Source organism: Notolepis coatsorum, assembly GCF_963971535.1.
Source record: "Notolepis coatsorum genome assembly, chromosome: 11".
Classification (NCBI taxonomy): Eukaryota; Metazoa; Chordata; class Actinopteri; order Aulopiformes; family Paralepididae; genus Notolepis; species Notolepis coatsorum.
Genome location: NC_140175.1, coordinates 30,695,665 through 30,767,753, shown reverse-complemented (window position 1 = coordinate 30,767,753; position 72,089 = coordinate 30,695,665). Strand labels below are relative to the sequence as shown.

The 72,089-nt window shown below is 41.5% G+C and overlaps 1 protein-coding gene across 1 annotated transcript; it reads left to right on the top strand.

The window, feature by feature from the left end:
• Nucleotides 1–21,065: 21,065 nt before the first annotated feature.
• st8sia3 (ST8 alpha-N-acetyl-neuraminide alpha-2,8-sialyltransferase 3) lies at nt 21,066–52,854 on the top strand (the record flags this gene model as incomplete). Its single annotated transcript, XM_084324743.1, has 4 exons — nt 21,066–21,229; nt 42,505–42,627; nt 46,847–47,404; nt 52,569–52,854. The coding sequence occupies 4 exons, from the start codon at nt 21,066–21,068 to the stop codon at nt 52,852–52,854; spliced, it is 1,131 nt and encodes a 376-aa protein (XP_084180869.1).
• Between the last annotated feature and the right edge of the window lie 19,235 nt (nt 52,855–72,089).

Here is a 72,089-nt window from a genome sequence, read left to right as displayed (position 1 = left end):
CCACGAGGAAACCAGCAAACTCCACACTCCGACCCCACAAACTTCACATGTCTCCTCTGTTGGTCTGGGGAGGGTGTAGAGACTAACACATGCCTCCTCCGATACATGTCTTTTCACCTGACAGCTAGGAGTTTCACTGGGAGAGCCTAACTGGTGTGACAGAATTCACAATAGAATTATATAATCTTGAGCCATATTTGATTAGGGGTAAGCTAATCTTATTATACATGTATAATAGGTGGTTGAGTGACCACTGGAGAGAACCTTGTCAAATGTACAGGCATGGTATATGTGACCTGGAGGAGAGAGGTGGTTTATGGATCTCTATGAGGGCAATGAATCTCACATGTTGAATACTGGGGTGGTCACAGAACAAATGTCCTTAAACTTTAATTCTGGAGGCTATAGACAAACCCGGGTAAATAACATATATGCCTGGTACAGGTAGTTGGAAGTTAAATAGTTATTTAAACCATCATCTTATCTCATCTGGGACATGTATCATTATTATCTAAATCACAGTTTCATCTATACATTCCTATGTTAAGGCATCTCAAGTCTTGTGGATACATCTGTGTTGCTATAGAACAGAGGATGGTTTGATCCCAGACAGAGAGGGGATATTTAAGGCCACACTATGGGTGAAACAGCTGGTGTGGGTGTTACATTGTGGGGTACAGTGGCTCAGGGGGTACTGTAGAGCAGTCGTCTGGTAATTGGAAGGTTCCAAGTTCGATTCCGACTCCTCCCGGCAGCGTGTTGAAGTGTCCTTGAGCAAGACACTCCCGATGAGCATGGTCCCCTTGCATGGTTGCCTCCGCTGTCGGTGTGTGAATGTGTGAGTGAATGGGTGAATGTGAGGCATAAGTTGCAAAGTGCTTTGGATAAAAGCGCTATATAAAAGCAGTCCATTTGGTCACATGACCTTCTATAGTGGTGTCAGCTTTTAGGGACTTGCAGTGGGAGGGGCAAGATGAACAACTCGTCTATAAAACCTATGGTTGGAACAGAACTTAGTTGAGATTGGGGGGCGTGTTCTCATGTTTTACATGTAGCTTAGGCAGCTTAGTCGGGTATCAATTAATTCAGTCTCTCCAATACAATAATTCTCTTTTCAACATATGTGCCACTACTTTGATAACAATCATTGATTTGTTGGCGTTATGTCATAACTTAAATTAAATAAATGATTGTAAAATTGTCATAAAGGTACTTTATGAAGACTAAAATTGTATATGATCATTAAGAGAAGTAGTTTGTGTATCTATTTTATATGCATCAGTAACACACGCAGAGGTTCACACTATCTTCCCCAGATCTTCCCCTGCTGACCAGACTGACCAATAGGAGTCGCTATTGCAATGACCAGGACTCATACTGTACCCCACTGGCTTCCCACCTGCGAACACACCAATTGTGTTCATAGGGACGACTTGACCAAGCAGGTACCGCTGTCGGGAAGTGAAGCTGGGTCTCGGCAGTAGGAGGTGAGTGCTTAGACCTCTACACTATCCAGCCACCCCGATTAACAAAATTATAATTTGGTAAATTGCTTTATATTGATTTCTTACCATATAGTCATAGTAGTTTCACTAGTATACATAAAAAAGATTGCAGGTGCCATCATCGCAATCACAAACGACTGGGGCCCCTGTTCCATCAGTGACAGCACTACATTTACATTTACATTTAGTCATTTAGCTGACGCTTTTATCCAAAGCGACTTACAAGTTCTGTACGACAAGCCATCAGGAAGGGCACAACTCTATCAGCTGAGTAACAATGTTCATCAAAGTGTTGAGTGCTACAGTGTAGGTTAGTTTATTAGGACAAGTGCATGACAGTACGGTTAGTTAGGGTTAGATTTTTTTTTTTTTTTTTTTATTTTTTTTCAGATAATGGTTGAAGAAGTGCGTCTTTAGTCGACGGCGAAAGATTGGACGTGATTCGGCTGTCCTAACTGGGGTGGGTAGTTCATTCCACCATTGTGGGGCAAGGACTGAGAATAGGCGACTTCTCTTTGATGACCCTCCCGGAGCTTGGATAGGAGTAGGTCTGAGGCGGCCAGAAGATGCAGAGCGTAGGGGTCTTGAGGGTGTGTAGTTAGAGACCATTGACCGGAGGTAGGCGGGAGCGGTTCCCTTTGCCGCACGGTATGCTAGGTCGAGGGCCTTGAAGCGGATTCGTGCAGCAATGGGGAGCCAGTGCAGGTCCCTAAGAAGTGGGGTGACATGGGCCGACTTCGGTAGGTTTGAGATCAGGCGGGCCGCTGCGTTCTGAATGAGTTGAAGAGGCTTAGTGGCAGTGGCCGGGAGGCCAGCGAGCAGTGCATTGCAGTAGTCGAGGCGGGAGATGACTGTTGATTGGACGAGGAGTTGGGTGGCTTCTTTTGTCAGGAAGGGGCGGATCCTTCTGACGTTGCTCAGGAGGAATCGGCAGGTTCTGGTCGTCGCTGCGATGTGAGCAGAGAAGTTCAACTGGTCGTCGAGGACAACACCAAGGTTCTTGGCGGTCGGGGACGCAGTCACAGCTGCATTCTCGACTGTGATTGAAAGGTCGGTTAGGGGGGAGGATTTGGCCGGCAGGTGGAGCAATTCTGTTTTGCTTAGGTTCAGTTTGAGGTGGTTGGACGTCATCCAGGCGGAGATGTCGGACAGACAGGCCGAGATCCGCTCAGAGACGTGGATATCTGAGGGAGGGAAGGAGAGGAAGAGTTGAGTATCGTCGGCATAACAATGGTAGGAGAAGCCATGAGACGTGATAATGTTACCCAGTGATTTAGTGTAGAGGGAGAAGAGAAGGGGTCCTAAAACCGAGCCCTGGGGGACACCCGTCCGCAGGGGGCGGGTGGCCGACAGGGTCCCTCTCCATGACACTTGGTAGGAGCGGTCATTGAGGTATGATGACAGCCATGTCAGCGCAGAGCCAGCCACTCCCATTCCTGCGAGGGCCGCAAGGAGGATCTGGTGGTTGACTGTGTCGAAGGCTGCAGATAGATCTAGGAGAATCAGGACAGAGGAGAGGCCTTTCGCTTTTGCTAAGTGAAGTGCCTCTGTGACCGCAATGAGGGCTGTCTCTGTGGAGTGACCAGTCCTGAAGCCTGACTGATTAGGGTCTAGGAGGTCATTCTGTAAGAGATAAGCAGTAAGTTGGTTGGATACAGCACGTTCAAGTGTTTTAGAAAGGAAGGAGAGAAGAGAGACAGGACGGTAGTTGCCTATGACGGTAGGGTTCAGGGTTGGTTTTTTTATGAGCGGCGTGACTCTGGCTTGTTTTAGGGAGGTAGGGACCACCCCTACTACATTTTAGATGTCCCCGTAAGCCAGCGCTAGGACACCTCTAAATATCAAAAGCAATGTCTCTTTCCAGAAATCATGATCCAGTCACTCAAGATAATCCTCAGACCTTGTTGTGAGCAGTGTATTATCTTGAGTAACCGGGTCAGGAGTTCTGGAAAGAACTGTATAATGTATAATTTGGTGCTTTGAGCGCCACAAACCGAGTGACGTTCAGCTCCACTGTATTGGAGCTCCGTGGCAGATGTCTCCAAAACTAGGCAAATCAAACAGAAACTGTCTGGATGAATACATAGCACTATTTCTATTTTGGGTGAACGGGACCTTTAAGCTCTGAGTCGACAGAATCCTCAAGACTTATGAAATGTTGTTTCCCCCTCTCTCTTCCACAACTCCCCTCAGCCTCAAGCCTATTCGCTCGTGATTTGGTTGCGTTACAACATTACTGTTATGTGATTGCTTCCGTCTGTGTGGGTGTGTATGTATCCGTCTGGGACATATCTCAACAAGTAATGGCCAGATTGCCATGAAATTGCACATGAATGTGCACATTCATGACCCCAAAAGGAAGAAGCCTCTTAATTTTGTTGATGCTATGACTTTTCCTCTAGTGTTGCCAATTGCCATCAGGCCAAATGTCAGTCTGCCTGAGTGATTATCTCGAGAAGTAATGGCCAGATTGCCATTAAATTGACTGTGCATATTCATGACTCCAAGACAAAGAGGGCCATTGATTTTTGTGACTACGGGACATTTTGTCTTGCACTATCATGAGACCACACTTTTCAAATGGGTGTCTCTCCATTAGTCATACGCTCACAACATTTGCTGTGAATATCCATGACCCCTACAGGACAACCCTGTTCATTTTGGTGACCTTGTGACCTTTCCTCTAATGCAACTATCATTACCAAACTTTCAACTCTCATGGATAAAAGAAAATAGCTTGCAGAAAAAAATGGCACCAACTCCATCCAAATTATTATCAAAGTGCCGTTTGTCATGTCACCAACCAGTCTTCTCCAGTAATGGCGGAGTAGTGTTTAAACACTACTGCAATGCACTGCTTGCCTTCCGACCACTGCCACCAAGCCTCTTCAATTCAGAACGCAGGCGCCCACCTGGTCTCAAACCTACCGAAGTCAGCCCATGTCACCCCACTTCTTCTGGACCTGCACTGGGGAAGGGAACGGCTCCCGCCTACCTCCGATCAATGGTCCTCTAACTACACACCCTCAAGACCCCTACACTCTGCATCTTCTGGCCGCCTCAGACCTATTTCTATCCAAGCTCCGGGAGCGGGAGGGTCATCAAAGAGAAGCCGCCTATTCTGTCCTTGCCCCACAATGGTGGAACGAACTTCCCACCACAGTTAGGAGGACAGCCCAAACCCGTCCAATCTTTCCCCTGTCGACTAAAGACACACTTCTTCAATCAATATCTGAAATGAAAGAAAAAAATATATATATATATACAGTATATATATAAATAACCTTCTTACTGTTATGCACTCGACCTAATATATTAATCTACATTGTAACACTCAACACTTGATGAACATTGTTACTCAGCTGATAGAGTTGTACCCTTCCTGATGACTTGTCATACAAAACTTGTAAGTCGCTTTGGATAAAAGCGTCAGCTAAATGACAAAAAAATACCTTCCCTTTTAAACGTTAAAGGTCCTGTACACAAACTCGCATGCTGCCCTCAGAAGCTCTTGTGCAATACAGAATTTCCAGCGAGAGATTCTGGAAGTGGTGGAAGAAGTACTTTTACTTGAGTAAAAGTAGAAATACCCAGATAAATTAGTACTCTGGTAAAAGTAAAAGTCCTCCATTCAAATTCTACTCAAGTAAAAGTTGAGAAGTATTTGCTATTGAATGTACTTAATTATCTAAATTAAAAGTACGCATTCTACATGATGTTTGTGTATTCTAGTGCTTGGGAGCATTCAATACTTGAACCATTGACCTCTAAAGGTTATGTTAAAGTGGTATGTGGTCCTGTTTAGCTGCTTTGATTAAATGTTATGTTAAAGTGGTATGTAGTCCAGTTATGCTGCTCTGATTAACAGTGATGTTAAAGTGGTATGTGGTCCTGTTTAGCTGCTTTGATTAAATGTTATGTTAAAGTGGTATGTAGTCCAGTTATGCTGCTCTGATTAACAGTGATGTTAAAGTGGTATGTGGTCCTGTTTTGCTGCTCTGATTAAAGGTTATGTTAAAGTGGTATGTGGTCCAGTTATGCTGCTCTGATTATGTCCTCTTGAAGTTGACAGGCTTCAAATGTGAAAGTATATAATCTTCAAAGAAATTTGCCACGCCAGATGTGGATGTCCATACTCCTTCCCTGTTCACTTCTACCATGTTTAATGGGGATAGTTTATCATGGCTACACCATTACATAATGCAGGATAACTGACTCCGAGTTGTTTGTTTGTCTGTCCATCTCTGTGTACCCGTTATAGAATGTGCCTATGTGTGTTTTCAGTTTGTATATTAATCTGTCTGTATGTCTGTATGTACATCTCTTTGAGTCTACAGTAGTACACAGCTAGGGGAACAGTAATTTCACGCTCCCTTGATTGAGACAAAGGGTGCTTCTGCCTTCTGCCTTCTGCATCATTACATACAACTCAGCTCCTGTCCACTCCAGCTGGCTGGCCATTGACTCAGAGCTAATGGCAATTGATTATTAATTGTCTTTTATGGGAATCAAAGCAGACTGAAGCACAAACTGAAGCAGAGGCAAGCCTCTACATACAGTAGCTGCCGTTGTGTAGAAACCTTGTAACTCAGATCTTTGTGTTTTCCTTCTTTTCTTACAGTGTCTCTGTGTGATACAGTAGGCCGGGTGTCTGACCACAGAGCCCAAGACAAACCTGTTCAATGCCTGTTCACTTTTAAACATGCATTGACACCAGGACTTCAGGATTGAGTCCAGCAACATCAACATTCCCTCCATAAGACTAATCTAAACATGGGTTTTGCATCTCTCTAAATGCCATTCTAGTTTTTTGTCTGGTATTTCTCTCTCTCTGTGTGTGTGTGTGTGTGTGTGTGTGTGTGTGTGTGTGTGTGTGTGTGTGTGTGTGTGTGTGTGTGTGTGTGTGTGTGTGTGTGTGTGTGTGTGTGTGTGTGTGTGTGTGTGCCTGCATCCATGTGTGTATGTTTGCACATAATGGTTGTGCATGTTGTTGTAATGTGCACATTTATACATCCATACCCAGGTGTGTGTGTGTGTGTGCGTGTGTGTGTGTGTGTGTGTGTGTGTGTGTGTGTGTGTGTGTGTGTGTGTGTACGTGTGTGTGTGTACGTGTGTGTTGCCTCCCACTAGTTGTAGTGTGTGGTTCAGTGTTTGTCATTAACCCAAATGGCCTAATGGAGGAGAACTCGGGGCCCATTTTGATGGCAACCTCTTCTTCTGGCCCATTGAGCACAGAACAGAGCGCAGAGTGCATCTGACAGCTGCGTCGGAGCGTGGAACTGCCCTAATGCTACCCTGCCCCGGCCCTCCTTCCAACCCTCCCTCCGTTCACCCCCCTCCCCTCCTCTTTCTATCCCTCCTTCCTTCCTTCCACTCAGCCGCCCCCCCCCCCCCCCTTCCACCCCTCCCTCCATTCAATCCGCCTCCGTATCGCGCGCCCTCCCCTTCCCTCTCCATCTTTTCCTCCCATCTCCCTCCCTCTGGTCCATCTGCCCATCATTCTGTCCATCCTCTATCCACCCCCCCATCCCTCCCTCCCTCCCTCCCTCTCTCCCTCCATCTCTAAAAAGCCCTGTAGGTTTTGTCACTGGGGTTGTAGCTCAGTGTTGTGGGCTACCGTTTTGTAGGCTAGTTTTTCCCTTCCTCTACCTCTTCATCCATTCCTCTCTCCATCTCTTCTTCTTTCACTCTAACATCCCATCCACCCTGGCTTCTTCTCTTCCCTCCCTCCATCCCTCAATCCCTCCATCACTGTCTTGACTGGTTAAAATAAAGCCACCGTGGCTGGCCTTAATTACCTGTCAGTAATTACACAGGCAACTAAAGAAATACTGATATTTGATATATCTTGGTTTTTCTATATTCCTGTGTTAAAGCTGCTGATTGTAAGATTTCCAGATAGACTATATGAGAGGGGGATACATGGTTAGCATTGGAGCTGGCAGTCACCGATGGCCTGACCGATGGGCTGCATGCTGACCCCCCGCCCGCCCGCCCCCCCTTCCCATTGGACAATGTGCAATTGCAAAAAACAAAAAAACACAATAGTGCAATAGTGCTCATTCATCTCAATTTATTGATCTATTTTACTGCTGCTACCTTTTTAACTTTTAAATTTTTTACTTTTAACTTAAATACCGACTTTATTGTTTGTCCACCTCATTGCTTTGCTCCTTTCTTAACATTTGAACTAATTTGATTATTTTATTGTGTGTCCATTTCTGTCTATTTTAACATGTGTCAATTGTACTGTGAGAGCTACTGGATATCTGAATTTCCCCCAAGGTGATGAATAAAGTATCTCTATCTATCTATCTATCTACAGTCAAATGGTTTTCCAGAGGTACAGAGATGAAGAAGGGGTTTGATAACTGGCAGTATGTATGTGTATGTGTAGGTATATAGTTGTATATATGTATAAAAAAATTGCTATAGGAACTATACAGGGTAACATACCGTTTTGGCAAATATTAATAAGGTATTATTAAAAAAAATATTGTTAACTAAGTTCATTTTTTCAATATAAGTCTAGTAATGTATGAATTCGTAAATAAAATATAGTATGTTCTGATGAGTAAATAGGGGTGGGATTAATATGTATGTATGTAAGGGGTGGGATTAATATGTATGTATGTATGATGTATGTATCTCTATCTATCTATCTATCTATCTATCTATCTATCTATCTATCTATCTATCTATCTATCTATCTATCTATCTATCTATCTATCTATCCATCTATCTATCTGATGTCTCACCACTCACCAGGCCTACCATTGGTGGAAGTCCATGATGAGTGCTGGGTCCAAGATGTCCTTGACAGGAACCCAGCACCAGTCCTCCAGACTGTAGCCCATCGAGTCGACCAGGTACTGGAGGCCCCTGCCACTGCAACAAATGTCCAACAACCTCCAGAGGTGGCGGTGGTCAGGGACCCAGGGCTGGAAGAGGTCTGGTCTGATCCTGAACTCACACATGGAATGTGGGATGAACATGGAGAGAGAGCGGGGGAGCTGGAGGCAGACTGCAGGGCGGTTGATGATCCTGTTGATAGAGAGAAGGGGCCGATGAACTTGGGAGACAGTTTGCGGGACTCGACTCTGTGGGGCAGGTCTTGGGTGGAAAGCCACACCTTTTGAACAGGGCAGTATAGCGAGGGGCAAGAACTCCACCCGTGTCAGCTACAATGTTACAGCTAATGTATGTGTTTTTTTATTAGCATTAGCTAGCTGTAACATTCGGTAGCTGAGATTAGCTCTAATGTTTGATAGCTAATGTTAGCACTAGTGCTAGGTAGCAGCGAAAAAGTGTAACGCTTTGCACTCAATAAGTCTACATGTAGGCCGTAAGGTGAAGGCTGTATCATTTCATCCCGTTCCCACCTCGGCGTACTACTCAATTTTCACTCTGGGTGAAAGATATATTGGTGTAGATTTAGGAATAAAAAGTTGGGGTGGGGTGGCGGAAAACGGTACATTGGAGGGGGTTAGGTTTGGACATTTACAGGGGCCAGTTTCGAATTGCAGCCTCCCGTAGGTGCTCTTTGAGAGCGGTTTTGAAGGTGGGTAGTGATACAGCTGTGAAACGGGCCATAACGTACATGTTATTAACCATACTGTACATTTAAATCATATCCCCTTCTCTCTACACCAACAACACAGCATTGCACACGCTGTGAAAACGTCTTGAATGTTTAAAAATGTTGTTAAAAAACTACTGCCATATGCATGTAGATTGTATTTTTTCACAGGAGTTGGCAACAGAATAAGGATCATTGACATAGCTAAGGTGTCATCAGCCCTTGGCACCAATGTGTGATCAGCACTTATTGGGATCCATACCTTCTCAGGTTGTGACTCAACAAGTGCCTTTCATGGCAAGGGCAAGAGGAAAACATTGACTGTTGCCTGTGAAAAAGGGACTACAGTACCTGACTGCATTTACAGAACTGGGTAGCAGTTTTACCCTAGACCAGTCTACCTTTGATGGTCTTAGCAAATATGTGTGCCACCTGTATGGCCAGCCATCAGCTAAGAATGTGAATGATGCAAGATATAAAGCATTCTGCATGGCATCATCGCCTCTGCCAGAACTCTCTATGCTCCCGACGCATTGTACCAACACTGCAAAAGGGCAAATGACCAATCAGCTATAATAATAAGACATTCATTGAACGCTATAATGTGTGCCCCTTCACCCGTTGGCAATGGGTGGCACGTCGAGGATGGGGAGTTAACAGTGACCTGGATGACTACAAATCCGGCCCCTGATAGTGTGTTGCAGGTAGTCCACTGCGGTTGCAAACAAGGAAAATGTGAGACAGGAAGATGTTCATGTGTGTCTGCAAAACTGTCATGTACAGATCTTTGTCAATGCCAAAACTGTGCAAATGTTTCAAAGGAAACCGAGGATAGGGCTACATGGGATGATGACTCAGATGATAGTGGTGAGGATGATTAACATCAGTGTTGCCTGGGAAGTGTGGTGGTGGATGAGCGTGTGGACTGGGGTTCGGATGTATAGGGTGAGGGGATTAGGGTTATACAGTAGTAGTGTGATTTGTTTGTATTTGTTGAGATCAGTTTGACACTGATCTCTCCACACACCCCAGTTTACTCATTTTACTCTGTATTGTATATTGTATATGTATATTGAATATTCCTCTTTACTTCATTCATTCATTCACTTACTTTAAATTTTTTACTGTATGAAGCACACTCTCAGGGGCTCATACAGAAACAAGCATTTCATCGTAAAGTACCTGTATTTTATTTTGATAAATAATAAACAAACTTGAAACTTGTGTATGTATGTGACGAATAAACCTCTTGAATCTTGAATCTATTTTTGTACTTGCATTCTATTTTGTTTTTAAATGGAAAATAAAAAAGGTTAATGAATAACTTATTGATTTGTAAATTTTTTAACATTATTCCAAATTAAGGGGATGGTGTAGTGTTTTGATTGATTAACTATCTTGATCAAAAGTGTGTGGGTCTATTCTTTTTGTCATTATACTATCCACTGAACTGTTTTGTGTACGACCTCAATCTTTAGAAAATTGTACCAGCATCTTTAATATTGGAGGTTGGGAATCACAAGGTAAAGTGTTTTTGATACAAATTTGCTGCATGCATCACATCATCATGTTTTTGGAGGTTTATCGAATAATTTCCCCGACAGGACGTCATGCATCGGTGTGATTTTTTTTAGCAACATTTTGAAACATTCAAGACGTTTTCACAGCGTGTGCAATGCTGTGTTGTTGGTGTAGAGAGAAGGGGATATGATTTAAATGTACAGTATGTGTTATGGTTTGTAACCGACCCCAATCGCACAACACAAGACAGGTATGAGAGTAAGCCAAAACAGGGCATTTATTCAATACAAACAAAAAGCGGCACTGTCCCTTTAAGGGAGAACACAAAAACACTGGAAACAAAGAAATAGGGAAAAATGTGGCACTGTGCCTTTAAGAGGCGAGCAGGCTAAGGGGCTAAGGCTAAGGGACAGGGCCAGGGCAAAAGTCAGGGCAGGAACAGGGGCACTGGAGAGGGGGAACAGGGACAGAGGCCCGGGGAGGCGGGCTGGAGACAGGGACAGAGAACAGGGTTAAGGCCTTGGACAGGGCGAGGGCCAGAGCTGCTTACAGGGATGGCAGGGTTCCGACGGCGGAAGCCTGGCACGGAGATACCCCTCGGAAGCTGCAGACGGGCAGCGCAGAACACCGGGGTCCCAGAGGACCGGGGCGAAGAGACGCATCCTCCCGTGGAACTAGGAAGCGATGCGCGCCGGCTTGACGTCGGAGTGGGAGCGCGCCGGCTTGACGTCTGGAGTGGGAGCGCGCCAGCTTGACGTCTGGAGTGGGAACACCACTTCAGGCCTGGCACGGAGATACCCCTCGGAAGCTGCAGACGGGCAGCGCAGAACACCGGGGTCCCAGAGGACCGGGGCGAAGAGACGCATCCTCCCGTGGAATAGGAAGCGATGCGCGCCGGCTTGACGTCGGAGTGGGAGCGCGCCGGCTTGACGTCTGGAGTGGGAGCGCGCCGGCTTGATGTCTGGAGTGGGAACACCACTTCAGGCCTGGCACGGAGATACCCCTCGGAAGCTGCAGACGGGCAGCGCAGAACACCGGGGTCCCAGAGGACCGGGGCGAAGAGACGCATCCTCCCGTGGAATAGGAAGCGATGCGCGCCGGCTTGACGTCTGGAGTGGGAACACTGGGAAACCTCCCGTAGAGGATTAGAGAGTGCAGACGGTGTCCCACTCCAGGCAAACGGCGACAGGTGGTGATGGCTGGCACATCGTCTCACGCCGGAGACGCGGCAGGTGATGGTAACGTCCAGGACTCCATGAACACTGAACACAGATAAAGATACAGAGTCCAGAACACCGAACCAGCATACAGAACGACCTGACCAGGACTGGAGGGGAGGTCGAAGTATTTAAAGCCCTCTGGGGCGCTAATCATAAACTAATGACAGCTGTGAAAGGTAGTCCAAGGGTGGGGGCTGTTGAAGAGCGTAGACAGGGAAAGTCCAAAGGTGGGGGCTGGTGAGGTGAGGAGACAGGGAATTAAAGGTCCAGGGAACAGGCGAAACCTCACAGTATGGTTAATAACACATACGTTATGGCCTGTTTCACAGCTGTATCCAATCGCTTGCCTATAGCAAGTAGCGTATATGCATATAACATTGTTTAGAAACCTATTTTGCGAATGTTAGAATGTGTTTTTTGTCCATTTTCGTTGAGATGTACTCCGTGGATGACATGCTAACATCACGTTACTGTTTACACAATGTATTGTGGTCTGTAACTTGGCAACAATAATAATAATAATAATAATAATTAATTTAATTTATATAGCGCTTCTCAATAACCCGAAGTCGCTGACAATAGTCGGGAGCAAAGTAAAAACAAAGAAACAAAAGCAAAGAAACAAAAACAAAGAAACAACAAAGAAACAAAAAACAAAAGGAACATGAGACCATGGGGGGAACAGGGAAGACAGCATGATAGCACAAAAAGACTGGAGACAGACATCAATCAGGTTGGAGGGGGGGGGGGGTCTAGTCCAGACTTTAAAATTATGATTTCGCAAAACGGGCAGGATTGTAAATGGAGAATTTTTTATTCCTAAATCTACACCAATAGATCTTTAGCCCAGAGTGAAAATTGTGTAGTCCGCCGGGGTGGGAACGAGAATAGTTTTCTAGCCACTTCTCAGCCTTCACCGTATGGCCTATGAACCACGTGACGCATGTTTCTTCCTTCATACAGCCTCTTTCCAGAGCACGAAGACAACTTGAGGTGTAACTTTCAGCCAATCGTTGACCTCTATTATACTTTGGTTTTGCCCAAGTTTACGCTTGAGAAATTTGTTCCGTACAAGTGCTGCATTTCGAACTCAAATTTTTTGCTTGAAGAGGGCTTTTAATGGTACAGTGAGTTTTAGCTATGTTGACACACATTTCAGGTATATTCTGTAATATTTAAATGGATATCTCAAAAAAAGTCTCATGTGGGGTTAAAGGTTATGTTTATAATGTAATTATAAATTTGGTGAAAATACAATGAGTTTTGCCCAGGGATTAGTGTAACAGTGTTACATTTACATTTAGTGTTAGGACCTGACAGTGCACTTTTGCAAGGCTGGAGCCATACTCTACTCTGAAATGGGGTGACTATGCAAAAATGGCTGCAGTTCTCAGACTGTTCATTTTATATGGCTGAAATCATTATGCCTGTATAATTACAGTGAAGACAATCTCTGTGAATTACAGCAGAGATGTTGATTATCTATTGATGGAAGATTCTGAAATACTGAAAAGACTGTATGATAAGGAAACAGTTTGCCTTTGTGGATTATTTACATAAAGCATTGACCCTAAGAAAGTATATGTTGTAAATGTATTGTTTTGCATAATATTAGTTATCTGTATTATTATTATTATTATTATTATTATTATTATTATTATTATTATGCTGAGTGACAGAGAAGACATGTCTTATATGTTGTAATTGTGTGTCATGTAATCACATGTGGGAAGGGCCATTTAGATACATGACACAAAAATGTAATTAAATGTATTAATTCACATTTGCCATTTTGCATTGAGAGTAAGACTGTGGAGCCAAAATATTAAAGGATGTCATTGTCCAAATGCTCATTTGGCGCTCTCTGTAGATGTAGGCTATGTGGTTTGGTTTCACTCTAACCTTGCTGTCTCGTGTTGCCAGTAGTAGTAGATTGCTAGTCAACTGCCACCTACATGGTAACCGGAGTTGGCTGGGTTTGACGTGCCGGGACAGCTTGTACACAACCTTTAAACCTGTCTGGTCTCATGTGGTGTGAGTCTGTAACCCATTACCTGCAAGACAAAGGTTTACGGGAGAGGACTAACAAACCAACTCCACCCCTTCCAATGGCCAGCAATGGCCAGAGGTTAGACATACTGTAGGGCTAGCAACAACCCTATTCTGTAAAAAAACGATGCTATGGAAACGGCAACAAAAGAAACCCCAACATCTGGATGTGAAGGCCCACATGAGTACCAAACTCGTATGACTCCAATGAAAGCCCTTGGAAAGTTGGTGGCGTGAAGAAGTGGGTCCTGAACACCATAAAGTTTGGTTTCTGGAACGTTCTAACCCTATTTGAAGCTGGAAAGTTGGCACATATCACCAATGAAATGAGACGCTACAACCTTAACATCCTCGGGATAAGCGAAGCAAGATGGACCGATTCAGGGTCAATGAATGAATGAATGAATGAAAAGTTTATTTCTTGGACATGTTATTCTTCTTATTTCTTCAAACAACTCACAGTGTCTTGATCCGTCAGACCAAACAATCATAACAACAAATTTAAAAAATCCTTAAAGAAAAAAAACATTTAAAAAAAAGAACAAAGAAAAAAAACAGGAATTATAAACAAAAGAGCAATGTGTTTGGTTGGCAGACATGTCCAAAAAAAAGAAGTAGAGGGAAGCTTAGCTTATTGATCCCTACCCCCTTACATTTGTATTTGTTCTTCCATTAATATTACTAGAATTTACATAATTTAGTATATTACAATATAGAATATTATTTTTTACTTATATTAAAAGTTTACAATAAAAAACATGATTCACTTGACAGCAGTGAATATAGTACATCACTACATACACAATATAACATAATTTTGTTTATCCTCACTACTCATTTCTGTATTTTTCTAATGTGTATTTTTTTAACTGCTTTTTAAATTGTGCCACGTTTACTCAGTTTGATGTAATCAGGTAAATTATTCCACAACTTCACTCCACACACCGATATGCACATGCTTTTCAGCGTGGTGTGTACCATTGGTTGTTTGAGATTCCCTCTCCCTCTTAAATTATATTCACCTTCCCTGTCTCTGAACCATTTTTGAATGTTGCCTGGGATTAGCTTGTATCTGGCTGTGTATACAATGAGGGCAGTTTTGTAATCCACTAGGTCCATAAATTTCAATGCTTATAGCTTTATAAATAAGTTATTGGTGTGTTCATAATATCCTACATTGTTGATTATTCTTATTGCTTTTTTTTGCATGGTGCATATTGGCTGTAGAGTGCTTTTGTAGGTATTACCCCACACCTCCGCACAGTAGCTCATATATGGTAGGAAGAGTGTACAGTACAGTGTATACAGTGTTTTTTGGTTTAGAATGTGTCTTATCTTGCATAAAACACCAACACTCCGTGCCAATTTAGTCCTGACATATTTGATATGAGGTTTCCAGTTGAGTTTGTGGTCTATTATCACACCCAGAAATGTATTCTCAAATACCCTCTCCAGTTTAATACTATCAATCCTTAGTTCAACCGGTGTATTTACTTGTATATCACGTTTACCAGATATCATGATTTTTTTTTTTATATATTTAATGATAATTTATTTACATCAAACCACACTTTCAGCTTGGTTAGCTCAGCTGCGACATCCTTTAAAAGCATTTGGAGGTTCTCTCCCTCACAGAAGACATTTGTATCGACAACAAAAAATACATTTTTCAATCAAAACAAACACTGGAGAAACAGTCCTATACTCTGGGCGAGACGATGACCGGCATCAAGAAGGGGTTGCCATCCTTCTCCAAAAGGGCATAGAGAAATCACTCATTGAATGGAAACCCATCAACAATAGAATAACAGCCAGATTCACGGGACAACATAACAACCTTACAGTTATTCAAAGCTATTCTTCCACCAATGATGCCAAAGAAGAGGAAGAAGACCTTTTCTATTATACCCTCCAATCTGAAGTCCAGAGAACACCTGCCCAAGATCTCCTTATTGTCAGCGGCAATGCAATGCAAAGGTGGGCAGCGATAACACCAACTATGAGAGAGCGATGGGAAAACATGGATGTGGAGTAATGAACAACAATGGTGAGCGATTAGCTTCATTCTGTCTATCAAACAACATGGTTATTGGAGGCACTCTGTTTCCCCACAAGAACATCGACAAATTGACATGGCTCTCACCAAATGGGAAAGACCAGAACCAGATTGACCACTTGATGATCAATGTCAAATAGAGACGCTCATTGAGCGATGTCAAAGGGAGGAGAGGAGCAGATGTCTCCAGCGACCATCACCTTATAACAGCAGATATCAAACTGAGGTTGAAAAGAACAGGACCAACACCCAAAGGGTCCCCAAGATTTGATGTTTGCATGTTGAAAGACCCATCCATAAAGATGAAATTCACAATACAACTCCGGAACAGATACCAAGCTCTCTCCAGTACTACAAGGGTACAAGGCTAGTAAGTAGGGACAAGAGAGCCTACCTGGAAGAGCTGGCAAGCGCAGCCGAAAAAGCAGCATCCCATAACCAACATGGAACAGTCTACAAAATCACTAACCTGATATGTGGAAGAAAATTCTGAAACATCAAGCATATCAGAAGCAACCAAGGACAATTACTCACTACAGAAAAAAAACAAGAAGATCGCTGGACAGAACACTTCAGAGAGATTCTCAACAGAGATCCCCCTCTATACCCAATAGAAACACAAGAAGCCGTAGAAGATCTGGACATTAACATCAACAAAAATAGAAATCATCCAAGCCATTCAAACACAAAAAAAACGGAAAATCCCCAGGCACTGAACCTAAACTCAGAACTCGTTAAAGTTGATCCAGAGCTAGCTGCAAACATCCTACTCCCACTATACACCAACATCTGGGTGGAAGGGAAGATACCATTAGACTGGACTGGATTAGAGTGATCATTAAGGTTCCAAAGAAAGGCACACTATCCGATTGTAACAACTGGAGGGGCATCACACTTCTTTCTGTTCCCAGCTAAATATTCTGTAAAATCATTATACACCGTATTACATCAGCAGTTGACAAAGTACTCTGTGATGAACAAGCCGGTTTTAGGAAAGGAAAGAGATGCATCGACCAGATCTTCAAGTGGCGAACCACGTAACGCGCTGCGTCGCAGCACGGCCGACCCGGGTTTGATTCCCGGACCCGGCGTTCTTTGCCAAATATCTTCCCCTGCTCTGTCTCCCATTTCTTCCTCTCCCTCGCTCTCTACCGGACTGCCCCGGTAGTAAAAACACAATAAAAATCTACAAAAAAATAAAAGAAAAGAAAAGAAACGTCATCAACTTCCAGAAGGCTTTTGACAGCATCCACCGTGATAGTCTCTGGAAGATCACAAGAAGCTATGGAATCCCCTCCCACATAGTTAATGTCATCAAACTGTTCTACACCGGCTTTTCTTGCACTGTGGGAACAAGCACCACCAGTTTTTAAGTAAGATCCGGAGTCCGCCAAGGATGCGTGATGTCAGCATTACTTATCAACCTTGCAATAGACTGGGTTATGAGGAGAACCACAGAAGACAAGGCAAGAGGGATTCGTTGGACCCTCTATTCCACCATTGAATACCTTGACTTTGCGGATGACCTAGCCCTTCCGTCACATACACACACACACATCTCCAGGAAAAGACAGACAGACTCCAACACTATGGCCAACAAGTTGGACTGATTGTAAACAACAATAAAACCAAAGTCATGCCCATCAACACCAATACACCAACACATATAACAATAGAGGAACAGGTCTTGGAAAATTCAGATCATCTCACATGAGCACATAAGGTGCAGACATATAAAATCAGTTTTTCACATTAGGATCTAACATCCCAATAGGCCATCTTGTTTATGGTTTGATTCAGTTTAAAAAATAGACAATAATAAAAAGAACAAGATAGAATAGACGAGAGTAAAATAGTAAAATAGTGCAGTGAAATCAAATAGTAGAATATAATAGACACAAAATGAGCACATCAAGTGCAGACATATAAAATCGCAGTTTTTTACAGTGCAATAAAAAAGTTCTGGATTACTGTTTAACAGTTTAAAGTCATCTTTACCTTCTCTGTTTGGTATGCAGTTTAAAACCTGACAGTCTTCCCTCTTGTTTGATACCCACTTTGACCCTTCAAACCTCCCTCTCAGGGCGCAGTTCTCTCTCTCAGGGCGCAGTTCTAGATCTTCTAGTTTAGTTATATATTTCTGCCAATCGGTTTTGTTAAGTTTGTCAGCTTGGCTGTCAGCCTTTTCCTGTTTTTGTTCCATACCTGCTGTCGAAATCAATTCACCCGTGGTTGGGTTTCAAGACTTGTCCTGCATCCTGCCAGTTCCATCCTGCATGCGAGTCCTATACACATCCCTTGCTGGTCTTGCTTCATATCAAATTAACATAGACTGAAATGAAACTTTTGATCTCCCGGGCGACGGTACGTCATGTCATTTTATTTTACGCACTCTGAACCTTTTTCTATTACCTAAACATTAAATCTGGGCCACTTATTTGTCAAACACTTATCCAGAAGTTGTTGAAATGGTCCAATTTCTCAACATTTCAATGGAGTGTTTATCAGGGGCTGACATTATGATTAGAATGTCAAATTTGTATTTTTCACTCCCAAGTTGCATTCGATTCATCATGGCAGTGCCCAGAAAATGAAAATTCTCCACAGAAATTCTGAGAAGTTGGACCATTTCGGGATAAGTGTTTGATAAATAAGTGGCCCGGATTTTATGTTTAGATCATATAAAATGCTTCTGAATAAGTAAAATAGAATTACATGTCTACTGTAGGAGATCAAAAGTACCAGCAACAAGGAACCAGCAACCCCTCCCCTATCCCCCCTCAAATCTAACCCACACATCAGACCAAATTAACCCTTTCACTACCAAATGGTTAACCCTTTCACTGCGACAATACAGGTTAACCCTTTCACTGACACACAGGTTAACCGTCTGTAGTGTGGTAGTAAAGGGTTAACCTTCTGTAGTGTGGTAGTGAAAGGGTTCAAAAGATTTTAAAAACAAACCGTAATACCAAGCTGCTTAGAGGTCGCCGTTTGGCAGATTCTACCTTTAAAAGAAAATAGGCAAAGGAATGAAAAAGTTAATATTCACAAAGCTTAAACATAATGCTCTAGAGAAAATGGTTTAGAATAGTGAAAAACATCCAGAATCACCACCAGTGTGGTCCTTTTGAATGGAGATGAAAGAGGTTAGCGTCCCCCTCGATAATGCTAAATAAAATATTTGTATACACAATTCTTAGTTTTCTTAACAAAATAGATACAAAGAAACCCATGTACATAAAAATAACCATGGGAAGGATAACACAGAACAGCCATGGGGCTCGTTTACCTGCCACCCCACCTTCCTTGTTAAACGGGAACAACAGATTGACTACTGCATGTAGGTGGTTAGGGGCTGCAGCAGGCTGCATATTGGACAATATGTCACAGGGGACTGGAAGGGATGGGATTGGTGTTGTGTAGCATTTGTGCATGTGTGCGTGTGAGTGAGTGAGAGGGAGAGAGAGACAGATAGAGAGCCTACTGTCTGTCGCAAGGCCTCATAGGAGATTATATTTGTAGTGTGTGTGTGTGTGTGTGTGTGTGTGTGTGTGTGTGTGCTCGCTCAGATATTTTCTGTGTATCAGAGAGGTTACTGTTTTTCAGTCACGTGAAGCCTCGGGACCTTTGTGTGTGTGTGTGTGTGTGTGTGCGCGTATGCGTGCGTGCCAGCATTACATGTCTGTATCTTTGAAAGACAAGGCCCTAGGACCTTTGTGTGTGTGTGTGCGGCTGTGCGCCTACCTGCCTGCATGTCTGTGTGACAGATAACCCATATAGGAGGCCTTAGGACCTGTCTCTCTCTCTGTGTGTGTGTGTGTGTGTGTGTGTGTGTGTGTGTGTGTGTGTGTGTGTGTGTGTGTGTGTGTGTGTGTGTGTGTGTGTGTGTGTGTGTGTGTGTGTGTGTGTGTGTGTGTGTGTGTGTGTGTGTCGAGGGACTGATGGCAGTGGAAAGGTCATTGTTGAAATGCCACTGGTCATTACAGGCAGCCGCTGTATAGAGAAGCCAGTACAGTCTCCGTCTGTCTGTGGGACACAAGAGGATGCTTCACTGATAAGGCCCAAAGGGCAGGAGCAAGCACAGACATTTTGGAAGACTGGGACTCAAGCACAAAAAAGATCTCTATTCAGAAAAAAAAGTTAAATAATAAAATGCATGAATGAACACTTTATAAAAGGGGCGGGCGGATAGAGACAGAGGCTCCAGGCCCCGGCATGAACTTTCCAATGAGGGATTCTTTCTCTCTTTTTTTCAATCTATAGCGGGCAGGCTATCCATCTCTTCTCTGTCTGCCAGCCGGTTCGTTTAGCAATACAAGGAAGCTATCAGATTGAGCCCAAATCTATATGTCTATAACATCCCTTTGCTTTGATTTCAAACCAAACGTGAAACAACAACTTGCCCACCACCCTGCCCTCTTGTTTGTACACGTCAACATAATTATTTAGCCATCATTACCCCTCCAGTATTTCTAGAGAGAGAGCTTCAATCAAAACACATTAGAACAGAACACTAATCCATGTGCTTCCCCCCCTCCTCCTCTAAGCACCATGTAACCCCGTTATGTCAAGGCAGACTCCGCCTTGGATGCTGCTGGTTTGTTTATCTGATTACGGCGACATGCATGGGTCTCCTTTAAGCAACAACAACCCCGACTTCATTAATTAGATCGGACCGTGCATCTGGCTGGCCGACCTGACGCTGCATTACCGGGGCTATAGCTTTCGATGACCGGGGAAGAGGAATGGAAGGAGAGGGGAGGGATCCGCTGCTCGAAACCGAGGAGGGAGGGAATGAATCCTGTCGTTGTGTGAGTCTTGACTATCACCCGTCATCACCATCTTCAAACCCCCTGGTTGATCGCCTCACACTTGGGTTGTGAAATATCGCGTCCTGCCTCCTCCTCCTATTCTCTCCCTCATTTTCTGAACAGATCGTCGTTTGAATGAATGCGGTGTTGTGAGTGTCCTCCTCCTCGGCAGCGTTAATGCGGTGCATCTCGCGTCTTCTCGCCGCCGTGAACGCGGTCATATTCCGGGGTCTTTTTCGCCGTCTCACCACGGTCCTCCTGCCTCTCCTGGTTGGTGTTGGTGGTCTTCCTCCCCGGGGATGTCAACAGAGAGGCGGCAGGATGGTGCGGATCGCCAGCGCCCTGGGGCTTGTGATGTTCAGCGTGGCCCTGCTCATCTTGTCCCTCATCAGCTACGTCTCCATCAAGAAAGATTTCCTCTTCACCACCCCCAAGTACGGAGCCAACGGAGGCCCCAGGATGTATATGTTTCATGCGGGATTCCGGTAGGTATATACTTGTGTGGCTTGATTTCTTCTTCCCTGGTGTATAAGGTTGTCCTTATTTCATTATGGTGACTGTTTGAATGTGACATATATAGGTCTAGGCTGTCTCTCTCCTCGCCCTGTCTGTATTATGGTGCATTAAGTTAATGTCATGGAGGGCAAATAGGGGGGGTTAACAGACATGAACAGTAGCACAGTAGTAGAGTGACATTAGCTAGCTAGCATACTGCTGCTGAGGTAGCCTGATAGGTAATGATAGGAGGATGAAGGCCTCCATAGCCTGCTGTTAACAGAGTTGGCCTAGCTGTAATCGACCTATCAGAGACAGTCTAATAAACACACTCCTGATTGATTGATTGATTGATTGATTGATTGATTGATTGATTGATTGATTGAAAACTTTATTAACAGATTGCAGAATGGGTACAGTACAGTACAGCTCAATACATACAATTGTTAAGGGGATGCAGACCAGAGAGACTTTCGTCTTGTTTACATCAGGGTCCCCCATTTTCAAATTCATCATAACATAATATGACATACACGACATACAGATAGACAGTACTGCTACATCTATACATTTATGACATACCAGATTTGCAAATACAGTACTGTTTGTGATACAAAAAGAGTCTAGAAAAGAGAGTATACTTTTGATGTAGAAACTGTACATTGGAGGAGGTTGGGTAGGTGGGTGGGGGGGACTACATTGGAGGTGGTTGGGTGGGTGGGGGGGGGGGGGGGGGGGTTGGGTAGGAGGGGTGGGTGGGGGACACTGTACAACTGTACTTGCAAAACTGTACATTGGAATATTGACAACCATACTTGGTCATTTACTGTACATTGGAGGGGGTTGGGTTAGGACTTTTCCTACTCAGAAAGTTGGAGACGTTCCACTGTCAAACAGCTTTGCAGGCTGTGACGTACGGGCGTAGAGGTATCTCTTTCAGGAGTGTGTTGGCAGCTCTACTTGTGTGCAATAAACAGACTTTGTACCTATGATACAACTGGCCATATTCAACCTAGCTACTGGGAAGTAATGGGGAATGGGTGATCTGTCATAGCAAATGAATTACAGTTTCTACATGATGAATAGATTCAATTGTAAGTGAATTGACCCCAGTCCAATTTGAGGACGCTTGAGGCAGGGTTTTGGCCTAGAGTTGGACACAAAAACGTGTTGTTGGTGTTATTTATGACGCACACATCTGGTGATTTCCATGTTTACAACTGAAATATTAAATCCGGGATGAAAATCAGATCCCCCCTTCTGCACACAATTAGCCACATGTTGCAATTGACAGCATTAGTGAAAATCAGGAGCTGGACCAGAGCAGTTTCAGTTTAATGGCATAGATGTACTGTAATTAAAAATATATATGTTGGTTTGAAATGCAAACCATTCAAATTCCTAGGTGATTGTACTCATCTAGTGGGCTGTCATTTAAAATCACGAGGGTTGAATCACGAGGGTTGTACTTCGCACCATGATTCAAATGGTTTGCATGGTTTCCCATTAAACTGAACATGCTCTCACAGCCCACTTACTGATGTCCCCAACATGGTCTATATAATAGGCAAATGGCACACCCAGGCTGCCAGCATGTAAGCTCTATTGTACTCTGTCTTGGCCTGAGGGCCTGTATGTGCTGCACTCCATTTGTAGCCTACAGAACCTTTTTAAAAGGAACACGCCAACTTTTTGGGAAATTAGCTTATTTGCCATCTACCCTGGAGTTAGACAAGCAGATACATACAATTTTTTCTCTGTGCATGCATTAGGCTTAGGGAACAGCCGCGACGTTAGCCTAGCTTAGCGTCGTTCACTGGAATAGGTGTGCCAGTGTAGCCTAGTTCCCAGCAGTCACAAAACACTCCAAATACAACTCTTGATTAATTGAAAATGGGGGACCCTGATGTAAACAAGACTAAATACTTTTTCCCGGTCTGCATCCTCTTAACAATTGTTTGTATTGAGCCGTACTGTATTGTACCCATTCTGCAATCTTTTTCAATCAATCAACTTCAAAGCTTTCCTGTAAACATGCTGTGTGTGACCTGTGTATTTACCACATGGACATTATTATCATATCTTTTTACATTTTCGTTTTTTCTAAGCAGATATATACTTGGAATAATCTTTTTGCCAAACCACTGCTGCCTGGAGGCAGTGATTTCATCACCTCAAAACAAAGCCCTGTTGTTTTTTGAAAAACTGGGCATTTGAGGGGATGAAATCACTGCGCCCAGGCAGCAGTGGTTCGTCAAAAAAAATAATCAGAGTATACAGGTATCTGCTTAGAAAACGATAATGTCAACAAAAAAATATAAAAAATCCACGTGGTAAAATACACAGGTCACAACATGTTTGCAGGGACGTTTTGGAGTTGTATTTGGAGTGTATTTCGTGACTGTTAGGAACTAGGCTACACTGGCACACCTACTTCCAGTGAATGACGCTAAGCTAGGCTAACGGTACGGCTGTTCCCTAAGCCTAATGCATGCACAGAGAAGAAAACGGTATGTATCTGCTTAACTCCAGGGTAGATGGCAAATTTCCCAAAAAGTTGGCATGTTCCTTTAAGCCAGAGTGTCTGGCTGTATACTGTAGCCTACAGACTCTGTTTAAGTCAGGGTGTCTGGCTGTATTCTGTAGTCTCTACAGACTGTTTACGTCAGGGTGTCTGGCTGTATACTGTAGTCTCTACAGACTGTTTACACCAGGGTGTCTGGCTGTATACTGTAGCCTACAGACTCTGTTAAAGCCAGGGTGTCTGGCTGTATACTGTAGTCTCTACAGACTGTTTACACCAGGGTGTCTGGTTGTATACTGTAGCCTACAGACTCTGTTTAAGCCTGGGTGTCTGGTTGTATACTGTAGCCTACAGACTCTGTTTAAGCCAGGGTGTCTGGTTGTATACTGTAGCCTGCAGACTCTGTTTAAGCCAGGGTGTTTGGCTGTATACGGTAGCCTACAGACTCTGTTTAAGCCAGGGTGTCTGGTTGTATACTGTAGCCTACAGACTCTGTTTAAGCAGGGTGTCTGGCTGTATACTGTAGCCTACTACAGACTCTGTTTAAGCCAGGGTGTCTGGTTCTATACTGTAGCCTATATACTCTAGTTTAAGCCAGGGTGTCTGGCTGTATACTGTAGTCTCTACAGACTGTTTAAGCCAGGGTGTCTGGTTGTATACTGTAGCCTACAGACTCTGTTTAAGCCAGGGTGTCTGGTTGTATACTGTAGCCTGCAGACTCTGTTTAAGCCAGGGTGTCTGGCTGTATACGTGTAGCCTACAGACTCTGTTTAAGCCAGGGTGTCTGGTTCTATACTGTAGCCTATATACTCTAGTTTAAGCCATACAGTATAAGTGCTGTGCCTTATGTTACCCTACAGACTTATTTTTTCTATGGGGTCTGACCATGTATACTGCTCTCTAATTTGTTTTGCAGTAGGCCTACATGTTTGGCTGTCGACATCAATTGATTAGTAGGCATACATAACATAAGCACACTTGGGGACAATAACATGCCTCTACTCTTCCTAAGGGTTGTTAAATAGCCCACAACTATCCAAGCCCATATCATTTATTTTATGATATTGGTTGTTTGAAATTTTACCAACATACCCTACTTGGTGACTGGCTAGCAGTAGCAACACAGATTGATACCTATTCATTAAATGGGGTGCGATACCGCAGAATCCCACGCGTACTAAGCCTACACTTCATAATAGTGTCCTGCTAATTGTCCATCCTACATCCACGTTTTATTAGATGGCCTGTCTGTTATTTTAATCAGCGCTATTACAGGGCGAACGAACACACGGTGAACAACTTGATTGATTGGTTGCTTTATTCTGACATGTTGTGGGCAGTGTAGGGTCTTCCCCCCCCCCCCCCATAATCAGTTTGTTTGGTCTTAGTCGTCAAAGACTTTATTAGTTACTTAATCAGTTTGTTTGTTTGGTCTTAGTCGCCAAAGACTTTGTTAGTTGTTAATTAATTAAACAAGCACACGGCTGGATGGAGGGGAGGCTGAGAAGGCAGTGGAGAAGAGATGGGACTTGAGGAGAGACTGAGCAAGGGCTGCTCGACTATGGCAAAAAATCATAATCACAATTATTTTGATTGATATTGAAAATAATCACGATTATTAAAGTCATTGTTTTGAGAACATCATATGACGACGACAATTTGTTTGACCTTTCTTCTCGACCAAAGGCTACCTTTCGGTCATCTTCTACAAGTTAGTTACCAAAATAACAAAATAAAAACGTGAGAAATGTGCCGGGACTCTCTCCTCCCTCTGAAACTACTGTCGGAGTGCACCGCTGTGGAGGAAGGGTGCGCTGCATTTACAACACAAGACAAAATGAGAGCAACATGGCATGCGGCACAATAATCGTTTTATCTCGATTATCTTGTTTTCATGATTGTGGGAAGTAGGGGTGTAACGATGCATCGAAATGCATCGATCCTAATGTGACGATTCAACTGCATCGATTTGAAAATGTTAGAATTGATTAGAATCGAAAAAAAAATTTATTGTTTTTATTGACCTATAGTCCATTCATGCTAATTGAATCAGGTCCCCCAGCCACATTTGTGTATTCAAAATATGTTGGGGAATTAACTGATAGAAAATTAATCGAATCGAATCGTGGTCAAATGAAGAGATATTATGATGCATTGAATCGTTGCCTGAAGAATCATAATCGAATCGAATTGTTGTGAGGTTGAATCATTACACCCCTAGCCCTAGTGGGAAGGCAAAATTACAAGCCCGACCGATTTATCGCCTTGGCTTATCAGTATATATATCAATATATCGCTATGGGTGTCTGTGTTACAGATATCTCGCTGGTTGATTAGCCGTCTTGTACAGGTTCTAATGGGCAAATTATTTAAGCTAGAGAATAGTGGTATCGTATGAAGAATCACTGCTAGCTCACTGGCAAAGGAAGTAGATATTGTTCCAAATGTTACTCTCACCTAACTTGTAGAAGATGACCGAAAGGTAGCCTTTGGTCGAGAAGAAAGGTCAAACAAATTGTCGTCGTCATATGATGTTCTCAAAACAATGACTTTAATAATCGTGATTATTTTCAATATCAATCAAAATAATTGTGATTATGATTTTTTGCCATAGTCGAGCAGCCCTTGCTCAGTCTCTCCTCAAGACCCATCTCTTCTCCACTGCCTTCTCAGCCTCCCCTCCATCCAGCCGTGTGCTTGTAAAAGGTTTCTGTTGTTTAATTAATTAACAACTAACAAAGACTAAGACCAAACAAACTGATTAAGTAACTAATAAAGTCTTTGACGACTAAGACCAAACAAACTGATTATGGGGGGGGGGGGGGGGGGGGGGAAGACCCTACACTGCCCACAACATGTCAGAATAAAGCAACCAATCAATCAAGTTGTTCACCGTGTGTTCGTTTTCCCTGTAAAAGCTCTCATTTTGCTTGTTTACTTCCTGAAAGTCCGCCATTGCGCTATGTGAGGCTTTTCCGAGACAGTAACTTATTCTAGTCTTACCAATAACAATAGATTTTAGAACACCTAGATTTATCGATAGCAATAGTAATATAACGTTAATGCAACAAAACGAATGCCTTGCTTTGTTAATCATAACGCTGATGCAGTAGCGTATGTCGTTGTGTTATCAACAGCAGAGGTGGGCAATAGGGTCCAGCTGCAGCGCCGGAGTGCAAGCGGTGTGACGTAATTGGCAGAATCGACTGTCAATCAATGGTCTACCTGACACGCAAACTCATAAACAATGTTTCTGTACTGGAGGTGTACAGTATTTCAATAGGCAATCCTGAAAGGATTATTTTTCTAGAAGAGCAACACTAGCCAAAACATAGGCATTGTATGCATAAAAGGGGCAAAAGCTAAAGTTAAGTGACTGTTACTTTTGTAGCAGTAGTTTTATTTGATAGGGACAGCACATGTTAATGAACATCGAGTACAAAATGTAAACATGCAGGGTTGTAGCAAGAGCTAATTTACACCAGGATAAATAAATAAATAGCCTGCTTAGGGTAAAATCATTGTGACAATCAATGATAAAAACAACAATAAAAACAAGAAACAAGTTACATAAACTAAATCAGATAAAAAATGATCACAGTTCTGGTTTGCCTTAAGATGCAGTTTAAGATGAGTCTTGAACAGGGGAGGAAATTATGCCACTTTACTCGCCAAATGCGAGTATTTTTTACGTTTGGCGAGTGATTCATGAAGACCACTCGCCAGTCTGGCGAGTATACAAAAAAATAAAACATTCTGCAATCACTGCACTGGCAAACGGTGCGCGTCTTCTGAGTGTTCGCTTTAGTTGACAGTGCCACGAGAGCACTGCACAAGACCACCCGCGGACATATAATGTTTAATAAACGTTTGCGCAGTACTGGCCAACCCGCGGACATATAATAATAAAAGTCCCGCGGTACTACTAGGCTAGCCATCAGGAGCACTCGCAAACAGATAACGTTAAACACAGCAGAATATGGAAAACAGACAGACTGACCAACGGGGAACTGCATCCAACCCTAGTACAACCATCGAGTATAAGTTACTAAGGACACATTTAAATCAGAGGTGTAATGTTGTCTACTGGAACTGTATACAGTGGTTAGCTTCTAGTTAGCGTTATATAGCTGCTTGCTAGCTAACGTTAGCCCCGTGTGTGCTCAAAGCAGCCAGCTAGGTGTATCTGTTATGACTATAATGTTTCCGAAAAAGCACCGGACTACGACGTAAGGTTAGACATTTTATTTCATGCTCAAAAGCCCCTGGCTTGCACATCGCAGTCACGAAAGAGGCTAGCTAAGCTCAACCAGACAACAGCACACGGTACACCAACCCAACTGACGTTACCACAACACTTGACGGTACGTCACAGCACTGTCGTAAGACCACCGTGCTGTCTTAAAGGCACAGTGTGCCTACCCAGATGCATACACAACATTGACGCGGCTTGACATACAAAGAAGTAATTATCACAATTAGCGATTTTTTTTGTCTGGTAAAAAATCTGTTTGGCTGGTAAAAAAAATCAGATACTCGCCAGTTGGCTGGTAAGCCAAAAAGTTAGTTTCCTCCCCTGGTCTTGAACATGGAGTATGTGGGGCACTCTCTAATCACAACTGGTAGGCTATTCCAGTAGTTACCACCTTTAACAGAGAACACAGTTTTAGCAAAGGTAGTATACCGAAAAGTAGGGTGACCAGGTCAAAATGGTTCAGTCGCAGGACAGCAGCACTGCTTTTGCGGGACAATGCGGGACACGTAGCCATTGGGTGGGACGGTCACGTGACCCAAATCAGCCAATGGGAGCGAGGGTCTGGAGAGTGTGGGTCCGCAAAGTGTCGCAGTCCTGAGTGTGTCGGTGCTGTGATCCTGCAGCTGGATACTATTGCTCGGCTGCGCAATGCATTGGTTTGTGACGTCGCCCGATTTTTTTATTTTAAATATAAGAGGGTATTGGAACGAGGCATTAAATTAACAACATTTAAAAAAAATTTAAATAATAATCTTTGAAAGATAAAAAATAAAAATAAAAAATTATATTTTTTTTTATCTTTGAATTGCGGGACATTGTTTTGTTGTAGCGGGACGCGGGACAAACGTCCCAATATCGGGACTGTCCCGCGATTCGGGCACCCTACCGAAAAGGCACCTTACAGTCCCCTCTACTGATGGCCCTGGTGGTAATGCCAGTGTCTCCTTTTTGTTCAATGTCACTGGCTTTTTTATTAGGCCTAGTTGTTGGCTACAACTTTGCCACAGTAGGCATTAATCACTTAATAGTTCAAATGTCTGTGTCCCATTCCCGTTTGCACACGCAGATACACACACACGCACACAGTGGGCCAGTGACTTTGGTGGTATGTGCTATTGCACAGATGTGTGTGCCGTTCGCGTGTATCACTTCCGCAACGGATTTAGTCGGATTTCGGTTTCTGTGTTCGCCTGATTGGCCACTAAGCCCACGTGACCCTACGCTAGCACGCCCCCCTTACCCCGCTTACGCCTGAGAGTCACACACCGCTAGCGGCAGGCAGAGAGCCTTGCTACTACTAGCCGAGTGATGAATGAAGCTGTATCTGTTTCACCTAACAGCACTATTGCTCCGTGATCATAGCCATCCATCTCTAAAGCTAACCACTATTTGTAAAAGCCACAACCACGTTACCATATGTAATAATGTAAATCATTGTGTCGTTGTACATATTGTGTATACACCGTTAGAAGCTAACGTAGCTTAGCTTGGTAGCTATTGTTGTGCTAACGCCATCCCGACACCCAGCTTGTTAGCCAGCATGAATGCCCGATGTAGAAGGCATAGACGCAGGTCGCTTGTTGGCCGGCATGAGTGCCCGATTTGGGGTGGTTCTCTCCTCTTTGTGTGCCTTTGTCCTTGCGGGTGTTCTGCCGGGGGAGCTTGTGGACGCGACAATAGTGGTGGTTGTAGGGTGTTTGAGCTTGTAGCGCTAGTTAGCTCATAGCTATCGTTAGCTCCTAACGGTGTATACACAATATGTACAACGACACAATGATCAAACACCTTATAAATACTATTGTCATGTCCATAAGTTCCCTGGCAGAATACTTGTGAGGACAAGGGTATACAAGGAGGAGAGAACCATTTTAAATCGGGTATTCGTGCTGGCTAACAAGCTGGGTAGCTATGAGATAACTAGCGCTACAAGCTCAAACACCCTACAACCACCACTATTGTCGCGTCCACAAGCTCCCCCGGCAGAACACCCGCAAGGACAAAGGCACACAAAGAGGAGAGAACCACCCCAAATCGGGCACTCATGCCGGCCAACAAGCGACCTGCGTCTATGCCTTCTACATCGGGCATTCATGCTGGCTAACAAGCTGGGTGTCGGGATGGCGTTAGCACAACAATAGCTACCGAGCTAAGCTACGTTAGCTTCTAACGGTGTATACACAATATGTACAACGACACAATGATTTACATTATTACATATGGTAACGTGGTTGTGGCTTTTACAAATAGTGGTTAGCTTTAGAGATGGATGGCTATGATCACGGAGCAATAGTGCTGTTAGGTGAAACAGATACAGCTTCATTCATCACTCGGCTAGTAGTAGCAAGGCTCTCTGCCTGCCGCTAGCTGTGTGTGACTCTCAGGCGTAAGCGGGGTAAGGGGGGCGTGCTAGCGTAGGGTCACGTGGGCTTAGTGGCCAATCAGGCCAACCCGGAAACCGAAATCCGACTAAATCCGTTGCGGAAGTGATACACGCGTCCCGTTCCCGTTTGCACATGCACGCACAGTACAAATACATTTATTTAAAAATAAAATAAAACTCTGTTACTTGAAATATTTTCACTGTGCTCCTAAATATTTATTTTTGTGTGCTCCTAAATTTCTTTGTGTGCTCCAGTGCTCCTACATTTTTTCATTTAGGAGCACATGTGCTCCTTGGGACAAAGGTTAGCGTAGATCCCTGCCAAGAAGCTATTTAAAGCTTGTGGAGGGAGCCTGATCACAAACAGAGGCAAACAAAACATACAACATGGATAGGAGTACACACCTATCTACTTACATACATACAACATGAATACAGACAAATAATATTCCCAAGTATGGCTACTATTTAGATTTGAGCAATTCCTCTTTCAGTGATTTTTTTTAAGGTGGAGATGGATTTTGACTCTGGTCGAGCTCGTTCCAGATCTGCGGGCCCCTGCATGCTATACTTAGGCTGGCACATTTTAGCTTTCACCTCTTGCCAAAGATAAGATGCCTATTCCTAGTGTTATGAATGTGCAGTGGACGGCAGACAATAATAGCTCAGACAGTCTGTGATTCATGTTATACACAACTTGATACATCATTGAAGCATTTTGGTGGACATTAAAATCAGCAAGCCTCAGGAGACCAAAGCGATGGAATAGAGGACGTGTGGACGTATTGAACCCGGACCATGACACTACTCGTAGCAGGGTTCGAAATTAAGGGGGGCTTGGGGCAAAATGCCCTCGAAAATTGACCAAATGCCCTCGAAAATCAGTTAAAGGCGTCAAGAAAAGCCCCTGACACTTTGCACAGATGTTTAGCCCTTAGTATGCACTAGGGATGGGCATTTTAAAGAAAAGATCCAGATCGATTGATCGCATGCTATACTCGAGTGATCGTGTATTACTCGAAAAGGGGAAAAAAACGTAAAAAAAAGAAAATATATATATTTGATTTTTTAATTTAAATTTTTATTATTTATTTTTCCTTATTTCTGTTCATTCACGTATATATGTTTAAGGAAACCAACAAACAGTTATAATCTTACACATACATGTGAAAAATATGTAAACAAAAATTAAAGATATATTATTTTCATAAAGATTATTAATAATTTCGATTATTTTTCTCATAGCTACGAGTAACGATTACTCACGCCCATCCCTAGTATGCACACACTCAGTATAATATGCATGTAATAAATAGTTTGTTAATAAACTCTGTTACTTGAACAATTTTCACTGTGCTCCTAAATTTCTTTGTGTGCTCCTAGATTCTTATTTAGATTTTATTTATTTAAATTTTATTTAGGAGCACATGTGCTCCTTGGGAAAAAGGTTAGCGTAGAGCCCTATATATGGAGACATTAACATTACGTCTTCATCCTGTAAAAAAAAGTGTCTACGTTTTATAATCTTTATGTTAATTTTCATCATAAAGATTCGGTGCCCCTGAAATACAAAGAAATTCCCCTGAAAATCAATTAAGGGGGGCAAAAAAAGCCCTGGGGAATTCTTTTTTTAATTTCTAACCCTGACTCGTAGTAATTTCTTTTGCAAACTTTCAAGTTTCTTGAGATGGCTGGGGTAAGTGTTGCACCATATGACATTACAGTAATTAATGAGGGGTTCAAACTAAGTTTTATAGAGCCAGAAATATACTTATTTGATATGTATCATATCAAACATCCAGTTTTTTCTTGTTATCTCGCTGAAACGTAGAAGGATGGCTGTCTTTATACCAGTCACAGCTGTCATTATACTGTTATGTCTTTATACCAGTCACAGCTGTCATTATACTGTTATGTCTTTATACCAGTCACATCTGTCATTATACTGTTATGTCTTTATACCAGTCACAGCTGTCATTATACTGTTATGTCTTTATACCAGTCACAGCTGTCATTATACTGGTATGTCTTTATACCAGTCACAGCTGTCATTATACTGTTATGTCTTTATACCAGTCACAGCTGTCATACTGTTATGTCTTTATACCAGTCACAGCTGTCATTATACTGTTATGTCTTTATACCAGTCACAGCTGTCATTATACTGGTATGTCTTTATACCAGTCACATCTGTCATTATACTGTTATGTTATACTGTTATGTCCATATACCAGTGTTATGTTATACTGTTATGCCCGTATACCAGTGTTAGATTCTGATCAATCGGCCAGTATCACATCTTCATCTGTTTGGCTTGTGTAATCATCTCCCCATCTGCGTTGTGTACTTTTAATGGTCCTGACGTCTCATACACTGGCTGATACAATCCTTATCTCTCCCTGTTAGTGCGATCCGCAAACCATAATAATCCTCCGCCTTTGTAAGAATTCGACACTTTGACAGTAATACCTTTCTTGGAAGAGCGTTGTTTATTCAATAAACAGAACCTCATAATCAGATGTTATCAAATTGTATCGTCCTTGCTATCGTCCTTCTGCTCCCTTAGCCGCTCTTGGTCTGGCTTACACCCGGAACCACTGTCCGCTTTATAGGATCTTCGTCATAGCAACGATAGCCCGCCCCTCTTCTGGTTGTCATGCGACGTGCTGTCATGACAACTGCTAATAACCTTTCACACATTTTAAACGTTTCATTACTGTCAAAACCTCCATCGCCTGCGTCCACACTCGCTGATATCACTGTGTTCCAGATTGGAACGTCAACATCCCCTGCTCAGTGTGCTGCTATTCAGTGACTCCTGCTCGCTCTGAACCACCTCTTCCACCACCCTCTTCCAGGGATGGGTACCGAATTCGGTACTTTTGAGGTACCGAACCGAAACACGTCGGTACTACTGAGTATCGAATCAAGTGAGATACAGATTTTTTTTTTTTTAAATAAAAAAATTAATAAAAAAAATCCTTTTTTTTTTCCTTTTTTTTTTCTTTTTTCTTTTCATGTCAACGTTCACACGCACAATATATGCTTACCTAGGATTTGACTTGATTCAACAACAAAGCAGTCGGAGCAATGACAAGCCGAAAACTGTCGAAATTGTAGTTATTTGAAGTTTGGATTTTTTTCTTTTACGACTGAGGTACAGTAGGTAAATAAAATTTCTTGAGACTAAAGTACCGAAAAAAGGTACCGTTGGGTACCGGTATCGATTCACAGGTACCGGTACCGGTACCGGTATCGGTTCAAATGTGAAAGGTACCCATCCCTACCCTCTTCTAAGGCAAACCATGCACATTTCGATCTCTCTGACCCGGCACCGTTAGATGTGATCATCTCCCCCCAATCTATACATCACATACATTGAAAAACCACCGATTTCCCTCACCAGTCACAGCTGTCATTATACTGTTATGTCATACTGTTATGTCCATATACCAGTCACAGCAATGTCATTATACTGTTATGTCATTATACTGTTATATAATTATACTGTTATGTCCATATACCAGTCACAGCAATGTCATTATACTGTTATGTCATTATACTGTTATATAATTATACTGTTATGTCCATATACCAGTCACAGCTGTCATTATACTGTTATGTCATTATACTGTTATATAATTATACTGTTATGTCTTTATACCAGTCACAGCTGTCAATTATACTGTTATGTCATTATACTGTTATATAATTATACTGTTATGTCTTTATACCAGTCACAGCTGTCAATTATACTGTTATGTCATTATACTGTTATATAATTATACTGTTATGTCTTTATACCAGTCACAGCTGTCATTATTCTTTTATGTCATTATACTGTTATATAATTATACTGTTATGTCTTTATACCAGTCACAGCTGTCATTATACTGCTATGTCCTCAGTCACAGCTAGTAGCCCCCCCCTTTTTCTCTCTCCCTATCTCTTTCATTGTCTCTTCTCTTCTTTCCTCCTCTCTTTTTCTCTATCTCTCTCATTGTCTCTGCTCTTCTTTCCTCCTCTCTCTCTCTCTCTCTCTCTCTCTCTCTCTCTCTCTCTCTCTCTCTCTCTCTCTCTCTCTCTCTCTCTCATTGTCTCTGCTCTTATTTTTCCTCCTATCTCTCTCTCTGCTCTTCTCTCTCATTGTCTCTGCTCTTTCCTCCTCTCTCTCTCATTGTCTCTGCACTTTTCTCTCTCCCATAGTCTCTGCTCTCTCCCTCCCTCTCATTATCTGCCTCTCTATCTCTCTCTCTCTCACTCCATATCTCTCTCTCTCTCATTGTCTCTGCTGTTCTTTCCTCTTGACTGTGAGGGAGAGAGAGAGAGAGAGAGACCATTATGCTTGCTGCTCGTGAGCGAGCGGCGCCACTCTGTTCAGACGCCATGGTGACTCCCGCCACCGGCGCGCCAGAGCCATTGATAGATAGAAAGAGTTTGGACAGACAGGCTGTGCTGTGTAGTAGACCTTCTATGGGCGTCACGTTTCTACCCCATTCTCTGACTAGACCGGAAAAGTGTTTGTTGCAGAAGATGAGTTTAAAATCTTATGCCAAACATTCTACAGAGAGGAGGAGTGGATGGCTGCTGCCACTGACCACGGCAATGTCTCTCCACTCTGTCTCTATACGGGCGGTGGAGGTGCAGGCAGCTGCAGCCGGAGCTCACGGGAGCTGTCCGTGGTCCTGATTTACACCATCAGCACCAGATTCATTTCCTTTGCGCCCTCTAATAATTTCCAGCCTCGCTGTCATTTGCCTCACAGCCCAAGGTTATTCTGTGGGACGTTGAAGGGTGGGGACGGTGTTGTTGATGGGTGTGGGTGGGTGGGAGCCATTTTGTACAGAAAATTCACCATTTAGGTACATCTATCTAGTAGTCGGTTTCTTGCTGTTATGGTGTCTTATCAGTGTCTTCCTTGTACATTTAGTAGCTGTGGTGCGGTTGCAGGGGTCATTTCATTTCAGTGTTGTTTCAGGGTTTCATGTTGGGCAGTTTATGGTACTTAAATTGCTATATTGGGGTTTTCATTTTTATTTAATACCAAATCACTATCTTTTAAGACCCACCATAGACCCATTTTTGTCTTTTTCTTATGGGGGGGGGGGGGGGGGCAGGGGATCTTTAGTGGGAGATGGCAGGTCAACAGTATGTCATGTAGAAGTGGTTTACATCAGCTGAAGGCTGGGAACCTGAAGGTTAATTTGAGATGCAGCTCTGCACTGCGTTTCAGGTTATTCTAGTCATCAGGGTTTGCACAAGGTCCTTGAAGTGCTTAAAGTGCTTGATTTTTTTACAAAAGAAAGTCGAGGCCTGAAATTCCTTGAAAACAGCCCATTTGTTTAACAAGGTGCTTAAAAAGTCAAATTGAAATTCAAATCAACCATTCACATTGAATGTTTTGTTCATCCATGATCAAATTGTTCTGAATCAAGAAAGCGTTTTTTTTCTTTTTTCGATTTAATCAAATCTGACGAGTCGCTGTCTCGCTCGCTCCAACTGCTTTTCCTAATTTCTTCGCGCGTGATGCTCTAGCTTGCTCTAGCTGGCAAGCAGGCCAAGAAGATGCTTAAAAAAAACAGCATTTAAAAGCATTTGTATATCCTCCGAGTGACATCCTTGAAAATGAAAAATAGTGCTTGGAAAAGTACTTAAAAGTCCTTGAATTTCATTTTGCAATGTCTCTGGGAACCCTGTGTAATAAACATTGTGTTTTGGTTAGGCACCTATTTAAAAAAAAAAATGATGATAATAATAATAATTTGTGTATGATGGCCATCCTGCTCTCAGTATTGTCTCACAAGTTGTTGCAGCAAATATTTAGTTTGATTCCATTTGTTACAGATTTGGTGCAAATGTAACTATTTTTAAGACACCAAGACCTTAGGAAACACCATAGAGAAACCCAGGCTGTGATCTGGTATAAAAAACATTTGACATCTGGAGATTTCTGTAAGAAATCACATCTTTTGGCGATTGGATGGTGAGCACTTCTGTGCTGGTAATTGCTCAGAAACGCCCCCTTATTGTCGATATACCTAATATAAACAATACATCTGCCAAAGGCCCTTGTTCCCTAGTTTGTGAGGCTGTGAATATGCTAGAGCTCACAATAGTTCATTTTACAGTGAGATCAGGTTTTTTCTTTTTTTATTATTATCTCACTACAAGGAAATGGCTACTATGGGGATTAACATCATCACACATTAATACAATTGGACTCATTGGATCCACAAGAGTCACAGGTTTTCCAGACTGTTTAAGGACCTCAGTATGCAGAAATATTAAAATACACCATTTTTAAGAATAGGTGAAAATAACACATTGCAGGCAAAAACTGCATGGGATTAGCATAAAGTGGGCGTGTCTATAAAGGGGAGACCTCTGGGTTCCCATAGAACCCATTTTCATTCAGATATCTTGAAGGCGTCTATACTTTCCGTAGCCGCATTTTTGGCAGACGCTCTCTGATTGGCCACTGTTGCCCAATCGCGTGACGAGCTGTGTCTTTGCCCATTTCCGTGTCGAACAGCCTGCAAACTACCTGGCGTTCTATCGCCATGCTCTAAGACAAACTCTAACCTTAACCAACTTCGAAAGAGTCCCTAAGCTTAACCAGTGTAGAAACAGGCGTCGGCCAATCAGAGAGCGTCTTGCCAGAAATGCGGCTACGGAAAGTATAGACTCATCTTGAAGGACCCTTTTTAAAAATGGCCATGTACGTTTTTCCCTCGACTAAATGTAGCCTAACCAGACCCTATAGAGCTCCACAGTCTCCCTGACTGGTCATAGAACACAACCGGAAACACTAATCTTCTCATTGGGCTTTTTTCAGTCACTCTCTATGAGAATATCTTGCATTTTATGGACTAACCTTTAACATAATCTGCAAATTAAACGTCTAATAAGAGAGAACTACGCTACCCAGCACCCCCTGGTGCATCAGCCGCTGAACTACGCTACCCAGCACCCCCTGGTGCATCAGCCGCTCTCGTGCACAGTAGCTTGTGTATAACTCCAGTATAGCAAGTCTGTGTGGAGTCGTGGAGGTACACAGCAACTGGATTTCCTCACATGTTTTCTCAGCTTTTCTCAACTCACGTCACGCTAACATTTTGTCAAAAAAAAATTCAATCTTTAAAGATGACTTTGAGGGCGGTCAGGTGGCGTAGCGGAGATTGCGTTCGTCACCAACGCTGGAGACGCTGGGTTCGCGTGTTCGAATCCAGCTCCCAGCGTTGTCACCAGCTTGGCTGGCCGTTCACACTAATACAATTGGCAGTATTAGGGGGTGGGAAAGCTGGCGGGTGGGTCCTGGGAGTTGTGGACAGCGACCCCTACAGTTCGGTCGGGGCGCCTGCTCAGCGAGGGTAGGATCTGGAGAGAGGTAGTGCGGCCTCCCACACGTTACACTCTCCCAGTGAGAGTCTGCGCTGCCAGGCTGGCTGCCGGCTGGCTGCACATGCGTCGGAGGAAAGCATGTGACAGTCTCCGGCCTCTCGGACCAACAGTAGGGGAAAGTGCGCAACAACCAGGAAGGGGGTTGGGAATTGGCATAACGACTAACAGTGGGATGGGAGAAAAATCGGAAAAAGGAGGGGGGGGATTTTTTTTTTTTTATTATTATTATTAAAAAAAAATATGACTTTGAGCCAAAGTTCCACTGCAGTTTGCTTTCAGACAGCACAGTACCCAGATATTTTTTATTTATTAATTTATTTGTCAGGGACAATGCAAAATAAATCATTACATATCATTACCAAAAGTACGTTAGTTAAAATTAGCACATAGTTAGTGACGTTCTTTACATGACAGTTATTTTACATGTGTTGGGTCATGTGTGTATGTTCCCTGATTCATGGCAATATATATGTTTATATGTATGTGTGTGTCCATGTACATGCATGCGCATACTGTAGTCTTGTGTAGTAATTTTCTACCTGTTCCTCTATCTGTGTGTACAAGTGTCTATGTTAGGGATGCCCTGATCGATCGGCCAGCGTTGGTGTGATTGTCGCATGTTAACTAAGGTAAAACATGTCTGCGGTGTGGAACTATTACAAAGTGTCTGAGACAGATGCAACAAATGCCATCTGCAATGTATGCCAGGATAAAATACCTCGTGGGGGAAGCAATGTAAAAAGTTTCAACACAACTAGGGATGCTCCGATATTGATATCGGCCCCGATATCACTAAAATTGCTGGATCGGGTATCTGTAAAAAAAAAAATATCGGAATATATATATATATATATATATATATATATATATATATATATATATAATATATATATAATATAATAAGAAATAAAATAAGAAATAACAATTCAGTACATTTATATCTGTGTTAATTTGTTACATTTAGTTTCACTAAGTTAGGAAAGTAATGTTTTAAGTCAAGCCTGATGTTGCCAAGCACAAAAGAATGATCCCAGTCTCTTCCACACAGTGAGGCATACAGTTTATTAATTGAACAATGGGTATTTACATTTACATTTAGTCATTTAGCTGACTTTTTTATCCAAAGCGACTTACAAGTTCTGTACGATAAGTCATCAGGAAGGGCACAACTCTTATCAGCTGAGTAACAATGTTCATCAAAGTGTTGAGTGCTACAGTGTAGGTTAGTATATTAGGACAAGTGCATGACAGTAAGGTTAGTTAGGGTTAGATTTTTTTATTATTATTATTTCTTTAGATAATGGTATCGGATCGCTACTCGGTATCAGCCGATACCCAAAGCCAGGTATCGGGACTGAAAAGTCGGATTGGTGCATCCCTAAACACAACTAATTTAATAAGACACTTGGAGTCCCATCACCCAGAGGAGCATGGACAGTTCGTCAAGCTTACCGCGGAGTAAAAAGAAAAAGGCAGATTAAAAACCAAAACGCCCGCTAACGCAAACCACTTTAGACAGCACCTGTGCGTATAACCGTGATAATCAGAAGGCTAAGGCGATCACAAGAAAATGCATGAAATTCATAGGGCTGGACGAGACGGACTACTCTAACATTGAGCGAGCCCCGGTACACTCTCCCAGCTCGCTGAAGAGACAACAAGCATCCCGTGAAAACCCGCTCTATTCTGCCTCTGATTCGCAGACTGTGGGTGGGGGAATGTGATTGGACCAAAGCAGAGTAGACAGACAGACACACACACACACAGACAGTCGGACATGCAAAGAAGCTGCTTGCATTAGAGATAGCGGAGAATTTTGACTCGTTGCGTTGTGGCGATGTCTCGTAGATAATACAGATAATACATATGAAAAGTATAATTTGCTCAGAATCCAGAGACAGTTGTGGTTCGGTCCGGATCTGGACCGGACTCCGGACTTTGAGAATGCCTGTGTAACTTAGACCTACAGTATAATACTGCCAGCTGCTATAACAAAACCAAAAACGATCTGTATCGTATGGCTCATAGGTGTTCGGTATCGGTGTCAAAAAAACTTGATCGGGGCATCCCGTGTGTCTGTTCCCCTAGCTGTGTGTACATGATGTCTACAGTCTGTGTGTCTGTTCCTCTAGCTGTGTGTACATGATGTCTACAGTCCGTGTGTCTGTTCCTCTAGCTGTGTGTGTCTATCATGAGTTCATTTATTTTAACATGCTCTTGTTGGTCATTTGTTGATCATCATTTCAAAAGTAATTTTATAAATTATTTAAAAAAAAATTTATAAACCCCACATTGGATGGTTTGAATGTTAACTTAAATTATAACGATAACTTTTTCAGCCCGTTATATTATTTTCTGAAAAGTGGGACCAGCGGTAAGTCACCAAACTTGGCGGGACCGCAGAGCATGTCATCAATATGAAGTGTTACTGAGATGAAGACAACGAGAGAGGGCTGTTGTTTTGTTTAACATTTCTCCTGACGACCTACAGGGAGAGGCCTCCTCGCAAACCTGACCTCAGGTGAATAAACTGACGGTGCTGTTCATGTTCTCATTAGCAACTAAAGACAAGGAAATGTGCTTTCTTCTACTTCTTTTTCTTCTATTTCACCTCCTGCTCCCTCCTCCACCTCTCAATTCTTCTCATTCTTCTCCTCCTCCTCACTTTTATCTTTTTTTTTTTTTTTTTTTTTTTTTGCTGTTGATGTTGATTATGTTCTGCGGCGGCAGTAAAAGAGTTATACAGCAAACGGCAAAACTTTTGTTTGTAATAAAGCACAAGCTAGCTTTGGCTTCTACTGTATTGGCCGAGCGACCGGCGATCGCTGTCCTTTGTGTTCGAGTACAAAGACACAAAGCAAAAAAAGGATGCTTGAGTTCGAAAATATGTTCAAATTCTTCAAATGTTCTTCCATCTAATCGATGGACAAAGTTGATGCAAGTTAATGTGATGCTTTCCAGAAGCCCGGCCCAGGGTGCTTTCAATGAACGGTAATGGCATGTTAATCGATATGAAGTGCAGTGTTACTGAGTAGGGTTGGGTACCGTTCACATTTGACCCGATACCTGTACCAGTACCAGTTCCTGGAATTCGGTATCGGTACCCAACGGTACCTTTTTTCGGTACTTAACACTCTCTCTGTAATAATACATTAAAAAAAAAAAGTAAGTTGTAAAAAAAAAAAAACATGTCCAAATGTCTCAATTTCAACATTGTTATTTATTTAGAACATTTTATTATTTGTTGTTGTAACACACCACACAAATTAAATTGCATAAATATCAACATTATCTGGCCATCCTCGGTAAATATGATTATTTGTGGAAAAGGCTCCCTCTTGTCTAGCATATTACACTCTTATACTAAACATGTAAAGGTACCGAAATGTGGTACCGATTGATCCAGCATGAATCGGTACCCTGTTGTACCGATGTTTGTAATTCGGCCGGTACCCTTAAAAGTACAGAGTCCGGTACCCAGCCCTACTACTGAGATGAAGACAACGAGAGAGGGCTGTTGTTTTGTTTAACATTTCTCCTGACGACCTACAGGGAGAGGCCTCCTCGCAAACCTGACCTCAGGTGAATAAACTGACGGTGCCGTTCATGTTCTCATTAGCAACTAAAGACAAGGAAATGTGCTTTCTTCTACTTCCTCCTCCTCCTCTTCTTCTTAAATCCTTTATATTTCTTTTGCTTATCGATCAGACAGAAATGGCTTATTTTTGCTGCTGTTGATATGATTTGTGGCAGCAATAAGGGGGTTAACCAGCACATTTAATGAGCACAAGCTAGCTTTCGCTTCAACTGTATTGGCCGAGCAAGCAAGCGAGCGACATGCAGCTAGCGATCGCTCTCCTTTGTGTTGAGAAGACACAAAGTGAAGTATCCCACTCTTAATGGTTGCTGATGTTACACTGCACTGCCGAGCCGATGGCAAAACGCTAAGCCTGGTCTACACTGAGGATGAATGGTGAAAGACTGACAAGACGTTGGCTTGCTACACTCTTAAAAAAATATGTCATTTTTAACAAATGTAGTACGCGTGCTGCTCGGGGGCGACGCCGTTTTTAAGCGCCTGCAACTTTTCAACGCGAGCGTTAAAGGCGTCTTCTTCATGGTGTACATGTTGACGACGTGATGTTAACATTCCGTGTTGAAAAGTAACACGAGCTGTGTTTTTGCCCCCAAGCTAAACGCGTCCATGTTGTGAAAATGGTGCATTCTTTTTAAAGGATAATTTCAGTTGATTCCAGCCGGAGCTGGACTGAGTGGTGCAGTGCGAGCATGAATAGGATGAAATGACACCGCTCAGCCCAGCTCGTCTCCGGGTGCATTTACTGCTACACTGGACACTTAAATCAGATTTCTTTCTTTTTTCACCTATACGGTATGTGTTTTCTCTCATGGAGTACTGATCTGAGACCAGTTGACCATGTTGACATGGTCACGTGACCTTACCACTGATCCTAGTCTAGATGAGAACTCCTTGGTTGAGAGGTGTCATATATTTAAAAAATTAAATAAAAATAAAAGACAAAAAAAAAAGAATCTGGTTTGAGCTTGCTACCGGTGTAAAAGCAGACATATTGGATGTGTCTCTCTCCCTCTCTCTCTCTTACGGTCTGCCTGTCCCCAGCTATATCAGATTGGTCTCTTCTCCCTCTCTCTCTTACGGTCTCTCTGTCCTCCCTGCTCCGTGCAGCTCACAGCTGGCGATGAAGTACCTGGATCCTGCCTTCACGCCGCTGACGAATGCTCTCAATGAGGGGCTGCAGGAAAACGCCTCCAAGTGGAAGTTCAACAGAACGGCGTTCACACAGCAGAGGTGAGCGTGCATGCACACACACTCATGCACATACACTCATGCACTACTACTACAACTATGAGGGAACAACGTCTCCAGCAGTCCACCAGACTAGTAGGAACAACCATAGAACTACATGAGGGAACAACAACTTTTTCCTCCCACCATCTCATCCCCCCACCCCTGTAGTTCACCTGCGCCACAGTTTGGGAACCACTGCTCTAGGAGGTGGGAACAGAGGCAGAGGCACGTTCACATAATTATTTGCTGCTATCCTTATGTTTGGGAACGGTCATTCCATCATCAGATCCATCATCAGATAACCATATTGTATCTTAATGTTTTATGATGTTGTTTTATGTTGACGTATGTCCTGTTTTTTAATACCAGGGACCATGATGGAAATAAGTGCTTGCATTTGATCATGTTTTTATCCCTTGGATGATGTCTCTAATCCACAATAAAATTAATCAATCAAACTTCAATTCATGAAGTATTTCTAGCATTTTTGGGATTCTACGTTCACTGTGGAGACATGTGAGAAGAAATTTCAAATCTTCATGAATTCAAGGCATCACAGGGTGAGTAATTGATATAGAGTACATATGATAATTATTAGATGAAGTAAAACCCCACTCCAGATACAGGGAAAGTCTCACTTTTCAGCAAAGAAGAGGTTAACTTCCGGATAGCCTACTGTTTAATAATAAAAATAAAAAAAGTTTCTAAATATAAGTCCTGAAGAAATAACGCGGGAAAGAAACTGATTTTATGAGGCCCAGTACCTTCATTGGATTGCCCTAACTTAAATTGACTTAATGTGTGCAGCTGTATTATCAAGGAAAATACAAATACCGAATCAGGCAGATACTCAGGATTGAAGGCACAAAAGCTTGTTCGGGACATCCCTAATGAAAAGGTTAGAAAAAAACACACACACACAAAGAAACCCCAACACAAAGCCATGTTATATAAGGCTTTTCCACTGACCACTAGTTTGACACACAAACGCTGTTGCCACCACTCAACATCATTTCCTAGAATCAAGATTATACATTTTATATCACGTAGTTTTTTTAAATAATTTTGAATACAGCTCATGTTCCCTGGATTACAGTTACTCCACTTTCACTTCATAGTTCCTGTTTCAATAGAGATTAAAATACTCTTTAACAGCATCCCACACACATCTGGCCACGTGTGTGTGTCTTTATTTGAAGACTATTCTATTTATGGCATATTTTATGCCTCACTAGTTGGTATATACAGCATACAAAGACTGATGGACGGATGGCAGAGAGAGAGAAGCCTGAACAGAGTGCAGGTTCAATACATAGCATCACTAACGCAGGACACATCCATGCCAGTCGACAATGGTGGCTACCGTCATAGCTAGGGATGTCCGATATTATCGGCCTACCGATATTATCGGCCGATATTGGCATTAAAATCGGAAAATATCGGTATCGGTTTTCAAAAAAAAAATATATATATATATATATATATATATATATATATTTTTTTTTTACATTTCTATAACCTTTATTTACCCAGGCAAGCAAGTAAGAACAAATTCAGATTTTTATTTATTGTCAAAAGTATGCATAACGTTATGTTAATTCCACAACAAGACATATGTAATGTTAATTACCTGAAATTATTCAGTTTTTTGGGGGGACGGGGACCCTGCATATATCGGTTGATATCGGTTGATATCTGTATCGGAAATTAAGAGTTGGACAATATCGGTATATCGGTATCGGTAAAAAAGCCAATATCGAGCATCCCTAGTCGTAGCACTAATGTGGGACAGATGCATGATGGGAGACTTCTACAGTGGCCACTGCTGTATAGTGGATAATGATATATTCATAATATAATATAACATTAAAGTATTAAGTATTTTAGAGGGAAGAACCAGGAAAGAACACTCCCCCTCTCCCTCCACATACTACCGGTAATCTACATTTACATTTAGTCATTTAGCTGACGCTTTTAGCCAAAGTTCTGTACGACAAGTCAGCAGGAAGGGTACAACTCTTTCAGCTGAGTAACAATGTTCAAACGGTGTTGAAACTTGGGTGCTGCAGTGTTGAGTGCATAGTGGTAGAGACATTAGTGTAGTAGGTAGTAATATAGACGAGAAAGATTCATTGGTAGAAGAGTGCGTTATGGTAGAAGACCGTAATCTGTGTTTAATGCAGATTGAAAACTGAATAAGCTCCATGTCCATACAATCCTATCGTATGTCCCTAGCCATAATCATGATTCTAACCGATCGGATTGTATTTGGTTTGTAGATTAAATTAGATTAATGTAGATTAAATGTGTTTTGTGTTGGGTTTATAATTCATCAACTTCTTGTTCATAAATGGCATTACGTCTGCTGTGGTTATTTAGATAATGGCATACTGTGATCAGATGATCCTGTAGGTTGTCATGGTAACTAGGCTCATAGGTTGGTGTACTCTAATTAATGAGGAAAAGAAGTGGGAATAACCTATATACATAGTTGTGTAGACCCTCACCCAGCAGACATTTTGATGTCCTATAGAATAGAAATCCTTTATTTATCCCGAGGGAAATTCGGCACTACAGATCGCTCACAGTAAACAATAAACATTTAGGTTGTCAATAAGACTAAAATAAGAATAAGAATATAATAATAATAAAAAAAGAAAAATGATGCCAGACTGTACTGTCACCCTGTGCTCAGTGATGCTTTAGCTGTCTATTGACTGTTGGGCCAGGGGGCGTTGAAATTAAAGTTTTTCTTTAGACCAATCTTGTTAGAATGTTGTTTAAACGGTTTAGTGAGATAAGGTGAGGATTTCAAATGCAGGCTAAGAGTACAACTGCTCCGAAAATCGGTTAGTTTGAGAGAAGTTTTAGATAATTAAGTCTTCCTATGTCAAAATGTGCATTCAGATTGAATGAGAGGCTAACTTATGCCAAGTTGTACAGTGACGTCAGTTGGCCTGCACTCAGGTCAGCCCAATGCTTGTTGGGCAATGTCATTATTATGATATAATTACCCATCCTGTCAACGTGGGGTTGATGCGTGTATCCGCTATAATATGCATCTCTCAGTATCAGTATGTATCTCTCTCTGTATCTAACAACATCCCCCACAACCTCTCCTTGATGCTCCGACAAAATGTTCTCCTGGGCGGCCGGGTAGCGCAGCGGACTAAGCGCCTGTCTACCACCGCAGAGACAGTGGGCTCGAATCCAGCTGCGGTACCTCCGGCTTGGTCGGCCGTCCATACTGACTCGATTGGCAGTGTCAGCGGGGGGGAAAACCTGTGGGGTGGGTCCTGGTCGTTGTAAACAGCGACTCCTACAGTTCGGTCGGGGCGCCTGCACAGCGAGGGAAGGATCTAAGGGAGGTAGTGTGATCCTTCCACACGTTACACTCCCCCAGTGAGAGTCCGCGCTGCCAGGTGAAAAGAAGCAGTGGGCTGGGTACACATGTGTCGGAGGAAGCATGTGATAGTCTCCGCCCTCCCAGACCGACGGTAGGGGGTAGAGTGCGCAACGACCAGGAAGGGGATTGGGAATTGGCATAACGACTAACATTGGGATGGGAGACAAACGGAAAAAGATGATGCAAAAAAAAAATTCTCCTGAAATAAATAATGCTAACAATGATTCTAACTCTCTGTCTCAGGGACATCATCTGAGAACATTTGTTACATGTTGTTAGATACAATTAGAAGTAGAAGTAGAAAGAAGTAGAAAGCTTTATTGTCATTGCACAATACAGTACAACAGGACCTACCTGCCCCTCGTGCAGTACCTACCTGTAAAACAACGATACTTACATACCCACTCTACCACACAATACTGTACTAGGAGATTGTGGAGGAGTGTAACACATGTTCAGAATAGTCCTTCCTATATATGTTGTCATTGGACTAACTATCTTTGAGTGAATGGAATAGTGAAATTAACTTTTTCACTGCCACATGACAGAAGGTTAACCCTTTACTATCACACAACCGACGGCAATGCTCCATCATTAGCATCATTGCGGATGCGGAGCTAATGATGCTAATGATGGAGCATCGCCGTCGGTTGTGTGATAGTAAAGGGCTAACCTTCTGTATTGTCACAGTGAAAGGGTTAACCGGCTGTCGTGTGGCAGTGAAAGGGTTAAAGGGCCCCCCCTGAAACCCCGTACCCCAGGCTGAGAACCAGCGCTGCCTCTTAACGCCTCCGTCTCGTTCTGTCCTCCCAGGGGAGAGATCTCGCAGCACATCGACGTCGCCGGCAACTTCTCCCTGACGCGGGGCGGCGTGCGCATCGGCCAGCTCATGCACTACGACTACTCCAGCCACAAGTACGTCTTCTCCATCGGGGAGAACTTCCGCTCGCTGCTCCCCGAGGCCTCGCCGGTCCTCCACCGGCACTACAACGTGTGCGCGGTGATCGGCAACAGCGGCATCCTCACCGGCTCGCGCTGCGGCCCGGAGATCGAGAAGTTCGACTTCGTCTTCCGCTGCAACTTCGCGCCGACGGAGATCTTCCGGCGGGACGTGGGCCGGCGGACCAACATGACCACGTTCAACCCGAGCATCTTGGAGAAGTACTACAACAACCTGCTGACGGTGCAGGACCGGAACAACTTCTTCCTCAGCCTGAAGAAGCTGGACGGGGCGATCCTCTGGATCCCGGCGTTCTTCTTCCACACCTCGGCCACGGTGACGCGCACGCTGGTGGACTTCTTCGTGGAGCACCGGGGGCAGCTCAAAGTGCGGCTGGCCTGGCCGGGGAACATCATGCAGTACGTGAACAAGTAAGTAGTATTTTTTTTTATTAGGGATGTTCGATATTGGCTTTTTTACCTATACCGATATTGTCCAACTCTTAATTTCCGATACCGATATCAACCGATATCAACCGATACCGATATATGCAGGGTTTCCCCCCCCCCCCCCCCCAAAAAACGGAATAATTTCAGGTAATTAACACTTTAATCGCCATGGGTTAAATTCATAATTTACCATCCCTCGCCAGCTCTATTTGTCTATGGAGAAGTTCCCCTTCTTTGCAGGGCTATAACTTTTTAAATTCTATTGCTAAATTGCCATTATTATGGCCCATTCAATGTCCTATATGTATTGTTCAGGGTGTAGCAACGTTAAACTTTTTCATTCACATATTCATACTAAAATATGGTCTAAAGTATAAGTATGTTTTTATCGTTTTCTGCAGCTTTCTTCAGAACGTGATTTATAGCCCTAAATTCATTATATTGATGATCAAATACAGTTTGGTAGGAATCTGTGCGAGATAAAAAATGTCAACTGGACGTGGTTCTAGACGTTTCTACGCATCATCTGATGATGACCGGATGGGCGGGGGATCGTTTATAATTCCGTGGGCAGCGTTAGATGATTCATCCAGAGTGGGTCATATGTTCATCAGATCAGTATATATATATAGTATAGAAGACGTTAGAAAATAACGCTGAATCTTACCGTGGCTTCCTCGCGCCGCTGGCAGATGAGCGTGGAACAGAATTTTTTCTATTATGGGATGGAGAAATGCCCGATCCATTTCCAGGTTGTATAATAGTATATACGTCCAAATCATGTTGTTTTTTCGAGTTATTTGCACCGATCGATGTTCACTGTGTCAATACGGAGTCTCTCTAACGATAGCGAGTGGCCGGACCACATATGGATGAGCACTACCGGTTCAAAGGTTAATTTCCGGTTGGCGATCTGCCGATCGGCCACCAGATGGCGCTCTTGAACCGCTAGAGAGTTGAGAGGAGATCAGCAGTGTGTCTCAGGGCTCGGGAAAGGAAATATGATTTCGATGACAGATTTTTTAAATATTGACATCAAAGACGAGTTACGGCGTCTTCGGCAGAATGAGCATGGCTAGGAATGACGTGAAAACTCGTCCGCGGCGATCATAGTGTTAACATTACATATCTCTTGTTGTGGAATTAACACAACATTATGCATACTTTTGACAATAAATAAAATCAGAATTTGTTCTTACTTGCTTGCCTGGGTAAATAAAGGTTAAATAAATGTTAAAAAAAATATATATATATATATATATATATTTTGATAACCGATACCGATAATTTCCAATATCACATTTTAATGCCAATATCGGCCGATAATATCGGTAGGCCGATAACATTGGACATCCCTAATTATATATATATATATATATTTATATTGTTGCCAGGGAACAGCTTTATTTCCTGTTGCAGGCAGCGCTAGAGTTATAATAATAATACATAATAATAAACTTTATTTGTAGAGCACCTTTCATACAAGAATTGCAGCTCAAAGTGCTTCACAGCAGTAAAGAAAAGACATAAAATGAGCACAAAAGTGGCAGATCAAGAGCAATGCATGAAGTGCAGAAATGAGGCATACAATTTACATAAAATAGACTGCAGCAGTTCAGTTCAGTAATTTTTTATTTCTGGCTTTGGACACATAACAACGGTCATTCCATAAATCGCATAAAAAGTTTTACCAGCTGCTATTGCAGCATTGTTCAATTGTCCGAAAAGTATATAGTACACATTACAGTACACACAAATAGTACACATTACAGTACACATTACAGTATAGTATACCTGCAGTATATAATAGTATATAGTACATAATAGTGTATACAGCACATATATAATGTGATATGAGATATATAGTACATGATATATCTATTAATATAAAATAGACGATATATTATATAAAATAGACGGCAGAAAAATAGACAGTCAAGAAATTGGCATACACACATAAATTGGACATGTCAACCCAATGTTTTAGATGTTTACACAATACGGTTGAAAAGGGGTAAAAAAAAAAGAAAGGTTCTTCAGCACAGCAGTATTTTAGATGTTCGGTACTGTCAGAGCCATAGGTCTTTCTCGAATACTCCGCCTTTCCCCCCCGTTCTAAGGTACATTATATAAGAAGAGGATGGGCCAGCGTTGTTATAGAAACATTGCGAAATGGTTTCCCTCCAAAATCACGTTTGAAACAAGTAGCGTCGAACAACTTCCATGAGAAGGTTGGTGCCCCACGCTCCTCCTATCATTCCAGATGCAATGTTTACTGTTTGCTAACTTCCGACAGGAAATTAAATTGTAGTCCGTTTAGAATGTTTACGTTTTCAGTTTGACAAGCTCAAACCGTCTATAGTGATGCACCGATACTAATATTGTTATGGGATATTGGGCCTATACCATGCTAGAATAGGGTACAATATCAATGTTAGAGAAGGTACCGGCTAATATTGGAATTCAATACTACATGGATGCAACATGTCAGAAATGATGGCTTGATTTTCTGTCTTTTTCACACATAGAAGGATGGTACAGTAGATCTCTAACACGGCTAAAGGTTCTTTATTAAATCATATTTCCTCCATCAACGGGGGTTAGATCTATATTCCCTGCCACAGCATTTCATCACTAAGGAATGAACATGAGAGGAAGGACTACGCTATACCCAGAGAAATAGCCCGTGTATAACATTCATCAATTGAAGTTGAATGGACTGAACTTCAACAACCCCAACCAATACAATGATTTCTTTTTTCATCCAAAATGATTCATTGTTTCTATGAATGCAGAAAATGTTTCAGTTTTGACTAACAGCCTGTAGCTTATACCTGCACTGTCTGACACCATAGAACCAAAGTGGGTGTTGAATCACACCACGTACCTCTGTATTATAACAGCCAGAGGACGGGACAACTCTCTGGTTTAGATTTGAAACGTGTGTCAGTGTAGCTTCTAAGCTGTAAGGGTTAGGCTGTGGTTATGGCCGTGTGGTTTGGCCTGAATCTAATTTGAAGTGTTGAGCACGGGGGGGGGGGGGGGGTTTGTGACAAGGTGCTGCTGCATGGACCACAACTGAATAACACTCAATCTGAGCCATCTAACAATCAATTGATCAATTGATGGTCAATTTGATGGTCAATCAATTTGGTCAATTTGAGCCATCAATTGTCCAAAAGAGCAGATAGGAACTTTCACATGGTGGTACTGCAAAACCAACTGTGTGTGTGCGTGTGCGTGTGTGTGCGAGTGTGTATGTCTCTGCGTGCAACATTATTGTCACAGGGGGAAACCCTCTTCACATGTGGTTGTATTGTGGTCTGTCGGGTACGTGGCAAAAGGGGATTTGGAGTTCGAAGCTGGATTATAAAGAGAGGGCTATTTTGTGAATGGTATGGCACAGAGTTGTAAAAGTGTGTGTGTGAGTGTGTGTGTGTGTGGACTGTGGAGAGGGATTTAAGCTGGTACTTACTGGTGTGCCTGCAGAAAGGACTGGTTGTACTGTAATCTCCAAGCAATCCCATTAAAGCTATACCTGCCTCTGTCGAATTACCACGTTTTAAGAAGCTCACCGCACACTGAGCACCTTAAGACACCCGGAGTAGCTATTGTTGAGGTCGATTTGCAGGGTTTCTTTTCCCCCCAGAACATGGGAAGGCTTGATACAACCATCCGAGGCCAAATTGGTTTTCAACTTAATGTAGGTGGAGAGAATAGAATGGGACACACACACACACACACACACACATACACACACACACACACACACACACACACACACACACACACACACACACACACACACACACACTCTCACACACACACAGTAACTAAATGCATCCTCTTGACACAGGATCATTGATTCAATTGAATGAATAGATTTATTGATCACGTTTAATAAAGATTGGTCGGATTAATTGATTATTACTTAGTGCACTGCACTATCATTGACTAAGATACACTATAATTGTCATTTCTAGGTACTAGTAGACCAAACTACATGAAATATAATAAATAATAGTAATAACCTGATAATTGATAGTAATGAATTAAATCCATTGATAGTGGGTCAGACTAAAATGGTTCTCTACAGCATTTTCTCATAATATCTTCCAGCTACTGGAAGACCAGACAACATAAAAATAAAATATAACCAAACAATTTGTAAAAAGATGTACAAGCAATGCTGCTGTGGCTTTAATGGTAGTAGTTGGTAATAGTAATAGAATACAGTAAGTTTAGGCGGTATTTATTTATTTAATACCTTCCTCACTGAGATATATGGTATATGACGGTATTGATAAAAAGAAAAATCATAATAAAATGTAATAATTAAAAAAAAAGTGAAAAGAGTCTCCAGAATCTCCTGCAGCTCTAGGAAAATGATTGGAGTATTAATAGATCGCTCCTAGCTGCGTCTGTGGTCCATGCAGCTGTGTGGTCCTGTGAACAAAGCCATCTAATCTTCTAATATACATTTATTTCTCTAATAAGGCAGGGGATTTTAAATATAATAATAATAATAATAATAATAATAATAATAATAATAATAATAATAATAATAATAATAATAATAATAATAATAATAATAATAATAATAATAATAATAATAATAATAATAATAATAATAAGAGGTCCATTGTCACACATACAGTAATGTGCAGGTGAGGTCAGTGGAGGCACGCACTGTTATGAAAGCCAGATTGCAGTGAAACAGTGGTAATGTATTCAATAGATGCAGAGCAGAATTGACGGTGATATGACAGACAATGTTGAAATAGATACCGCCATTAGTTTCAAATACCTTGGTGTGCCGTTATACTGCCCAACCCTACAGTACAGGCATTTAACCCTTTCACTGCCACACTACCAAAGGGTTAACCCTTTCACAACCACACTACAGACGGTTAACCCTTTCACTACCACACTACAGACGGTTAACCGTGTGTGTAGTGTGGTAGTGAAAGGGTTAAACTTTTTTTTTTTTTTTTACGAGTTTCCTTTCTTTTTATATATATATATATATAGTTTGTTATTATTTGTTGATTGATTGATTCTTTTTTAATTGACATGTGATCAAAAACAAACCTCTAATTTACCGTGATGATCTCTTTACTGCACCCCCCCCCCCCCCCCCCCCCAGTTACTGGAAGACCAAGCAGCTGTCGCCGAAGCGGCTGAGCACGGGCATCCTGATGTACACGCTGGCCTCCTCCATGTGCGACCAGATCCACCTGTACGGCTTCTGGCCGTTCGGCTGGGACCCCAACACGGGCAAGGAGCTGCCCTACCACTACTACGACAAGAAGGGCACCAAGTTCACCACCAAGTGGCAGGAGTCCCACAAGCTGCCCTCCGAGTTCAAGCTCCTCTACAAGATGCACACGGACGGGCTGCTTAAGCTCACACTCGCACACTGTGCTGCCTGAGGCTATAGGAGGGGTGGGGGGGGGGGGGTTTCTTCTCACCTGTCAGGGGTCCGTGAACTTTTTCAGTCCGGGACACGCTGGAAACCTCTCCCCCCCCCCCCCTGCGGTCCGTTTCGGGTCCCGAACTGCTGACCGATGACATAATGAGCACACTCGCTTAAAGCTTCTCTGAGGAGGGGTTCTTAAAGTCTGTTTTGGACTTTCTGCAGGGCCCGGGTTCATAAAAGGACCAGCCACAGATGGACCTTTGACTCACCTTTGACGTTTGACTCTCTGGGTAGTACTCGCCTATAGTTTTAAGGAATACTGGTCAAACCGAACAGGGTTTTACTTTCTCCCAAAAGTATTTTCCTGGTACTGAGATTGACTTGGTCCCAGGATTTTTAAATTTTATTTCAATTTTTTTATTTCAGCCTGGAACAACAATTGAGTAAAATCATGTATCCCTCTTCACTGGGGGTTGAGATGAGATCAGTGCAAGTTTCAAGGTTGGATTTTCCCAGAAAGGAAGGGTTAGTGCATAATAGGTATAATAGCAGGCCTCAAAGATTAAAGGCACAATGAGTAGCATCTTCCTAAAAGAAAATGCTCATACAAAGATAATCCCTCTCAATCATCACTTATGATGACTCATTAGAAGTGTGTGGTGATGTCTGTATCCGCAGAGAGCCTTCTCTCTACCTGTATCTTCTTATTTTGCTGTGTTTGTTCTGGTAGTTTTTTTGGTGTCAACCTTTGGGCTGTGTGCGTGCAGCTAATGCGGTTGGACTTCCACTTATGGGTAGTCCTTGACTTGTGTGTGTGCTCGTAAACTTTCTCTTTTTCCGCCTAAACTGTTCACTAAAATATGTTTCTGACAACATCTTAGGCAAGAAATAGGATATGCAATTGCTGGATCTTGATTCATATTTGATCTGCAGTGCTTAGTTTTGACAGTTTGATCTGAATTTTGTGAGCTAGTCACGCCACGGCGCCAGCTTTGACCGTTGTGTTAACTACAACAACAAATGCTAACATTACTTGTTGTGCCTTTAATGTACAGAACTAGAACCCTAGCAGTAATGTATAATTAAATATGGTCAAATAAGACATCTTCACATGTTTTTCAACAGATTTTCGATCAACCACCCTAGTATACATAATTACCTAATACTTTTCATTAGATTTCATTCATTAATTCTTAAGTACTCAGTAACAAAGTGGTAACTAACCATTGTATTAACATTATGTTCCTTATTGACTAATAACCCTATTATGCTAGGTCCTATTCCCTCTAAAAGGGGGGCTTTACTTTTCCTGAGTAAATCAAAGCGGTATTTCAATAGTTTTTAACCTGAATCATTCTGTTGTGAGGAGCACGTGTGTTGATCAATGATCAGACATAAAGTTGAACTATGTGTTCCGTGTCTCGAGAGCCCAGCCTCATCGACCCGTGGAGAAACTCTGTTTGGCGTCGCTCGGCAGAGAGCAGACCTCTATCCAACTGCAGACTCTCGTCTTCTCCACTATTTCTTCAACGTCCCCCGGGTTGGGCCTCCTGCAGTTGAAAACAGTTGAGAAGATGGCGCCGGCAATTATTTCTGGGTTCTCAAGACGTAGTTTAAGAAATCCACCCAGAACTGGTCAATGCTGCCTCATATGTTTTACAACACAGCACACCTGTATATACCGCAAGAAATCCAAACCTCTCTGGCCCACCTCCATGACAACACCGTAACCTAACCTTAACCAGAATGTTCATGTAAAAAGCCACGGAGTGGCAGCGGGAGAACCGCAAAGTATTTTCGCGGTTTGTGGGAAATGCTACGAAATCCGGTGCGCGACTTTTTGTCGCATTCGCTACAAATCCCTCGTGAGAACACGTTGTGTTATTAGGGTACAGTGATAGAGTATTGTGATAATAACGTTACCGTAATAGAGTATTGTGATGATAACTCTGCACAACAATGTAAGCATATCTACAACCTGAACTCAAAAATGTATACTTTCTTTCTCTCTTTGCCTGAACTTCGGTTCAGACACACACAAGTCTCAAGTCTGTGCTTCTGTGACTGGGAGCCAATAGGAATGGGAACAGAATGTGTATTTTTGTGAAATTAAATGGTGTCTATGTGGTTAGGTGTGTATCAACATAGTGAGTGTGTGTTGATATGTGTTAGGCTACGTTTGTCCTGGAAACAAAAAGTTACTTTTAACCCCTTTGTGTAACATACCAGATCTATAAATCCCTTTCTTTTTTGTGGTTTGAATTTGTTTGGATAACCGGTCCGGGAGATGAAGGATCTATTCATTTGAATAAGGTCATGAAGATAAGTATTCCTGCTCATTCACCCTAGATCAGCACTCTTACTTGCTGATCTGTGAACATGGGCCAATATCAGTGCCACAATGAAATACAGAAAGAAGTGATTGAAGATCTTGTGAAATACAGAAAGAAGTGATTGAAGATCTTGAGAATTTTTTATTTTGAATTAGGGTTATGTGAAGAAAGGTATTATTGCATTTTTCTCAGGCGATTTTTTTTGTGTGTTGTAGAATTCAGAAATCATACATAGATGATACAGTCCAGTGTTTACCCCTGTTTTATATCAGTGGTGGTTGCAGGTCATTTTGATTTTGGGTTCTGTGTCTGCCTGTTTTTCTTTTATCTCCATAATTGTCCATTGAAATACTTCATTCACTATAAAGTTCCACCTTTTGAACCCCAGGGGGCGATACTACACAGCTCTCTGGCACCTGTTTACAACATGCCATTGTCAACTTGTTGTCATTGATATACCTATGCATTAAAAACAAAAAGTAAGTCCCCAGCCAATCTTAGTTACATCAACATTGTGCTGTCAGAACAGTCTTATGTTAGCAGGTTAAGTATTTAATGTTCACTATTGCCTATTACAAGGCCACCGTCATCATCGTATCAACCAGGAAATGTTCACGTGAAAACTAGTATACAAGTGATCTATGCTCGAAAATAATTACTTATTCAGCTCATCTCTTTGTTGTGAAAGCTATTTCCAATGGTCACTATTTAGCAAAACAAGACGTCTGCTCTCACATCACTCTCAGGGTTCTACAGTGTGACTGACTTAACGTTAGCATCCCACTAAACTCTCTTGAACGCAACAGGTTGTCGAAACACAATTTATATTTCTGCGATGACTTTCAAATGTAGACGGGCAAAAGAAAACAATGTCCCTCATTTTAGTGTTCGTTTTGCCCCTCTTTTAATTCTCCCTCCCGCTGTGGTCTGTTGTCACGTCTCCCGTTAATGTTCCATAACGTATTTCAGAGCACATTTGCATTGGTAGTGTCTGCACCATTGCATTTTGCCGTCTGTTCTACGTTCCTGTTCAATGTGAGGACCAATATATGTCAAGAGTATGCAGGGAACATCGATCTGTTCATTTAACTGTGATCACAGAAATCTGAGAGGAGTTGTCTAGTGTACTTCTAGTATAGTAAACTCACTGGAATGTCTGATTGAGACCTTTTTATGTCTCAATGTGGTCTTAGCTTGTATTTATGATAGCAGGCAGGCAAACCAAAGTATGGCAATACCATAACCTATGGAACCAGAAAAACACAGTGAGAATACAGTCACAATCTGACAGTATTATCGTGAACACCTTGAGAATACAGTCACAATCTGACAGTATTATTGTGAACACCTTGAGAATACAGTCACAATCTGACAGTATTATCGTGAACACCTCGAGAATACAGTCACAATCTGACAGTATTATCGTGAACACCTCGAGAATACAGTCACAATCTGACCGTATTATCGTGAACACCTCGAGAATACAGTCACAATCTGACCGTATTATCGTGAACACCTCGAGAATACAGTCACAATCTGACCGTATTATCGTGAACACCTCGAGAATACAGTCACAATCTGACAGTATTATCGTGAACACCTCGAGAATACAGTCACAATCTGACCGTATTATCGTGAACACCTTGAGAATACAGTCACAATCTGACAGTATTATCGTGAACACCTCGAGAATACAGTCACAATCTGACAGTATTATCTTGAACACCTCGAGAATACAGTCACAATCTGACAGTATTATCGTGAACACCTCGAGAATACAGTCACAATCTGACAGTATTATCGTGAACACCTCGAGAATACAGTCACAATCTGACCGTATTATCGTGAACACCTCGAGAATACAGTCACAATCTGACCGTATTATCGTGAACACCTCGAGAATACAGTCACAATCTGACCGTATTATCGTGAACACCTCGAGAATACAGTCACAATCTGACAGTATTATCGTGAACACCTCGAGAATACAGTCACAATCTGACCGTATTATCGTGAACACCTTGAGAATACAGTCACAATCTGACAGTATTATCGTGAACACCTCGAGAATACAGTCACAATCTGACAGTATTATCTTGAACACCTCGAGAATAGAGTCACAATCTGACAGTATTATCGTGAACACCTCGAGAATACAGTCACAATCTGACCGTATTATCGTGAACACCTCGAGAATACAGTCACAATCTGACAGTATTATCGTGAACACCTCGAGAATACAGTCACAATCTGACCGTATTATCATGAACACCTTGAGAATACAGTCACAATCTGACCGTATTATCGTGAACACCTCGAGAATACAGTCACAATCTGACCGTATTATCATGAACACCTCGAGAATACAGTCACAATCTGACCGTATTATCGTGAACACCTTGAGAATACAGTCACAATCTGACCGTATTATCGTGAACACCTCGAGAATACAGTCACAATCTGACCGTATTATCGTGAACACCTCGAGAATACAGTCACAATCTGACCGTATTATCATGCCGCCTGGGCAGAGATTTGCGCTCCACTGAGCACACCTTTCTAGTTGTGTCATAGTTTGGGTTTTTAGTGAATGCTATAGAACAAAAAATCCTCTTATTCTGATTAATTATAAACATTAGCCAATAATAGTTTTGTATGGGAAATTATGTATTCTTTTTTTTTTGTCTCTTTTTATTTCCCTCCTAGACCTGGCGGCAGTTCTCTTTGCTGTGATGCCTCACCACTGTTAATGATGTATAGGGGAAACACTGACTCGCTCATATCGTAGGATAGTCATTAAGATGCATCACACTGGCACAAAATCAAAATATGCAGGGAAAGAACAAGACGTTTCCTACAGCCGCTTTGGGACCAAAACGTGGGTAGATTTGCAGCTGCACATTACAAAGCATATATCAATATCTCTATCCATATGAACTCGTTCTTGAACAAGAGGGGGGATTTAGAAAATATTGTGAAGAAAAAGAGTCTTATATCTATCTTACTTTTATGCTCAGGGTTTATAAAAGCCCAGACATTTTTAAACATTGAAAGCTTCCAATGCCCAAGTTAATCTTAAAAAAAAAGCTACACATAGATTTAAATACTCCGTAGAAGTTAGCGTATAATAGCACAAATATACATAGATTGACATTTTAGGCAGGCTCAATCAACGGCTTGTCTCATGCATAAACAGGGCTGAGTTTCATACAACTTGCATAACAAAAATAAAGTTACCAAACACGGTGGCCCATTCTGCTCTTATGTCATGTTCAGGTCGGAATTCCTGAGCATGACGTAAGAGCAAAATGGCCGGCGTGCGAATATGGTCAATTAACAATCAGTCCAAATGTCTGCTGTGTTGCTAGGGAACAGCTATGACTATAGATAATGATCTCTATCTAGAAGTCCCAAATAATATTGGCTTTACATAAAAAAAAAAATGTAAAGGACAAAATGTCTACGATGTTGCCATTTGAAGTACAATACCAGGATTGTAATATGTGGGTCCTATTAATGGAAGAATTACAGAGAAAAACAACACTGGTCTTATTCTTTAAAATAAGATAATTTAATGTCCAGTTTTTTAAACTAGATTGCTGTCCTGTGTAACCTACTGTACACTACCAGATGTTCCCTTCCAGTTAACAGACAGTAAGGCAGGACTTCCAGCATTTCAGCTTCCAATTAACCTCTCAAAGTGTGTGTGTGTGTGTTAACATGAGCGTTTGACATCTGGATTGTATGTTTAAGGAGCTTAAGGAGTGTGTTCTGCTCTGATATGCACAGATGTTCTCTCATTAGATTGTGTGTGTCTTTTGTACACTCATATATGTGTGTGTTTGTGCGCACGTATACGTTCTTGGGTGTATGTGTGTGTGTGTGTTGATGTTAATACATGCACACTGTACTGTGTGAAAATGGCTTCTCACATTGACCCAGTTACAGAGCTAATGTAAACACTGATATCAGCCCTGGCTTGCTGTCTATAACCCCATGTAAAACATCAGCATCAGTCTACCAGTGTATCATGGTCAAATGGCTGGATAGCATTGCCTCGCTGCAAAATACTGTATAGCAAGGGCTTTTATTTCACATTGGTTGAATATTTCAAGAATGTTTTTGTCATATTATAAGGAGATGTGAAAAATGTGTTTGATAAAAGTCAAACAAGATAAAAAGATGCTTGCTTGCCTTTCAGCAGGTGATCTGATTCAATGTAGAGAGAGTTATCATTCCAACACTGTAAGACGATTGAAGCCTCGGGCCACAGAACCATATACAGTATGTGTATTTAAAAAAAAAAAAATTGTATTTGTAGTGGTGAAGTCGTGTATTTGTAGTGGGAATGGGATTACTGGACGTCACATCTGAGGGAACGCTCAACCTCTACTGTCTTTTATTATGAACGGATACAACGTTCCAATTTCCCATCTATATGATCAGGTTTGAAACTTCAAACAGACTTATATGGTTCTCCATATCGTGTATTCAATCACACACGGGTGACATTATGAGTAATGTGGATGGGTACTATTGTTGACAAACTGCAGCCATTTTGTCATGATGCATTATCTCCTTATGACCCACTGTTATCCACATTGATTTATTCCCGATCACCAAGACCCATCCTTATTGCCCCAATGTCTCAAGGTGTTATTGTGTAAAGATTGCCTGAAAAACGAGTCATTGGTTCAACATAAAAGTGCAAGTTAACCAAATTGATTTAGTTTCAGGAATAGTTTTAGCATTTGTTGTCTTTCCCTGGAATCTAGGATTATGGAAATATAATAGTACTCCTTGATCCATTTTTGGTCCCAAACTAGAAACCAGGGTATTAGTATAAAAAAATTTTTAGATACAAAGCACTATGACTGGCAATGTTACTAATTTGCTCGCTCGGTCATTCATTCACACTTAGCCACTCTGCCCCTAGTGGTGGCTCACAGACATATTTTCTTTGCATTCAGTGTTTACTAAATTCAAGAAATCTCAGTCAGCTGAAATATCCACTGTATCTGGATTAGTTGTGTTTTTGAGTTAAACCAGTGACTTGTTTTAACGGTGACAGCGGATGCATTTGTTCAGACTTGCTTCAGTATATCAATGGATAAAGTATGTGGCTGTATAAGAAATACTGTTACTATTTTTATAATCTGTGAAATTGATTTAAAAAAAGCATTTTTTTTTTCTCTCTTCCTGGAGTTTTGTCTACATTGTGTTTGTGTTGCTGTTGTTGAGCCTTACTCCGTGTCTATAAGGAGATTCTAGTTGTAATAGAGTTATAATTCTAGTTATATACAAAAAAATACATATTATACTGTAGAGTACCATACTGTATATGTTTTATCCATAAGATACTTGGAATATATTTTATCATACAGTTTCATTAAAATGAATGGTATTGTTATCAATTTGCCAAAGCAAATCCCGTCTCCTGCTGGGTGGATATTGAATGATCGGTTCTGTAGCTTAGATACCATCACAGTGCTGTGTTTTGTTCTTCTTCTAGCGATGTTTCTAGCGATGTTTAGCGACAATGCTTGCATCTTTGTTTGCCATTAGCCCTCATAATACGTCATGACAGAACCTCACATGACTGGATACATCATACATCATGACAAAACCTCACATGACTGGATACATCATACGTCATGACAGAACCTCACATCACTGGATACATCATATGTCATCATGACAGAGCCTCACATCACTGGATACATCATACGTCATGACAGAACCTCACATGACTGGATACATCATACGTTATGACAGAACCTCACATCACTGGATACATCATATGTCATGACAGAGCCTTACATCACTGGATACATCATATGTCATGACAGAGCCTCACATGACTGGATACATCACATGTCATCATGACAGAACCTCACATCATTGGATACATCATACGTCATGACAGAACCTCACATCATTGGATACATCATACGTCATCATGACAGAACCTCACATCATTGGATACATCATACGTCATGACAGAACCTCACATCATTGGATACATCATACGTTATGACAGAACCTCACATCATTGGATACATCATACGTCATCATGACAAAATCTCACATCATTGGATACATCATACGTCATGACAAAACCTCACATCACTGGATACATCATACGTCATGACAGAACCTCACATCATCACTGGATACAACATACGTCATGACAAAATCTCACATCATTGGATACATGATCTCAGTTGTATTAACTGTCAGAGCATACATTTTGTGTCTTTCTCTCTCAAATGTTTGTGTGGTGGAAAGTAACTAAGTATTTGTACTCAAGTATTGTACTTAAGTACAATTTCGAGCTACGTGTACTTGAGTATTGTAGTATATTGAGTATTTTCAATTTAGGGAACTTTATACTCCACTACATTTCAAAGGAAATATTGTACTTTTTACTCCACTACATTTATCATGAAGCCACAAGTTGCTTTGAAGGAAAATATTTTTAATAGAAAACATGACAAAAATGTATGACTTTTATATGATTATATACTTCCACATTTGAAGCCTGTCAACTTCAAGAGGACGGAATCAGAGCAGCATAACTGGACCACATACCACTTTAACACAACCCATAGAGGTCAATGGATTGAGGTTTGAATGCTTCCCAAGCAGTAGAATACACAAACATCATGTATAATGCATACTTTTACTTTAGATGCTGAAGTACATTCAATAGCAAATACTTCTCTACTTTTACTTAGGTAGAATTTGAATGGAGGACTTTTACTTTTACTAGAGTACTCATTTATCTGGGTATTTCTACTTTTACTTAAGTAAAGGAACTGTGTACCTCTTCCACCACTGGTGGTACACAGTGTATAACCATAACCACTATTTCTTAGAAGCTATCAAATTTAAAATATTAAATCACATGGAATTAGAATGAAGCATTGTAATATCAAATAAGGTGAAAGAAATGTCTCCATACAGAGATTGATTGCAGTGAAACCATAGCATAGTTCCTATGTAGAGGCTTACAGGGATTCATTCTGTCAACACCCACATGACATAGAATTAATGTATCATGAGAAATAGACTAGGACAGCACTCCCAATGAAACTTTTTAATATATTGCCACACGGATTGCCATTTCGTACAAGACGCCCTTCCTCGGCGTGCGTTCCAACATGAGTTAAGCGCCTAGTGTCTTATATTCATAGAATTAATCCTCAATGAAACAAATGTACACGGTTATTATTTTAGTTTTAATCTAAAAATGAAATAAAAGAAACGCTCATAAGTATACGTCTTCTAATAAGTACTGCAAGATAATATCTGAATAATGCATCATCCTATACTTGTTGTCTTACAATGCTTATACAATATTTAAACCTTACAGTACTAGACCACTTTTCATATTTTGATAGTATTAACTATTTAATTTCATTCATTGCATTTCTATTTTTATCAAAACATTGTTTGGTTTATACTCTGAAAGGGAAGAAGAAAACCTCTTGAGCCAGTGTTATGGAGTCCAGGATTTATTGGTAATATCATAAGTCAAAGGTTTTATTGGTAAAGACTTAGTCAAAGGTTATTGTTTTTTTATTGGTGAAGGCCCGGCAGTCTGTAGCACAGAAGGGGCACAATGGAGTGAACTAGCCTCACTATCGTGTGTGTGTGTGTGTGTGTAATCTGTTTTTACTATCTTGTGGGGTCCAAATGTTGGATAAAACAACAAACAAAACAAAAAATATATATATATTATTATTATTATTTTATTTGTATTTATTTTTACATGGAATTAGATTTGAGCATTGTAATAGTTGAGGTCAAATTCTTCAGCTACCCTGCCCTCTCATCTTCACACACACAAACATACAACAGACAGGCACACAGACACACATGCATGCTATACAAATGCACACTGAGTCCCATTATTTTTCACATGGGACAAACACATGCGCAAAACAACAACTGTGCCATGGACATGCAACATGCATGCATTATTTGTCTTACATAGTGTGCATGTCTCTCTCTCTCTCTCTCTCTCTCTCTCTCATACACACAATGACACGTGGTGAGAAGATAATTAAAGGCTGCTCCATTGACCTGCCTGTGGAATCAATGGTCTTGTGTTCCCTGTGTCTTCGGGCCCCTGACTAAAGAGACTTTGGTTTAGCTTCAGCACCATTATCTTTCTCTCTCTCTCTCTCTCTCTCTCTCTCTCTCTCTTTTCTCTCATCCTCCTCCCTCCAGTCGCACACGTTCGTCTGCAACGACTCTTCACCCTGCAAACCTGAAAACGGGACGATCCGAAGGTGCAGTCTTATCTCTATCTATCTGTCTGACGGTCTGTCTGTCTGTACCGTTGTGTCGTGTGCTGCTTCCATTGCTAATCATTTAATATAATTTAATATGATTTGCATTTACTTCATTTTATTTTTCTCGCCAGTTAAATTGCCTCTCTCGTTTCTGCAGCTTAGGACAAGCCGTGAAGCCGAGGGGCATTATTCTGGTTCATTGATTGAATATCTGTATCTGTCTTGTGTTGGTGTCAGTGCTGTGACCTTTTTTTTTCTTCTCAAAACGCCACTCTGTTACTAATGAAGCGCGCGCGCTGCCCCTGTGGGATCTGCGGGACACCCCGGAGCATCTTAGCACGAGGCTCGAGGCGCAACATCTCCTTTTGTCTCTTCGTGTCAGCGGATTGCGGATGTATTTAGTTTAATTTGCTCGGTCAGAGTTCACATTCGTTCAATTTTGACCCTACGAATTCTCACGACCTATATGCGAGAGCGGCTATAGGATTGCTCTGCTGTTGAGCAGCATGTATTTGATTGATTCATCCCCCAAGCAGTGTCATATCCTGTTGCTCCGACTTGGTGGGGCCAAACTGTTGTGATGACTGCAGCACTGAGCCTTCACAATAAGCCACAAGATGATGCTATCAGGGCGCTAAGATGCTTTGGAGAAATCTAGCCTCTAAACATGCCGGTAATCCTTTGCCATCGTTATAGTGTTTTGAGCTACTGTCTCATTTTGTGAAATGATTAGGGCGGCACGGTGGCACAGTGGTTAGCACTGCTGCCTCACAGCAAGAAGGTCCTGGGTTCGAACCCCAGCAGGGGGCCTTTCTGTGTGGAGTTTGCATGTTCTCCCTGTGTTCACGTGAGTTTCCTCCAGGTAGGCTACACTGGTTTCCTCCCACACCATAAAGACATGCATGGTAGATGAAAACTAGCTCATTAGCTAATTCTGGCACATTTACATTGATGTGGAAACTGAAGATCAAGTTTCAAGTTTCTTTATTAGTTGTCATACAGAATACTTTTATACAAAATGCTTCTTTCTGTTACGCTCCAGAGACTGTGCTAGACAAAAATAGACAAGTATAAAATAAGTATAGCAAATATAAAATAGAAGTCAAGTACGTGGACAAAGGTGTTCAGTATGGGGCGGACCTAGCACATTTGGCGATTTTTTTTTTTTTTTTTTTTAATTTTCTTTTTTTTGTAATTTTTTTTTTATGGCTTTTGCCTCTTCATAGTTCTCTAACGTTAGTCTTTCTTTCCTCAACGCTCAATTCTATAAACACTTGACCGATACCCATCAATGCACAGCGCTCTAGCATGTTCTGACTATGAACACCTAAAGCTGAGGCTCAGACCGACCGACCGTTTTAGATTTTTGGCTCATTTTCCCTTATGTTAGAATTTTTTTTATGTAAAAATAATGGTTGCAGATATAGAGGGGGGCGCCAAAACTGCAAAAAAAAAAAATCATCACCCCTCTGGGTGGCGCTCTAGGCGACCGCCTATATCGCCTGTAGGAAGGTCCGCCCCACATATATACAATGTACAATGCAGAGTAGAAGTAACTGAGTTACAATACAATATACTATACAGTACAGTAAGGTGTAATGAGGTATGGGTTGTAGATGATGAAGATTGTTGTTGAAGATGTTGATGTTGTGCACTGTCCCTGGGTAAAAACATTAAAAAAAAATTTAAAAAAATTTAAATAACTTAAACCTAATTACACAGAAGTGTACAGAAGAATTAGCCTGTATCTTTTGTTTGTGTTTTAAGATTTGGATTATAGTTGTAGTCGTATTGGAGGAAATCAAAGTAAGAAGGACGTGTCATTTTCAACACATTTCTTGAGTGTGTTCGGGACTAATCTTCAACACACAACATGTGATCCAAGCGAGTGAAAGACGTACATCTGCACATTTACATCCATGCACTTGATTTTATTTGCAAGCTTTTGATGATGTATATTGTCAGGAGAGCATATGAGTGTGTTAAATACGTGTTCACAGCGACACACAATGACATACACTCCATGATGTTTTGGGGGAAAGAAACAGTTTTTTTTTGGATTTATTTGTGTAGTAGTTTCTAATAAGTCTAATAAGTTAAAAACAACAGTAACAATAGAATGACCAGTGAGCCACTGAATGTCAGCTTTACTCTGAATGTGTGATTGAACCATATTGACACGGCGGCCATTTTGCTCTCGTGTCGTCATGCTCAGGTTGAGATTCCTTTCCACCCTGTTCCCACCTTGGGCTCCCAAAACAGGAGCAGAGGTGCAACCACAAAGAAAGGAAAATCTGTATCCTGATGAAGGCGTAGAACGGTAGAACGTCGTGCGTGGGTTTCATATGTCCCCCGTTTGTATGTTTTTATCCTCATTTGTGGACATGCCAAGATAATAAACAAGACAATAAAGGCATTTTAACATATAAGTACGAGTGCCTTTGTTCTTTGGAGGACGCCAGTTCTCTCTTCTCCCCCCCCCCCCTTCTTTTTTTTAATAAATCACAAGTACAAGATGGATGGGTGCCACACTTGCTTCATAAAAAAATCAATGTTTATTGAACTACGATACATTGAAAACATGACTTCTCGCCCCCGAGAAGGCCGTCACCATACATGCGTTGAATGCACTGTTAACAAACTGGATCCCATCCCAAGGTTATGATGACATCTTGACTGACTTCCGCTTCCATCCCGTGTGTGTTGTGTATTATCAGGGTCCTGGCTTGGTCCTTTAGGGCATTGGTTCTCAAACCTTTTCATGTCAAGGGCCCCCACATGGATACATGAAAGGTCAGGGACCTTCTTTGATTTAGTCTCGGGGACCCCCGTCTGAGAAGATCTTTGTTGTTAGATGTGAATTAGTCTATAATGATTGTGATGTAGGCCTAGTCCATGACTGTCTATGTCTATGATGTACATATAGGTGGGGAGAGTGAAACCTATGATAAAAATAATAATTAATTTTTTATTATTTTCTTTTTTTATCCACTTTTTCTCCCATCCCAATTTCGTATATCCAATTCTTCCCTCCCCTGTCTTGAACGTTGCTAGACTATGCCTCCCACAGGTCGGTTGTAGTGGTGAGGAGTCAGGACAGAAGCCTTGCATCACGTGTCCTCTCCGGTACACGAGGAGGCAGCCTGTCGCATCTTTTCACCGCAGCAGCTCGAACTCTCAGTGGCACGCAGGACGCCTTTTCCTTAATGATAAGCAAGCAGTGCAAGAATGCGGAAGCATTCTACCGTAGTGGCGTGCGGTAATGCGCCTTTCATTTTCCGCCGCCCAGCGCCCGTGCGTGCACCGGCGGCGGCGTGCTCGCTCAGGTGCGTGCGTGCGCCGGCGTGCTCGCGCGAGGTGCCCGCGCATGCGCATGAGATCCCGCCTTGGTTCGACACGAGCGGAGCTCAATATATATAAGTCACCGCCCCTTATTCAGTATCTAGAAATAGCTCAATTGGAAAGACTACATGGCTGTGGATCCTATGGCTCGTTTGCTGGCGAGTTCGAATCCCATCGAATATTTTTTTTTTAACGTGATTTTTTTTTTTAACGTGTATTCTTTCGCCGGTTAAGGTTAGGCATGGTTAAGGTTAAGGTTAGGCATTGTTTCGGAGTTGGTTAAGGTTAGAACGGTTAAGTTTAGGCGCTGTTAAGGAGCTGGTTAAGGTTAGAGTTTGTCAAAGAGAATGGCAATATAATTTCTATGGTTAAGGTTAGGCATGGTTAAGGTTAAGGTTAGGCATTGTTTCGGAGTTGGTTAAGGTTAGAACGGTTAAGTTTAGGCGCTGTTAAGGAGCTGGTTAAGGTTAGAGTTTGTCAAAGAGAATGGCAATAGACAGCCTATTTCCGCGCGACAGCTCCCAAAGCGGGCCTGAAAAGAAAGGCGCTTTACAGTAGTGGCGTGCGGTGACGAATGCTTCCGCATTTTTGCACTGCTTGCTTATCATTAAGGTAGACGCGAGGAGGACGCTGCCCCCGTCACTTCCTGTTTCCGTCGCACCGGCGTCACCAAACCGACCTGTAGGAGTCGCTGTCCACAACGTCAAATCCCCACCCTCCGGCTTTCCCACCCTCTAACACTTGCCAATTGTGTTAGTATGAACGACCGGCCAGCCGGTAGCAACGCCGAGAGCTGGGCTTGAACCCAGCGTCTCCTGCGTTAGAGGCGAGCGCCTTGCCCACTGCGCCAATCAGCCGCCCCCAAAAATAATAATTCTTCTCTCATAAGTGCTAACTTCTAGTGAATAAAATATTAGAGAAATTAATTGTTCCATTGTTCTGGGGACCCCCTGGAACCCTCTCAAGGACCCCTGGGGGTCCCCGGCCCCCACTTTCACAACTACTGCTATAGGGTAAAAAAATACTTTTACAAACAGTAAAATAAATGTGATTCCCATTTCCTTTTTCCCCCACATATAATTACATACATACCTACCTACCTACCTACATACCTACCTACCTACCTACCTACCTACCTACCTACCTACCTACATACATACATACATACATACATACATACATACATACATACATACATACATACATATATACATATATACATACATACATATATACATACATACATACATACATACATACATACATACATACATATATACATATATACATATATACATATATACATACATACATACATATATACATACATACATATATACATACATACATATATACATATATACATATATACATACATACATACATATATACATACATACATATATACATACATACATACAGTACATACATACATACATACATACATACATACATACATACATATATACATATATACATATATACATACATACATACATATATACATACATACATATATACATACATACATACATACATACATACATACATACATACATACATACATACTGTAATTGTACACCTTAAATCCCCCAAAGGGACCACAGCTTAGCTTAAATCCATTCATTGTTTAGCATTTTGTGATTTTTGTGCCGAGTTCAAGTTTTCTGGTGGAGATTAACCCTCCTCTCGTGCAGCTCAAGTTTAGCATCTTGTGTTGTGTTTATGCTGCCACATTTTGTGTCAAATAAAGACATTTCAGGTATATCAATACATTTATTGTCATTTATTTAATGTTGCCTGTTATATTGTCAGTTCGGTATAGTTTGAATAATGCTTTATTGGCATGGCAGGAGAAAACAACATTATATTGAGTTTGGTTCTGAAGCTGAAGGGGAAATACAGTCCAGTAACAAATCATGGAGGAGAGAAGCATCTAATTGGTAATCTATGAAACCACTGAAAAGAAAACATATTGACATTTTTCGTAGGAGAAAAGGATTCAATCCGAGTTTTCAGACCATTATTTTAGAAAGATGAGACAATTCTGATACCCGATTGTCATTTAAAAATGGTAATGTACAGTGTATTAACAGAATAATGTAAATCATTGATACATATTCAGTTGTATATATTTGTCTTTAATTATAAAATGTATAAATAAAAGCTCCAATACAAATTATACATTTAGCTAGTGAATATCAAACACTAACTGGTAAAAGTCCTTTAAAAAAATATATATATATATATATTTGAGTCATTTATAGATTTATTCAATAATGATTTACTCAGGTTATTTATATCTTGGGGGGGGGACCAGCGCATGTGTGTCTTTGCTGTGTTATCAACAGCAAACAAGGACTTGTCCACGTAGCAGAGGGGTCCCATCACATCCTGTGACCCTTAACCTTTTGCTCCCTGGGGGGGATCAGGGGGGGAGGGGACACATATGACATAACATGGCCAACTGCTAAACACAGAGGAAGAGCATCTGGGAGGAACACAACACAATATCATATTTACATGTTTAATATTTTAATTTACATTCACAACAAAACTGGGTAATTTTATCACGATATACTAAGCAAAACAATGTATAATATGCAACACATCACAACAATATAGAATGAATCAACCCGAAAACAGAGGGTTCACCTTAATATGAGGCAATGGAGGATGACTACTGCTCACAGAGTGCTGGAAGAATCAATGATTCCAGTGAAAGAAGGAACATTTCCCCTCACAGATCCAAACTGTGGAAATCTTCTCATTATACGACAAATACTTTCTTTTCAGCAGTGTGGCAAAATAATATACTGTCAATGTGAAATAGAACTTGGGGAATACAATAGAATCAAATAGAATTGTTGAGTAAAATACACAATCATTGTGTAAAAGGTTTAACAAAAGGTTTGTTTATGGCATAGATGATAGGAGATTTTGAAGATGCATGGTGTTTTTATTTTTATTTATATAGCTATTGTTATCTTAGTATTAGCTTTATTTATCAAGCAGAAAAAACAGCAATTCATATGTAAAACATGTTATACAATCAATTATTTCAACTGCAATACACCCTGAATCTTTATAACCATTTGGTGTATTAGCTGATTGTTGTTTTGAATAAGTTTATAGCAGAAATATTGTTAATAGGGCCTGGTGTTTCTATACCATAAATATTGACAAATGCGCAGTATCACCATTATATAAAATATTATCAGACCACACCTTCATGTACTCTAAAATTACTTCTACCTTTTCTGATAGTGACACTAAATTGATTATTGTTTTAGGGAGCTGAGATTAACAATATCCTTCAAGCAGGGATGGAGACTAAATCAATGTGCATGGATGACAAAGTATAAGTCTGTTAATACTCATATTTCTGTACACATGGATATCTCTGTTTAATACCTCAGAATCATCTTTATTGTCACATATTTCTATTCTATATCTGCATATCTGCATGGTTGTTGTGAATGTTCAAATATAATGCACACTCGTTCATACATAAATATCTGTAGACATTTGTTGACTCCTGGAGACTAAATCAATGAATGAAATAGTGAACTATAAGGAACAAGGTGTGATGTCATAGATATTGTGAAAATTGCACATATACATTGGCTACATATATTTGTGTATAATGGGCTTCATGCCAACAGAAAACAGATTCCTCACTCTGTATTTGCACAGGAATTGTGTCATGAAATGGACCTTTTGATGCCTGTGTAAAATGAGAGAAGATTATAGCAATAATACACTTTGTTTGTATTGCAATAAAGAAAAACAGGGGCTTTGCAAAGCTCTTTAGAAAGAAACAATAAAGCTATGGTAAAGTGTTTATATATAAATATAAAGATATATATATATATTGTGTGTGTTTGTGTGTGTGTGTGTGTGTGTGTGTGTGTGTGTGTGTGTGTGTGTGTGTGTGTGTGTGTGTGTGTGTGTGTAAACATATATTACTAATTAGATTAAATAAAAGAAAGAAAGAAAGAAAATAACAGAAAACCACATAATAAAATAAGGACGTTTTACTAGAAGTAAGTGTGCGTTTTAAGACGTGATTCTAAATATTATATTGACTTTGGTAGCCACAGGTTCCACATTCTATTGGTCCTAATGGTGAGATCTCCTCTATAGCCTTGTCCTTCCTCTAGGGCTAAATGGCCGGAGGAGGCCTAGTACCTACCCAAGCTGTGTTCCAGCTCATAGGGTTAAAAGGTCTGCAGCTTGGAGACCCTACCCAGTCATGATTGAAAACTGCTCAGTAAAATCTTGAAATCAATTCTTGAAGCATATGGGTAAAGAAAAACTGGTAAGATACATAACATACCATATGTAATAATAATAATAATAATAATAATAATAATAATAATAATAATACATCTATTTTATATAGCGCTTTTCCAGGTGCTCAAAGACGCTTTACATGGGCAGGAGAGACAAACTATGACAAAAAAAAAAAAAAAAAAACAGAACAAATGTCTTCACACGCTTATATCATGTCAAAAGGAAACATTTAGAAACACCTTCTCTTCTTGTTTACACTGCAATGATGCGGTCAAATTTGTACGTATTGGAAGAAGTGCATGCATACCCAAGGACTTAATCGAAAATGGCATGGACAATGAAAAAGAAAGATACCTGCACACCAGAGCGATGCCCTTGTTGCAGTTTATTCAGGAATATTTCAACCAAAACGGTCACATACATTATACATAGGGAACATCAATACAGTATAGGAAGTGTAGGAAGGTACTGCACTCATATAAACACAAGATAATCACAATTATAAAAACATTTAAATGAATGTATGTATATGTGTTTGTGAATGTATATATACATTCATTCCAATTATTCGCCTGTTCTATTCTCCATCCATCTATCATCCATAGCAACACTATATTATCACCGACATCCAGTTGGGGGATCCCCCTTTGAACAGCCCATCTGAGGTTTCTCTCCTCCACGCCGCCTGTGGTGCTTTTTTTCCCTATGTTTTTAGTGAGTCGTTCCTTATCTTCATTGGGGAAAGTCTGGGAGTGTTTGGATTTTATGGTGTTTTTTGTTTTTGATCTATTGTGATGTTTCTTCTTGACTTGTACAAGAATACTTGTACAGCCTATGGGGGCTATTCCATGTGATCTCGGGCTATACAAATAAATGTGATTTGATTTATGATTTGATTTATGAACACTTTGAGTGTAGCGTCATCATGGGCAATGCCCTCTCTGAGTGGTTTTCCATACAGTCCCGAGTGAGGCAGT